At 32.1% G+C, this 70,722-nt stretch overlaps 8 protein-coding genes across 11 annotated transcripts in view; 3 read left to right on the top strand and 5 right to left on the bottom strand.

The window, feature by feature from the left end:
- The window catches only part of LOC137818915 (mRNA capping enzyme family protein), an 18,769-nt gene extending 2,865 nt beyond the window's left edge, over positions 1-15,904 (bottom strand). The window contains exons 1-13 of one of the 2 annotated variants that reach the window (XM_068622569.2): positions 15,604-15,904; positions 15,471-15,499; positions 15,055-15,274; positions 10,617-10,755; positions 9,414-9,565; positions 9,093-9,176; positions 8,920-8,982; positions 8,060-8,191; positions 7,740-7,946; positions 6,324-6,443; positions 5,939-5,988; positions 4,706-4,868; positions 858-995 (exon numbers count right to left, since the gene is read on the bottom strand). In XM_068622569.2, coding sequence (XP_068478670.1) covers positions 858-995; positions 4,706-4,868; positions 5,939-5,988; positions 6,324-6,443; positions 7,740-7,946; positions 8,060-8,191; positions 8,920-8,982; positions 9,093-9,176; positions 9,414-9,565; positions 10,617-10,755; positions 15,055-15,189 — 1,383 coding nt within the window. In that variant the 5' untranslated portion in view covers positions 15,190-15,274; positions 15,471-15,499; positions 15,604-15,904. The remainder of the gene's footprint in view (positions 1-857; positions 996-4,705; positions 4,869-5,938; positions 5,989-6,323; positions 6,444-7,739; positions 7,947-8,059; positions 8,192-8,919; positions 8,983-9,092; positions 9,177-9,413; positions 9,566-10,616; positions 10,756-15,054; positions 15,275-15,470; positions 15,500-15,603) is intronic. The other variant, XM_068622570.2, reaches the window with a different exon arrangement.
- A 5,741-nt stretch (positions 15,905-21,645) lies between these two features.
- Positions 21,646-26,677, top strand: LOC137818688 (Cysteine proteinases superfamily protein). Of its 2 annotated transcripts, none has more exons than XM_068622250.2 (8): positions 21,646-21,815; positions 21,979-22,132; positions 23,023-23,110; positions 23,716-23,779; positions 24,025-24,130; positions 24,224-24,278; positions 25,040-25,093; positions 26,329-26,677. In XM_068622250.2, exons 1-8 carry the CDS (start codon positions 21,788-21,790, stop codon positions 26,458-26,460), a joined length of 681 nt encoding a protein of 226 aa, XP_068478351.1. In that variant the 5' UTR covers positions 21,646-21,787; the 3' UTR covers positions 26,461-26,677. The 2 variants fall into 2 exon arrangements, 1 of the variants encoding a protein (XP_068478351.1); XR_016516195.1 differs by having other exon boundaries at positions 21,679-21,815; positions 23,868-24,130.
- Positions 26,678-27,426: 749 nt separating this feature from the next.
- LOC137818470 (Josephin family protein) lies at positions 27,427-34,037 on the bottom strand. The gene is made up of 2 exons (XM_068621922.1): positions 33,612-34,037; positions 27,427-28,470 (listed from the first exon to the last, which is right to left on the bottom strand). Exons 1-2 carry the CDS (start codon positions 33,846-33,848, stop codon positions 27,637-27,639), a joined length of 1,071 nt encoding a protein of 356 aa, XP_068478023.1. The 5' UTR covers positions 33,849-34,037; the 3' UTR covers positions 27,427-27,636.
- Positions 34,038-39,943: 5,906 nt separating this feature from the next.
- LOC137818687 (Reticulon family protein) lies at positions 39,944-42,929 on the top strand. Of its 2 annotated transcripts, none has more exons than XM_068622248.2 (5): positions 39,944-40,348; positions 40,454-40,564; positions 40,826-41,006; positions 42,218-42,429; positions 42,547-42,929. In XM_068622248.2, the coding sequence occupies exons 2-5, from the start codon at positions 40,498-40,500 to the stop codon at positions 42,714-42,716; spliced, it is 630 nt and encodes a 209-aa protein (XP_068478349.1). In that variant the 5' UTR covers positions 39,944-40,348; positions 40,454-40,497; the 3' UTR covers positions 42,717-42,929. The 2 variants fall into 2 exon arrangements, with proteins under 2 accessions (XP_068478349.1, XP_068478350.1); XM_068622249.2 differs by having other exon boundaries at positions 39,972-40,353.
- Positions 42,930-47,358: 4,429 nt separating this feature from the next.
- On the bottom strand, positions 47,359-51,321 carry PUMP1 (plant uncoupling mitochondrial protein 1). Its single transcript, XM_068621992.1, has 9 exons — positions 50,972-51,321; positions 49,530-49,748; positions 49,349-49,427; positions 49,084-49,217; positions 48,890-48,988; positions 48,697-48,801; positions 48,270-48,344; positions 47,915-48,001; positions 47,359-47,751 (listed from the first exon to the last, which is right to left on the bottom strand). The coding sequence occupies exons 1-9, from the start codon at positions 51,053-51,055 to the stop codon at positions 47,716-47,718; spliced, it is 918 nt and encodes a 305-aa protein (XP_068478093.1). The 5' UTR covers positions 51,056-51,321; the 3' UTR covers positions 47,359-47,715.
- A 5,294-nt stretch (positions 51,322-56,615) lies between these two features.
- Positions 56,616-59,538, bottom strand: LOC137819658 (putative sugar phosphate/phosphate translocator At3g11320). Its single transcript, XM_068623560.2, has 4 exons — positions 58,972-59,538; positions 57,679-57,782; positions 57,312-57,540; positions 56,616-57,021 (listed from the first exon to the last, which is right to left on the bottom strand). Exons 1-4 carry the CDS (start codon positions 59,404-59,406, stop codon positions 56,869-56,871), a joined length of 921 nt encoding a protein of 306 aa, XP_068479661.1. The 5' UTR covers positions 59,407-59,538; the 3' UTR covers positions 56,616-56,868.
- Positions 59,539-63,624: 4,086 nt separating this feature from the next.
- Positions 63,625-65,430, bottom strand: GONST3 (golgi nucleotide sugar transporter 3). Its single transcript, XM_068622457.2, has 2 exons — positions 65,229-65,430; positions 63,625-65,058 (listed from the first exon to the last, which is right to left on the bottom strand). The coding sequence occupies exon 2, from the start codon at positions 65,056-65,058 to the stop codon at positions 63,910-63,912; it is 1,149 nt and encodes a 382-aa protein (XP_068478558.1). The 5' UTR covers positions 65,229-65,430; the 3' UTR covers positions 63,625-63,909.
- A 2,739-nt stretch (positions 65,431-68,169) lies between these two features.
- Positions 68,170-70,461, top strand: LOC137819429 (uncharacterized). Its single transcript, XM_068623281.2, has 3 exons — positions 68,170-68,887; positions 69,213-69,953; positions 70,232-70,461. Exons 1-3 carry the CDS (start codon positions 68,249-68,251, stop codon positions 70,325-70,327), a joined length of 1,476 nt encoding a protein of 491 aa, XP_068479382.2. The 5' UTR covers positions 68,170-68,248; the 3' UTR covers positions 70,328-70,461.
- Positions 70,462-70,722: the final 261 nt, after the last annotated feature.

Below are 70,722 nucleotides of genomic sequence, written 5' to 3'. Positions count from 1 at the left end.
TACTACCAGTTTGCAACCAATATTAAGCACTAAACCTTTATTGGCCTTATTTGAAGGTTTCAAATGATAATCACTCATAAGTGATGCCTTGATGAACCTTATTCAGAACCCTTACCTCACACATTAGTTTTATAGGGCTGAGTTAAGTGTAGACCTGCATTCTAAGATTGCATTAGAGCCCATGCTAACTCCATTAAAAGGGTCACACACCAATCCCAATAGTGTTGGATGTGAGGAGGTGTATAAGTGAACAAACAAACAATCACTAATACCTTTCTCCATTTTAACCACTCAGCATGTATCACCTGCCTAATATCTTCATTAATTTCACCATTAATTTGTAATATTGATCTCATACACTTAAAAGCTTGAGGTATGAAATCCACTCAGCAGTAAAAAATAAACTTTTTACTAGTAACTGTCAAAATTATATGGGCATTTGTTTCATTACAACCGACTTTGATTTTGCTATAGCAAAAATTCTGCAATTTCTTTTCTGAAGGAAAACCTATAAAGAAAAGAGAAAGAAAATAAGCAATGGTTGTATCACAATCTAAACAAAGTGTTACATTAAATACAAAGTGAGACAACAAAGTCAAAACATTGGTCTAACTCATCCGCCAGTTCTCAAATGACAACGAAAAATTATGTAGCAAGGTACAAGATTGAAATTAAGAATAGAGTTGAGCTACATTAGAATTTTAGTATTTTTCAACAGTGCAATACAAGTTAAAGATAATGGCAACCACAAACATGCGATTTCCATATCACCAATGCACAAACAAATATTAGTCTAAAACAAAAAAGAGATCCCCAAGTATTATTTTGTACAATTACATATAAAGTATAAACCAAACCTCTATTATCGACACTTGGTTGATTGCCATCATATCATATATAAGATATCTTCTCTCCTGCTTCTGTGAATCTGGCAATGTATCAATAACCATCTCACCATCAAGCAGTGTGTAGTGGTGGGTTTTCTCGCCCAAACCCTTAGAACCCAAAGATAACAAAATATTAGTTTGTTGTTCATCATTAAATGTCAAGAGATTTTGAGAGAAATAGTATATCTCTGGTTGCACAGTGATCTCTTAGATACAGTATAACTACAATTAACCAAGAAGCTCATTATGAGCCAATAGGTAGCTAACTTATAGCCCAATTGCAAGCTAAGTTGTACATCAATCATCATAACTATTATTGGTGAAGGCAATTCACCTATATGCTACATATAAATCTCTCACTCAGGTAGAAGTATATATAATATCATATGCATGATTACAAATGAAGACTAACTTCAAAGGGGATTGAAAAAATGCTCATCCCAAATGAAGGAGAACACCACCAGTGAAAAGAAATAATGTTTAGGTAGCAAAGTTCACATCAGGTGGATGTAGAGTTTTCAGATGGTCCAGTAATACCTTTTAAGATGGCTCCAGTGGTGACATGTTACAACTATTGAAAACCAATTACAAAAGGAGGGGTAGCAAGGAAAGGGTGAACAAAAAGAGAAATGCACGTATCAAATGAATAGACAGCCAACTGGTCTCGTCTTTATAGTATAATTATTATTGTAGAAGTAAATGATAGAGTCTTATGAATGAACATTATTATATATAGAATGTATATTGCATTACATAGCAGTGAGACAATGTGCTTATAAATATAAATCATGTGCACTAAACTTGTTATAAATATAATAATTATAGGACTCCACAGTGATTTGGTGAAGACATGTCAACTGACCATTGGAGTTAACAAACTGAGTAGTAATGTCTCCAAATACAATATTTTCACAATACGTTTGGTGCTCCTGTGGAATACTAGATTTGAGGCAATATGAAGATCAGCTTGATTATCACAAATGAGTCATTTGAGTATCATCTCCAAATCTCAGTTCTTTAAGTAATTGTTTGAGCCAAATAGGTTCAAAAGTACAAAAGTCATAGCTCTATACTATGTTTCTTCTAGATCTTGCCACAACATTCTACTTCTTTCTTTTCTAGGAAATCAAGTTCTCACCTATAAAGACACAATATCTAGAACTGGATCTTGCGTCATTACGAGATCCTACCCAAACTGCATCTGAGTATCCCACAACCCGAGTATGATCATTGTGTCCATATAACAAACATTTTCCAAAACTCCTTTAATATACTTTAGAATGTGAATGACTGCATTCCATTCCAATATCCTACACACACAGAGTTAAGAAACTAGCTAACCACAATGACCACAAAGGAGAAGCCAAGATGAGTGACCGTGAAGTAGTTCAATTTCCTTATTAGTGTTTTGTACCTCTTAGGATCTAAAAGATTCTCCCCAAACATGGTAGAAGTTTAGTTGTTGAAAAACCCACATCAATTAGAAATCAGGTCAAATTATAGTATATAATTGGGTGCAATCACCTTACAAGCCGGTTTCGTGAGATTGAGTTAAGCTTAAATTCTAGTTTCCTAAAATGGTATCAAAACCATTCAAGAATTATCCTAGTTAAGTTTGTCGGGTCTCATGTCACCTGTTATTGTGCTCCCCACACTCTGAGATGTCCAGTTCACGGAGTAAGACAGAGTATTGAAGAGCACACATCAACTAGAGATAAAGCTAAATTATAGAATATAAGTGAATGTAAATCTCACCTTACAAATCGATTTTGTGACAATGAGTTAGGCTTAAATTCTACTTTTTTAAGATTAGCATTAGGATCCATAGGTTTGTCAAAGGTGTCACGATAGTCTAACCTTAAGATGACCTTTGAAAACTAAACAAGCTTTGAGTCAATCAATAGTATCATCAAAGCCAACTTTGAGAGTAAGGATCCACTAAAAAACAACAAATCTCCTAGGAGGCAAAGGAACAAAATCTCAAGTACCACTATTCTAAAGAGTACAAAGTTCATCAAGCATGATTTGCCTCTAGCCAGAGTGCACTAAGGTATCACTTTCAATTTTAGGAATTTACACAAAGGAAAAGGAAAACAGACAAGTATAATGCTTGGAGACAACCCGTGATAGGAAATGATACTCAAGAGATTTTGGCAAATCCCATAAAGATGTTAAGTATCATTAGTGTACGACAAAGGGCCTACTCCCAAACCCTAGCACATGTGTCATGGGCTTGGCAGATTTGTTTTAGGGAAGCATGAATGGCTACCACTATTCTAAAAAGCACACAATTCATCAAGCATGATTTGTCTCAAACCAGGGTGGTTAAAGTATCACTTACAATTTTAGGAATGGATGAAGAGGAAAGAAATGAGTGACAAGTACAATGGATGGAAACAACCTATGATGGGTGATGATAATAGAGAGATCTTAGCAAACATCGTAGATTTGTTGAGTATCATTGGTGTAGCAAACAAGCCTACATTGCACCAAAACCCTGGCACATTTATCATGGGCATAGAGGATTTGTTTTAGAGAAGGATGAAAGGTTGACTAAAGAACAGAACTTAGGCATCAACTTTTGACCAACAAGAGTGATCTTTTTCATTAATTTAAGTTGTTGATTGGGTATGTAGGTCAAAATAAAGATGTCCCTTGAGCCCAAGCTTGATATCAGAGGCCCAAGTGTCATAATTAGTGTCATCTTGTCAATTGATAGCAAGACACTAACAAGATTAGTGAAGATTGAGGATTCAGACCAACCACCGGAGTAGAAGAAGCCATGGGCATGTGAAGAGAGAAAACAACAGCATAAGAAAGAAGAAATGTCCCCTTAAAACAAGACCCAACCAGGAAGTTGAGACCAGAAGGAAATTGGGGTAAGTCCGACACTAGTGAGATCAACTAGAACAATGGCGGAGGTGCCACCAAGTGCTATTGCTAGCAACGAATGAAGAGAGAAGCATGTATGTTTCTAGCCATGCATGAGGATGCATGGCTGCTCCAATGATTGTGAGTTTGACGGCACAATGGTCGCCTGGGTAGGGCAGTGCTAATGGTGGGGTAAATAGCAGAAAAGAAGACAGCTGCGAAAGTGGCAGAAAACAACTGGAAAAGGAGACACAACGATGAGAGGAAGTAGAAAATCAAAAAGTAACACGAATCTTGAAATAAAAGGAAAATAATTGGTAGTTATGGACAATAAGTCCACTTAGAGAGCACGAATTGGACTAGTATCTAGATTCCAAGTAGAAGTAAATGATAGTCATATAATGTAACATATTTTATATATAATACATTCCTTTGTGTGTGCCAAGCTCAACAAAGGAACGTATTATATATAGAATGTAAATTGCATTACATAAGAGTAGGCCTAGGTCCATTTAGGAAAATACATTTAACAATTACAACCAATCAAGGAGCCACTTATGAGCAATTACCGAAATTATAGTTGAAAATGGTATTAAGAGAATATCTAGAGGTAGTTTTTATTGGATTCTTAAGCACAAGACCGATTTCTTATTCAGGTTCTCTGTTGGAGAAGACTAAGTCAGAAGCCATGATGCAAGATTATCAGTTTTTAATATTAAAATATATTTTAGCAAAAGGAATAAAGAAGTGAGTAACATGTGGGGACCCATTTTAAGTTCTTACATGGTTTCACTACTGGGGTGAAAAGTTGCAGAAGTTCTTAAATCTAATGTGACATGATAGGACTCATTTGTAGATGCTCTAACAGATATTATAGAATCTATGAATTAAGCTAAATCAGCTACTATACACATCAGAAATTTCAAATATAAAGTAGCACCACGCACCTCATTAGTACTCCTGCAAGGAAACCTCATTTGAACCCTTCGAAAATTAAAACTTCTATCAATTAAGTAACATCCATCCACTGTTATTAGCATCATGTATCTTGTACCATCTGCTTTCCATGTTGCATAATAGTAGCGTTGTCGTAACAATTGTAAATTTTCCCTGCAACATAACCAAATTCAAAATAAATTCATGAAAACAATTGTCAGGTTAATAAGGAACAGGGTCATGAAATCAGTACAACTAGTAATTTACAAATCTTCAATAGTGCATAAATAAATTACAACTTCAGCAAGAGATTTAGTTGTTGAAACAACAATAAAAGACAATAAAAGATATTTAGTTTTTTGGGTTTGCCCCTAGGGCATCATTAAAGAATAAAAAAAATTAATTATAATGTAGTATAACCACCCGTTTTGAAACTCTAAAGTCAATTAACACTTGCTTCTGTAAGTAATTAACACCGTAATAAATATTATTTCTATGGCATTTATAGGGTGTGTATAATGCCTTTTTCAGTAATTAGAAGAAATTATAGGGCGTATTAATGCTCCTTAATCAGTTCCCTTAGTGCACTTTTTAGCAACACCCTATTTTTATACTCTAGCTAACAAAACACTTATCTTTTAGTAATGGCACAAAAGCTTCTCAGAAATTACAATTACAAACAATAAACAACCAAAATACAGCAATAAGTTCATATTTCTGTCAACTATCCAAACCTCCTATGCAGAATCTGTTTTATTGATGAGTATACAAATGGTGTATTCCTTCTTACTGAAGCTCTTCTCCCACAAATCATGATAACGAAAAAGTTATATAAAGATGACAGACTTTAATTTTCTGGTGGAATATCAAACCATTTAAGAAATCACCCATAGCTATTTATATGCAACTGATAGAGTATAAACTAGTTAGTTACAATCTATAAACAAGAAGATGATTAAAGATCCTACTAAAATTAACCACCAGACAAAATATAAGGAAATATTTTTTTATATTATTCTTAATTTCATGCATTAATTATATTTCTAGACATTTAAGGGGAAAAAATGGACAAAAAAATGCTTATTAGCAATACAATGCAAAGCACTGCGCACAAACATATGATGTTCAATGAAAGAAATACATGCACCTTAGCAAAAGAAATAGCACCCCACAAGTTTAATGTATAATTAAATATTATAGTAAAATATAAAATCAGAATATGTTAATGGCACAAATAACGGAACCTGTTGAGAGAAACTGGGTGTGAACCTGGAAACTGGGTGTGTCCCCTAGCCTGCATATCAGTAACCAGTGAAATAGCTATACCAAGCATAGAAGATACATGAAGTAGGAAAGCGTCAAAAGATGAACAGAGAAAAATAAAGTAACATAAACTGCATTTATTAACAACTTACCAATAAAGCCAGTGTGTGTGACAGACAGAAAGACACATGATTAAATTATAACATAACTGGCAACAGAATACTCGCTATCAATTCCTTTATTGTAATATAATTGAACAATAAACGGAAAGACAAACTGAAGTTAATACTGAAACATTTTGATTTTAGAAGTCCTCAAATCTAAGAAATACAAAGTGCATGAGAGACAACCATGTAAAAGGCTTACCCCCACACCCAATTTAAGTGTTTGATAACAGAACTGACGCAATGCATCCTGCTGATCAGAAGGAATCTCATCTCCTAAAACATCATCATTTGTCATTCGCGTGTCTGTCTCATGGTTCTCCTGAGAGAGAACAAGAAATATCAACTTTAAAACATATTAAAAAACCAAATCCAATATTTCTGCATGAATATTGTTGACAGTGTGGAAAGAAACGAAACATAACAACAGGAGTTAGATGTTTTATAACAGACAGATTGGGATAAATCTCAATTACAATCACTCACAAAACAAGAAATAAAAGATGAAACAGGGAAGAACATCAGGGTTCTATCCCTCCTAGCCCAAAAACCTAATAACTCACTCAATAACTTGCACTCACTCCAATCTTGGCTTCTAACTGAAGAATTCTATTCTAATTTCAGAGAATTTGAGAGAAGATGATTAAATGTGATTTTGTTATTATTAAGTTGAGTTTCTCTGAACTCAGATATTTATATTGTACTGTTACATGCAAATAAATTTACAGCAGAATACACAGCTGGCATGTACTTGCACTGGTGAGCTGGTAACAACTATACAATAACAATACACAAAAGGATGTAAACCATGTCATCCAATATACTCTCAGTCCCCCACACCCTCAGTCAAAAGGTATGAGAACCCTGTGTAGACAGAACTAAGCTTTAGCCAGAGGCTTGGTGAGATAGCACCTTTTACAAGTAACACTACAATATAGAGAAAGAGGAAAAAGTAACCAGAAAACTTTGTATCCTACATACTCAACTCAACCACTAATTGTTTCCTTTTCCTTCCTACTCTCATTGCCACATAAGGTTGTTATAACCCAGACTCCTCTTATGTCCCATATTCATATTTCCCACAAGAACTATCAATAGCAAAGGAATGAACAGAATATTGTATATCAAGAATATATGGATCAAAGACTTAAATGTAGATGTGATAAAAAACCAGTGAGTTGCATGCTCAGCTGATGTATATTTTATTTTATATATATATATATATGAGAAAGAGAGTACATTACAAGGAAAAGGTATACCCTTAGGCTAGGTACATACACCAAAAAAACAGCTTTATGAAAGCTGTACGATACAATAATGATCATAATTCTAACACAAACCAAGGTATCAAATCATGAATCACCAAGCTAATTTTATGAGCATGAATCCTAATTTCTATCAAATTGTAAGGTTTAGAGACAATGAATCAAATTATATATTGTTCGTCAATTTAAACAATTTCCGTTTCAATTTTAAATAGATATAAACATACCAAAAATTTTATAAAATAAAATTATTAGTTATATTTGACTTTGTGAAGCCTTTACATTAGAAGAATGGAAACAAAGCAAATAAACAGCTCAATAGCATCAAAACTCTTTCTGTGAATTATCCATACCTGCAAATCAGGACCTGGTACTCCATCATCATCATCATCTGGAACAGCTTCACCATTGAGATCAAATTCTGAAGACCTCTTCCATTCAGGAGTGGGAGGACAAACTACCATTTCAGGCCTTTTCTCATGATAAAATGCGTACAATGCATCAATATAATCAGGTTTGTAGATTCCAGGAGGACGAGCTTCAGAAAATATTTTTATTGCCTACAAAATGGACAAATAAAGTATATTTATTAAACTTAAGCAATATCTTGAACAGAGAGAGTGTGGGGAGGGAGGAGGAGAACCACATTTAAGGTAACTCCTCAATAACTGACCTGAGTAACAGACATGGACATGGCACGCATTAGATAGTGGATGATCATGTACCCTGTACGATTATGTCCATGTGTACAATGAACAAGTATATACTTCTTTGGGTGTTTTTGACGTAACAAAAATTGTGAAACCTGGAAATGTAAATAATTGCATGGTTAAAAACTAATAACACTAGGTAAGATGATACAGATAACTTCCACTGGATACATGTTCTATAAGAATTTCTCTTCTAGAAAAGAGACCGGGAAGTTTCATTGATGTTTTTCTTGATCTTTCTTATTTGTTTCCTCTTTTTCTCTTAGGAGGACCTTTTATCCTCCAAACCAAACTCATGTAATATGTTGTTTTCTTGTCATAGTGAATGTCTTTTTTCAAAAACGGAAGAAAGCAAAATTTTGTTCTCTAATGAAACAGGAGAAAGTATAACATTTTTCCTCAAAATGGCAACGCATTCTCAGATTTGCATGCAAGTTTCAAAAGAGCTCTGCTACCAAGTAGAGAAGAGACCCGGAAAGCAAAACATCTAGTTTATAATAAATAAAAAATTGCAAAGATAAGATGATATTTAAATTCTGTGATAGTTAAAAACAAAATAGAAGTTCATGTTATACAAAGATTCTACAGCAGAAATTCCTACAAAACATTATCTAAAGGAAAGATGATATATAAATACATGCTAAATAGTTTTGGAAGTATCAAGCACCCTATTTCTGGAGCATATTACAAAGGTAATAAAGATGTTCCTATTTCCTAGAGCTACAAGTAAACTACATTCCAAATCAAACCAAGGAACAAAAAAGAAAGCTAAATTATTCTACCTAAATAATTCCAACAAAATATAATATAGAAAGAAAGAAACCTCATAGACGAACTGGTTCACAGCTAAATTATCAGGTACAGAATCACGCCCCCTGCATTGAATCTAAACCACAGCAATGATCTTCAAATGTAAGGACAAGATGGAGGTGTCACAGTTTCAAAGACAAAATTAGTAAATCTTGAGATGGTGACTAAAATTTGGCTACGACAAACCTTAACATGCTTGATGCACTCTTTTTTCAAATCAGACACAGGATAGTATCGAGAGGTATTTGTCAAATCAATCACCAGGCCAAGCTGCAAAACATAAGCACAAAATGGAAGAAAAAAAGAATCAGCAAATTTTATGCATAACATCTCTTTGCATGAAATAGAACATTAATTCTCTAAATTGTTCTGATAATGAAGCAGAGATTGCAATTGGAAAACAAAAAGAAATCAAAATTGAAGAAAAATTCAATGACAAAGAAGAACAAAAAACAGAGAAACAGAAATCTAAATGAAGTGTTCCATTTTTGAATAAATTCTACTTACTTTTCTCCCTAAAACTCTTTGTTGATGTATCACTTGTTTAAATGAATATCTTTTACCAGGAAGAATACAATCACTGAAAGATTCACCGAGTGGAACCTTGGAAGGTATCATGCAAAAAATTTCCTGGCCAAATGAAGGACAATCCAACCACCCTGCATGTAAAGAATAAGTTTTTCATGAACATGTAAAACAATTGTAACTTGGGACTAAAGGAAATAAAAATGTATCCGTCTGCATTTTATAAATAAATAAATGTTTTCAATTGGACCATTCAATCCAAAGCCCACCATATAAACAAAAGGTTATAATTAAATATTTGGCCAAATTTATTCCCCATAAACAATGGTTATAAAACTGAATACAAACTGTTAATAAGGGCAGATTATGTCTGCAATCCAAAAATCCACCACACAAATACATCATTGGATGACAAAATCATTGCAAAAGAAATATAATGTATATACATAAAAGAATAATCTTAAGTTTTCCTACAACATCCTCTACTAATCATCATATTTCCTTTATAATGTAAGTATTGAATGTGTTTTATATTTTCAACACATCAATCACAAACTCATTATTGCTGAGTGCGGTGCAGGTCCAATCAGTATCACTGCTTGTGCAGTGCAGGTCCGTTCATACGCTGTGTATCATAAATCAAACACTTTGTTTTAAATCCATTAGGGTATGCTGATCAAACGGACTCTATTAAAGTGTTATGAGTGGGGTTTTGGTCAGTTGACCCAACCTCTTTTCTTTTTCTTGGTTCCCAATTCAAAATGTTTTGGGCCTAGGTTCAAGTCAGGTCACCAAACCCAAACATTTTCTTTTCTTTTTAGGTCTTTCCCATTTTTTTGGCTGGGTTCAGATCAGGTCACATGACCTAGCTCCTTCCCTCTTACTTTTTCAGAATGTACTACACTATAGCAATTGCAGAAACCATCAACACTTCCTGACCACCATAGCCCACAACAAAGAACCTGCCAAGCCACCATCATAGAATGGCAGTCTGTGGGATTTCCACCACCATCACTTTCTGCCATAGCAACATCATAGCCTCTTCTGTACAACACTTATCATCCATGATACATAAACCCACAGAAATAATGTCACAAGGATAAAATATATTAAGAAATGTCTAAATTTAGCATCAGTAGTTACCAGAAATGAGGCAGAAAGTGCTTCGTGGAAAGAAACTCTTACCTGGAGGAAGCCTGCTTTTATCATATGATTTAAGGTTCTTAGCGGGAAATAGCTGATCATATCCTGGTGACTGTGACACATGAACAGGTCTGTCATCTGGTCGTTCTCTCTTCAACCGTCTCTTTCTTTCTTCACGCTCCTAAAAACAAGCAGTAATAAAGGAATTGAGTGAATGAAAAGACAGGCAAACAAAACCCAGGTTGAAACTCTTATTATTCATAAACCCCATGATGCAGAAGAAAATATGCATGTATGATTGGTATCTCAGAAAGAATTATTGTTAGAAATCCATCCTGTTCTAATTAAAACTAAATATAGCACAAGACATGAATTTTTGGGGTGGTGATCTTCTATTTCAGTTTTAAAAGTACCAATCAAATTCTTTTTTCTCAAGTTATATTGTTTTCTGAACAATTTTTGCATAATTGCTCAAGTCATCCACATACATTAGCAAAAATTAAAACAAACAGTTCTCTGAACTTAGCAAACTTTAAGTTTTGGAGTGAGTTGTGTCAGCAAGGAAACATTACAGATCTTTTTTTCTAAAAATGAACCAAGATGTAACTTGTTTTGTCATTCATTTTCATATTTGGGGGCCAAGCCACAACATATTGGGGGTTTAAATATTTTGTTACATTCATGATAGAAACTAACTGGTATAGAAATATGAACTCATCTTTATCCCAAATTACACCGACAATGAGTTCAGGTTGAATACAAGGATTCCCTTCCAAGAAGTTGAGAGCTTGGTCTCTCCCTTCCCAACTACCTGATATCCAAGAATCTCCCCCTCCTTTTCCCCCATCTCTTATTTTGTTCCTTGCCCCTAATAAGAACGGCTAAATACTCGATCTAATTATGCCAAAGTTGAGCATATCATTTACCAATCTTTCAATTTTGCTCTTCTAATAGTATAGGTACCTATACGGTCTAATGTAGAGAACATTTATACAATTTGATGTAGGGAATGAGATGCTTTCTTCAGTCGAATCGCATGGTTGTGTCTTCTATTGGGTGGTAATCCTTGCAGCTCCTGAAAGACTGAATCATATTCTCCCAAAACTACCTCAATCCAAGCAACATAGTGTGTTGGTTCGCTTCTCTTAGCTTGCAACGAATAGTATTGCACTAGAAAGCCTTGGCCTTGATTACGTAGAGCCTTGAGGACAGAGTTGAAAGAAGCCACTGTTCTAGTTAAATTTGAATCTCCTCTCAATGTGTGATATCCATCAATCACAGGAATTTTATGAGTTAATTCTCAGAATTTTGCTCTTATTACACCCAAACTAGCCAACCAAGCCATTCCTAGCACCATATCGACCCCTCCAAGATCAAAGACAGAAAAGCCTTGTTTGAATTTTAGACCCTGTATCTCCATCCGCATCTAAGGGCATACCCCATCACAAGTTAACTTTCTCCCGTCTCCTACCTCTATTGTAAACAAAGAAGTGGCATGAATCTCCAAAGTTTGTTATTGCACAAACATTGCGCAAATAACTTTCTGAGTGGCCCCACGATAAATAAGAACCATGGTTGGCCTCTCCATCAATTAGATATTAAGAACAATTTCCTTCATGGTGATTTAAAAAAGGAAATCTACATGGAGAAACTTCCTAGATTTCGTGCTCATGGGGAGTTTGAGTTGGTTTTTAAATTGTGTCGATATCTCTATGGTCTCAAGCAAATGCACTTGATTTGGATTTAGTCACATTGTTCAAATCTTTGAGCTGAACTATAGTGAAGTGAATCATTAAATTTTTTACTATCATGCATCTCCAAGAAAACATGTTTACTTAATTATGTACGTTGATAACCTTAAGGTATAATGCTACTAAAATCCCTCAACTAAAGGAGCATTTTTGCAACCACTTTTAGACCAAAGATCTTGGATGTCTAAAATACTTTCTACAAATTTAAGTGGTTCAATCAAAGGAGGGTATTGTGATTTCTCAGAGAAAATATGTTTGATATCTTGAAAGAAACATGCATGATAGATTGTAGACCTATAGATGGATCCAAAACTGAAATTAATGGCAAAACAAAGTGAATCCTCTCTCAAACCCATAAAGATATAGAACACTAGTTACAAAACTTATTTATCTCTATTAGTGGACTTATCTTTTATTCTGGTGTGATTAGTCATTTTATGCAAACTCCTTGTATTGATCATTGTATCGTTGTCATTTGCATCATGAATTACCTCAAAAAGGCTCCAAGACAAGGTTTGCTAAAGGAAATGCCCTAATCTCTTAGTATTGTGATGCTGATTGAGATAGATCTCCCACTAACTCATGTTGCACAGCTAAATAGTATTTTCATGGGAGGGAATAGTATTTCTTGGAAAAGCAAGAAACAAAATATGGTTGTTTAATCAAGTGCTAAAGTTGAGTATAGATGGCGTCACTCACTTGTGAACTTGTGTGGATAACACAATTCCTCCAATAACTAAAATTTGAGAAATCTAGCATATAAGGATGTATTGTGATAATCAATAAGTTCTCCACATTGCTTCCAACCATGCATTACACGAGAGGGCCAAACACAAAAATTGACTATTATTTTGCTCAAGAAAAGTTGCCATCCAAAGAAATTTCTACTAAGTTTGTTAGCTCCAATGACCAACTTGCAAATATTTTCATAAAATCTTTTAGAAGGTCTCTCTTAAGAAGTGGGTTTAAGCCTTACTCATCCTCACAAAATCGAGTTGTAAGGTCAGATTTGTTCTCACTTATATACTATGAATTGATCTCATCTCTAGTCAATGCAAAATTTTCAACACACTCCCCCACCTTGAGGCATGTACATCTCGTGCTTCAGACTATATTTGTGGGTAGTCTGATAGAAGTTCGATAGCGAGTGGCATAATAGGCCCAACAAACCTAGCTAGAATAGGCTCTAATACTATCTTAAGAAATGGGTTTAAGCCTAATTCATCCTCACAAAATCGGCTTATAAGGTGAGGTTTGCACCTACTTATATACTATGAATTGGCCTTGTCTCTAGTCGATGTATGATCTCCAACAATCTCGAATTCTATTTATATGTTTCACACTTGGTACATACAATTTGTACACTCTGGCTTAAAGGGGAGTGTTAAAATAGTTTATCATATTTTCTGAACAACTTCATAAAGGATTGGTGTTGTACCTAAATGTAATCAAGGTCCTAGGGTGAACTCTTTTTATTTCCTCTCCTCTCTCTTTGTACTTTTCTTGCAAGATACAAATATCTATAAATATGAATATGAGTCTAAAGAGAGATCTAAGTTAAGATATCTCAAATTCCTTTTTTCCTATATTTTCTCAAGAGCCTATTAGGCACATTATTGGTTTGGCTTAATTATACCCCCAAAAGAATAAGCTAAATACTCGTTTTTAAACAAAAACTTGTCACACACAAAAGTTGTCAATATGAGAAGAAATATGAACATAAAGGACAACAAATTCTCAAAGCTTATAGTTTGACTCAAATGATATGCATTACAAGACATTTGGCAGTAAAATTTGAATTAACCCAAATTCATTTAGTCATTAATCATAGCTCTCCTTTATTGCAAGTAGGTAGACAACAAAGTGAAGTATTTAAAGCAATTACTACCATCACCTCACTAAATTAACCAGCCAGAAATAGGTTCAACAACTAACAAACTTATACTATCAAGTCAATACAACAAAATTACAAGATGAATTCCTTCTCCTGCATATGCACAACTGCATGGATTCGCATGAATATATCATTTTTTTCTAAATCGTGGAATACTTGGTTACGATTACTGCTGCTGCTGCACTACTGGCATAGTTCCTTAGATAGTGTTTGGCCTGAATTTTTGGAACTCAAAAGTTACTTGAAATTTGAAGTTACAAAAAAGGGTAATGTTGTTTGGTTACTATAACTTTTTAAACTTGAAAATTAAATTAGTTAAAATTTATTGGGTAATGTGTTCTTCGATTCTGGGATTTCAAATAAAGAAAAAAGAAGTAGAAGCTGAAGTCAATCTATATGACAATTTCAAATAGTAGGCAATGAAGGTGACAACAGAAAGAGATTTATAAATTAACCAGGCCTGACTGAATTCCATAAGATGCTACGGTAGCTGTTCAGCATTAATATTAAACCATTATACCAGAAAAACTAAAGAGATTACAAAATGATGCAAATAATATTGTATGGACATTATATAAAATATCCATCCATCTGCCAATCAACAAGTATTAAATGTTGATATCAGAAGCATCAATTTATACACCAAAGTAAAGAAAATATAGAATGCTCTACACACGGGCTGCTCATAAAAGATTTCAACAGTTTATCCAATAATATGAGGAAGTACCATCAAAGTAGTTCTCATGCATGGCACCACATAGCCAACAAACTAGGTCACTGCCATGGTACAAAAAAAAGGATAAAAAAAAGACAAAAATGCATATAGGAAGTGTACCCGGCGTGCTATATCAGCTCCAGTTTCTATGCGCTCTTCAGGTGCATGAAACTCTTCAACATGTATCTTCTCTTCAAAAATATCTTCATCTTCCTCTGGAACCGGCGAGGCATTCAAGTCCATTGCAACAATCATCAAGCATCAAGCAACAACATTCGTCCTCCACAGTATAAGCTTCAATACTCCCACACAACCTTGTATGTCAGTAATTGCAACAATCCTGCACCATTCAGAAACAGCAAATCCATCATCCAGCTAGCCACAATTACTACAACTCAATACTTGCAAAAATGACTTCAACTACGAAATGCTCAAGCAATCATGAAAAACAATAAAACTAATAAAATAATGCAAAATCAAGGTTCTCGACCGATTACGAAAACAAATTTTCACAAATTAAAAATTGAATTTCCAACCTCATTTCGCGTCATCTCATCTTCCAACTCTGAGGAGCAACACGGCAAGCAGAATCAAAACTCACAGACACATCAAAATCCAGGCGTAGAATTTAACACAAGTGAAGGCACGGAAGACTCGAAATTCACAAACCTGAGCAAGCAAAGAGAAACGCGGAGAATCAAAACTCGGTCGATCACCACGGTTACGCAATTCGCACGAAGACGGAACCCTACAATCCTGGTGAGCAGAGAGAGCGAGAGTGAGAGTTCGCGTCGAAACCCTAGAGAGAGAAAGTAGAAGTGGAGAGAGAAGGGGTTTGTTTGTTAGAGTTAGATAGAGAGAGAAAGTGAAGTTTGTTTGTTGCTTTGTGTTTTAATTATCGAATAAGAAGAACGGAGGCACGGAGAGAGAAACAACACTTAGCAGGAAGAGGTCGCAGAAGAAGAAATTCACGATTCTTACCTATGCATCAGTATAAATAATCAGAATTATTTTTTTTTAATTTTGTTTAAATTCAATTTTCAAAATTTTAAAACAAAATTTTTAGTTTTAGTTTTTATATCTCTTTTTATATTTTTCACCACATGATTTTCTCATTCTCACCAACCAAGTATCACTATCGAATAAATATGTGACTGTCATATTCACAACAGTGTGATTAATTAATTATTTATTTATTTATTTATTTTTAAATATTGTTATTTTAATCTATTTTATTTCATATTATATATTAATAATTATTACAAATATAGAATAATAATTAATATAATTTAAGTTTCGGAAAACCTTTTATACACAGTATTAAGTTTATGATTTATAAGTTTTATATTATTATAACTAATGTGTCCATCTGGGCATTTTTTATTAATTTCTATAATGTTATAATTATATATTGAAATATTTATAAATCTTTATTAAGGTAAAAATATAATTAAATATTTTATGTTTAGTATTTTCGGATAACAAAAACTAAAACTTGGTTGATGAATATAATATATAAAGAATAAAATAGGTAATAGAATTTACCTTTATAAATTCCAATCCCTAATATCAATTATTGTAAATTGTTAATGTATTTATATATTAATTAAATTTTATGAAAATTAACACAAATAGTTAATTGCATTGTCATTTCTAACATGGCAAGTAAATATATAAAGTAACTACGTTAATTTTAATTATATATGTTTAAAAGATTCTGATTTTTATATTTTTTAAAGTATAATAAAATTTGTGAACATGAAAATCATTATTTTTTAAGTTTATTTTAGGTATAATCTAAAATATTTCCTAATCAAATTAGAATATTCTTTAAAAAAATATTATTTTCATGATAAGTAAATAGGGATATGAAAGCGGGGCGACTCGTAGTCCGCGTTAGTAAAAATCGTGGGACGAGTTCAAGTTTTCAACCCACATACCCACTTTATCCCGTCTCACATAACCCGCAGTCCGTGGGGGCCAATGATGGGGCGGGGCGGGTTGGTCGCAAAAAAAAAAAGAAAAAATATGTGTTGCACTATTTCGTTACTAATGCACAAGCACATCTAAGTTTTCTTCCTTCTTCATCCCATTTCGCTTCAACCCACACACATTCACGGTCACCGACGCTGTTGTCGCGCCGCTCCATCTATAGTGCTATAACGGAGGCACAGACGCGCACGACCATGAGACGAGCCTCCACCGTCGCGCTGCTCCGCTCGCTGTTGTCGCTCGGTTATCGCACCGCAGTTGCTCCGTTGTCGCATCACTACCGCTTCGCTGCCACGTCATTGTCATGTCGTTGTTGCACCGCTCCACGCAAAGTTAGAAAAAAAAAGAATGTGGGTTGGCCCGCAAACCCGCGTGTTGGCCCTTATGCGTGGCGCGACAGAGAATCCAGCTTTGTCATCCCTAATTATAAGAATGTTTTCTAACCAAATTAGAATGTATATATATATATATATGTATACATATATATAATATGTGTGTATTATTCTTTCATTATTTAAATCATCGTCTTAGCGAGTTCGATCACTATTGTGTTCACTTATATTATTGTTTGCCAAGGATATATATAGTATTTGACAATGTCAAACGCTTTTTCTGTAACATCATCTTTCTTCCTTCTAGGAGAACGTCTACTGCACTCTTAATATTATTGTTAGAAAACATAACACTTATTTTTATAGTTTTCTTATTATCATCAAAACGTGCTTAGAGTCTCTTATCATGAGATCGTTTAAGACTGACTAAATCATCTAGAGTCTTAATAGTGTTCATAAAGCAAACTAAGAGTTCTTATACAAACCTAGTTTGTTTAGCTAGGAGTGGTTGCATTTTAAAAAATACTTAGTGTCTTAGCCAAGTGTGATTGTTATCCAAAAAATACTTTAAATTAGCCAAAATAACTGCAATCCAAACAATACTCAATGGTTTAGTTAAAAGTGATTGAGTTCCAAAAAATACTAAGGTTGTTTAAGCAAGAGTGGCTACATTCCAAATAATACTACATTTTTTTGTTAGGATTGGTGTTATTAGCTAGGAGTGATTGAGTTACAAATAATACTTGGATTGTAACTTACAGTAGTAGTTTGCATAACGAAACTCAATCAACTGATTTAAAATTATATATAATCTACATTATCAAACAAACCAATATAAAAGTAATAGAGTGAATCTTTTTTTCTCTCCTCGCTCATTGCATATTATTGTATTGCACTAACGAAAGAAGGAGAGATTTGCAAACTAAAATTTAGAAAACGTTTCCTTTCATCATTTGTCAGGTTAAAACTATTTTTTGACTTCTTACTCAAAGATTATTATACATTACGAAGATTATAAAAAGTCTTAAAACACAATCTAACTCTCTCTTATTGTGTTTTGACCTATTTTCACAATTGGTATTAGCACTTAGCTTCTAAAGGGTTAAGTGCCTAAGAGTTCTTAGAGGAAAAGATCCAATAATAATGATAGGAATGGAGTAACACCTCATCATAAAAGGAACATCTTTTACATGGTCTTTAGCCTTCCTCGGTGAAGACTTTCCATACTGGAAAGATCATATGGAAATGTATGTTAAGTTCACATACTACCAAGGATCATTAGTAAGGAGATATTGTGATCACCTTTTCAGAATAAGACTAGGAGGAAGAAGAATTTAACACTATGAAGTTAAATAACAAGGTGAGGTGCACTCTTATTTGTTCTTATCTAAAAGTAAATATAAAAAACTTTGCAAGTTAAAAATAACTACAAAGATAAGGGACTCCTAACTATCAACTAAATGATGGAGATGTGTCTTACATTGAGTCTGAAAACTCCACCAAGTAGAAAATCTCATTAATGTGTTGAAAGTTTAAGTAAATCTATGAACATAGAAGATAAGGAAACAAAAGGTTTCTTACAAGAAAAGGGAGAGTTTTGTCCAAAAGAATAAGGACAAATAATATTCAAAGATGATATGCTTTGAGTGAAGAAAACTTGGACACACGAGAGTGTCCAAAGTTGAAGAAGAAGATCGTGATGGCCACGTGGAGGATTTAGACTCTAGGTTAAATGTAGAGCATGTTAACTTGTGTTTGATGGTAGGAATTGAAGAAGAGGTATCTTCTAATCCTAACTCTTATTTTGTTTCAAATTTCTACTCATCTTGTTCATCATTTGGTGAAGAAGACGAGAACAATCTTTTGTTATGAAAATCTTCTCATGGGTTATGATGGAGTTCTCCTTGGCTCCATTGATGTTCTTCGGTGTGGATGATGATTTGAAAGAGAATGAAGCAATAGAAGTACTTTGGAACGGTGAAATTAACCATGAGTTGTGAATGCAAAGGAGAATAGGTGCTAAAAAGAGGTTAGGTCAACTTCTAGCTAACTCTTTAAACTAATTCACTAGTTCAAGTAAAAGCAAGAGAAAGGGAGAGACTAAAAGAGATTGAGATGGAAATACTTCACTAGCATATCAATACTTCACTCAAGTTTGCAATGTACATGGTGTGCAGGTCTATTTACAGATGGAGAAGACTTGGAGAGCAAGTTTTTAACCCTAGATTGCATAAGAAGTTTGGTTAGAAAAGCCAAGGTAAAAACCCTAACTTGCTGCACAAGCTACCCAAACCCTAACCTAGAGTGTAAGCTTCTCCTAGGGTTAGGGTAAAGTGTGCTCCTTTGCTAGGTTTAGTTAGGGTTTAGAGAAAAACCCCTTAGTTAATACTTGCATAAAATTGTACTATACTCATTTCATCATACAAAGCTTTGAAAATGGTTCAATCTAGAATACAAGATTGAAAAATACTAAACTATTCTATACAAGTATATAGAGGGCTGAAGAGAATGATATTTATATTTATATGCTTCATCTTCTTCGTTCCTCTTAGCCTGACTTAGTGGTGGTTAGATGGATCTCCATCAGGCTACAACTCAGTTTCTAAACAATTTTTCAAATTAAAGCAAAAGTTCAAAATCTTGTTAGTTAAAAATGAAAAATTGAAAAGAAATCAAGTAGCAATTGATGAAAAAATCTATATCCTAAAAAAGATTAAGAGGTCAAATGCTAGGAATATTAAAACTCTAAAAGAAAAAGTATTATGTTGCAAACATGACTTTTAATTACTTTTTTGGAAGTTCTAAGCCACTACATCTCTTATTTTCTACTTTTAGACATGCCTATAACAAATATGGACAAACATATGATCTTATCAATAAGAAATAAAAAACAAATAAAATTATAAAAGGGTTAAGGGTGTTTGCCTTCAGTGTGGCAAGTTTGGAATTTCAAATGTCATAAGAAGAAATTTCCCAAAACTAAAAAGAAATGCCTTAGGTACCAAAAAGAGCTCATAATTCTTTGATGGAAACCATCCAACCGCCATACATTTAAGAGAAAAGGAGAAAATGAAGCCTCATGGAGGAACACTCTAAAAAGAAAAGTAGAATTTTCTTCCTATTTTTTAGTCTTGTACACATTGTGTAATAGTAGATTTTTTTGTATAGGTGTAGGTATTTTCCCCTATATTTTAGTATAGGCACACTTAGGCCTTAATTGGGTCCTCATTGGGCCTTGTAGACGTCCAAACTTAGTCAAAATAGGTCAAGGAAGAGTTGCATATAAAGGAGAGAACTTAAGAGTCCCACTTCATGGAAAATAGGGCCATTTTAGGCCAAAATGTGCACTAGCTACATGGAGAGCATGAGTTCTCTAGTTTGCTTATTTGTGCATCCTGATTTTGCATTTTGTCCCACATATTTTGTAGCAAAGAGTGCAAAGGAGCTAGGCATGTATTTATAGAGCCTGTTGCCCCACCTTAATTGAATGAAAATTGATTTTTCTTATATTCTTGTCTTTTTGTCCTTAAGGACTTATATAGGAGTAATCTTCTCCTTTCTCGTTTAAGGATCCTTCTTAGAGAGAGGAACATGAGTTTCTCTTGAAGAAATTTGAAGTTTAATAAATTTTCTAAGTCTTTTGCTAGTCTCTTGAGGATGCTCCCATCATTTTGGAATCAAGAGTCGGATTTGGAGGTCATCAACAACTAAGTCTCTTTTCATTTCTTTCTTTATTTGTTTTCTTCTTGTCTTGTTCTAATTTCCTTTGTGCATATACACATTTATTGAAAGGAAAGTGAAAAAACACCCTTAAAAAAACCTCTTATTGATATGAACTCAAAAATTATATAACAAGAGATATCATGATAAACAACAACAAAAATATAACAAAACAAAAGACAAAAGATATAATGAAAAACAATAAAAAAATAAAAAAATAAAAGATGATCATCTTTAATATGCACAACTTCTATTAAAAAAAACAATAATATAATCATATAATTTATACACAACTTCAATTTACATTCCATCATATGAAAATCATATTTTCCAAACATCACTTATGTATAATCTCAAAATTCAAATTTATAAGGCTTACCCATTAAGGTAAAAAATTCCAAAACTCCCCAATAGAAAAAAAAAAGAAAAAAAAGTTGAACCAGTTTACTAATTTTGCAACTTATTCGCATATATGCAGAAAGAAAAATGATGATAGTTTGAGAATTCTTAGAAGTGTATATAAGTCTTAATTTGTTGAGTTTAAAAATAAATATATATATATATATATAATAATTTTAAAATTAAATGATATAAGAAATATTAAAATAAGAATATTTGAAAGTTATAGTCTGGTTATATAAAAAATGTAGGTTTTTAATGTATAATTAGTTATGTAAAAAATAGTTTTAGGAAATTAGAAAAGACGTTTACTTGAGTTATTCGTGTTCTTGCGTTTTGAATAATAGCAAAGCATTCTTACAGAGCCTTCTCACACTTATCTCTTCCTACGTTACCTTCCCTCTCTTTTCATGGCACACAACCCTTTCAAATTCAATGGTAACCACCTCCATCAACATTTTCTTCTTCTTCTTCTTCTTCTTCTTCTTCTTCTTCTTCTTCTTTTTCCCTAATTTTATGTTCCTTTCATCTCTATCTCTTCAAACAAAGCACACGCAAAAATGAAAACACTCTTTTCACTATTTTGATTTCGTTACCTCAGAGGATATTCTCGAGCAACTCAGAAGTGGGACTGCGAAATTCGAGCTTGTTTCTTCCCCGGTTCCTTCAGTTGCTGCTCCTCCGAACAACAGCACAAGCTTGTTTGGAATTGGGAATCGTAGCACTCTCTTTTTCGCCAGAATTGGCTCCTCCTCGTGAGTTTTTTCATTTCGTCTTTTTCTTGTGCTTCTATCTGTCATTTTATTAATCTTTTAGGTTCAAATATGTTTTTGATATATTTACCTCACATTCATTTTAAATAAATAAAAAATTGTTCCTAAACGTATTATCATTTTTAATTTAATTAATTAATTAATCATGCTGATAAAAAAAAATTAATTATATCTGTTTATTGTCGTTATAATATAGTAGTCAGTGAAGTGTAGGATGTGTGTTTGAATAAACAGAGTGATGAAGCATTTGTTATTAAGTTATGTAATGCTGTAATAGGATTTGAAAAGTTTATTCTGATAAGCTTCGCCATGAAGTGTGTTGAATTAGGTGGAAAAGAAGCTTACAAAGAGGTTATAAGACACTTTCTTATGCCAAATAAGCTTTCCATAGATCATTTCAATCTCCACCTAGATTAAAAATGAGTGCCATAAATAAGGAGCAGAAATACTTTAACTTTTAGTCCTGACAGTTCCTGTGCTTCTTAATAACTCCATGTTAATCTGATGGTGTTACAAGGGCAACATATGGTGAAAATAACATTGAAGATATGAATGAAGAACTTTTCTGTATTGGATCCAAATTGACAATAAGTTTCATGCAATGTATAGGGGTAGAAACTACATTTTGACATGTAATTTTATTTATTGTTATAGCTGCGTGGAACAAAGTGGGTCTATGTATATGTCCCCAAATTTAGTCCATAGTCACTGGAAATTTGTATCCTAATTTCATGAATTTATCCTTAATAAGGGTTTTCAGAATAACAGATTTGATTGATAGGGTTGAATGCTTTAGAAAAGTGGATTATATTTGAACTCTTCTTTCAATGCTTAGGATTTTGACAAGTTTCCCCATCACTATGTCTTCACAGTAGTGGATACTCTCCCGCAATGAAGAAACTTGAGCGTTTCTCAATTCAGAAGGTTACAGGGGATGGGCGATGTCTGTTTCGTGCACTGGTATTATTTTTTGTACTTTTGTTAGTGGCATTCAATATGATGTCTCCGCTGGCTATTAGGATGAAAAGATTAAAAGAATTATGAGAAGAGAGTGCAAATCAAAGTAATATAGAATATATAGTATTAACTGGACTAGTCATATTAAGTTTGAGGTTGCTGGTGAAGAACTCCTTTTTTTTGAGAGTTACAACTTAAAACTGGAATCAAATCTTGTGTGCTTGAGTTTTCTAGCACTGATTTTTTACTCTAGTGCATTAATAATTTCTGTCTGTGTCATTAGTGTAGTCTTTGTCATGTAGTGCAAATAATCTAATTAACCTTGAGATCCAGAAGGTTTTTTGCATGGCACTACTCTTCAATAATAGGTCTAGAAAAGTTGGGTGGTGAATGATCAATAAGCCTGGACAGTGTCTTTACGGAACATACCTTATTTTTATGATTTTTTTACAAGCTGTATTTGTATGAGTTGTAATGCAACATTCTTTTGGGCATATAAATTTGTTAAATATAAACTGCCAAATCTCTTCATAAGTTTGAGCTTCCACCGTGCAAGTTTTTCATATTGATTTAGTTGGTAAATGTTAACATTTGGTTCATGACATAAGGTCAAAGGAATGGCTTACAATAAGGGAACTGTTCTCAATCAACGTGAGGAGAGAGAAAATGCAGGTATGCTGATATACTACTGGAAGTATGCTTGGTGATTCCCTTGCTTTTGTTTGTTTTGTTTTCTATTACAGAATTACATGTGAAACAGCTAGGCTATGATAATTTTGGCTGCTTCTGTTATCAAACTGGGCTACTTGTCTTCTTGCCATGTTTATTTTTTCGTGCCTTGTAAGTTATAACCTCTTTTCTCCTTTCTCTTCGGTTTTCTTTTCTTGTCTATTTTTGCCTTGCATGTGATAACACAGATGAATTAAGAATGGCTGTGAAAGAAGCTATATGTGAAAATGAGGCTGAACGTAATTTATATGAAGAAGCCCTCATTGCCATCACAGTTGATGAACCTCTAAATCGGTATGTTTTGGAAGCGTTAACAGAAAATAAAGATCGTGAAGTATATTGTTAGTTTGTGTTAAATGTCATAATTAAATGTGTGTTTTTTTGCAGTTACTGCCAACGGATTGTACGACCTGATTTCTGGGGAGGAGAATCAGAGCTATTGGTAAGTGCTTCCTTTATGCTTACCTCCTAAATATTGCAAGCTTTACTTTCTTACATCTTTTATCTTAAGGATAATACATTTCACAGTTGACCTTTGGAGTTTATATCAGTTTAATTTAAATATTTCATAGTGGATCTTCTAACTTTTTATTGTAATTTCAGTGTCATTAACGTCTTTCTCTTTGCCCCATTTATTTATATGTGAAGATATTAGACTTTGTTGAGCTCTGGTCTATGATATAAGATCTTGCATTATGGATAAAGCTATGCTTTTCACAGCAAAATGTATTCTAAAGATTACAGTTGAATGACTTCAAATTGATGTGGAAGTCAATAGACTATGAGTCAATGACATTTTCGCACAAGGTTTAATAAAATATTTTACCTTCAGTGTGTTTGTAGCTGGAGCTTGCAGGTTAATCGGAGATTGTAACCCATAAAACTTTATCTCATCGAGGAATGGGAAAATTTGACTGTCTAGAAATTAAATGATTCAAATTTTGAAGTAAATGAGTATTTTAGCTTATGCGTCGCATATAAATGTTTATTTTATATAATTAATATCCATAATAAATAAATGTTTAATATCATGTTTTGAATTAATATTCATAATAAGTAAATGTTTAGTATCTTGTTTGATATTTAACGATTGAGAAATTTCTAAGTAGAACTCCCATTGAAACTTTTCTTCATCCCTTCCTTGGATGCACAAACCCTTTTGAATGAAACGTGAGGTACTGACCAATGACAATGTTCTTGCAGGTACTTTCAAAGTTATGTAACCAGCCAATCATCGTGTACATACCAGAGCATGAGGTATAAGTTAAACAATTCCTCTGGTTGGCATTTATCTATTTTACTTGGGAAGGAAGAGCTTGCAATTAGTATAATCATACTGCACATGCTACAAGACAGATTAATTTTTTATCGGATATTATGTGCATGAGTCATGTCTAGAGATAGATGGAGGTGGTCATAGCTTTTTTGTTGCTAAAATTTATTGTTTGCGTTTAATTGGTAATTGATCTTGCATGTTGGAACTAAAGTGCAGAGAGGTTATCTAGAATATTAGTGCATTTGTAATGATAAGCTCTCCTGTGCGTCTTTTTTATTAAATGGTTCTTATGTGGTCGTACACTAATTTATTGGCAAATTGCGAGTTTGTAACTTGTAAAGGTGTTGATGCAGTCCTGATAAGATCAGATTGTTAAAGACCGTCACTGGAAAACAGGTGTTTTGGTGCTATAAAGTTTTTTTTTAGCACATTATTAGGAAGTGAGTTTAAGCATAACTCCTCATCTTATTTCTAGTCAATGTAAAATTTCCAACACATAGGAGTGGACATCTTAAGCATGGGACTAGATATTTGTAGATAGTCTAACAACGATGCGATAACGAATGACACGATAGATCGAAAAAATTTCACCTAAATAAATTATGATATCATATTAGAAAGTGAGTGTATGTTTAATTCAACATTACAAAATTGACTTATAAGGAATAAATATCTTGAGCATGGGATATTTATGGTTGATCTATCAGGAAACTTAAGCCTTTAGGAACCCAAATTGTGTGTGACTTCTTAGTGCACGACTAGAGTAAATTGGAAATTAAATGCTAAATAAAATGTGGGCAAAAGAGTGATACTGTCAGACTTAAATGCATTCACAATATTCTAGGATAGCACTGGAGCAAAGTGAGAAGAATTTTGAAAATCATGATATAGGAGCATCACTAAAGCTTGCTGTTTGGCCATTATGATTTTATTAGGAATAACCTATGAAGCTCAAACACATCTCTTCAATTCTATGTCCACATGTCCAAAAGAGGCTAAAGGGTTCCATTTTAATCCCTCTATTCCCATTTTGGTTTTCGAATGGTGGATGCTAACTATTTAATTGTTTTTCTTGTATTTACTACTTCAGTGAACTCAGAATTTTCTCCAAATCAAGCCACGTTATGTTCTTATTTCTTCTCATTCCAAATTGCTCGAAGGATACTAAAGTTTCTCTACTAAAATTTCCTGTTATCTCTATGTAAACTACGTGCAGCATAGAGGTGGTGGTTTTGGATCTGGTTTCATTCCCATTGCTGAGTATGGAAGTGAATTTAGAAAGGGTTCTCGGAGAAAAGCTGTGAGGCTATTGTACAGCGGCAAGAACCATTATGATCTTCTGGTATGAGGAACTATATGAACGAAGGAGAAGGAAGAAAAAGTACGAGATTCAAATGCCATTTTGTAATGATTTTGTTCTGTTAGAATCCTTTGCTTCTTTTCTGTTTCTTTTACGATTTTTGTTAGTCCGCCATGAACACCTTGTTTTTATTCTTAATATTAAACAAAGTATAGTAAAACCATTTTGAGGTTGAGCACAAATAGAAAAGGAGTTTGATTATCTACATGTAAGAACTTTTCCACTATTAGTTAACTAGAAATCATCTATGATTTTTAAAATAATTATGAGATCAAGAAACTTATGATATATCTGATTTTTTTATATGACTAATCAATTCAAAAATATCCTTGATATAACTTTTAAAATAATTATTATAAAAACTAATAAACTAATAAATATCTATAAGATTTTTTATTTTACCTTTTTTATTCCTTCATCACAATATATATAGAAAAAATTAGGTAAAAAGTAAGAGTATAAAACAGTCAAAATAATTAATGTTATTTTTAACTAAAAACGACAAAAAGTTATAAAAATGTAACGTTGCCTTAAACTGTGAAACCTTAGGAAAAGAATATCAAAAGTGACAATGAACGTACATACACAAACAAGATAAATGTTGTCGTAGGGATTATCATAAACCATACATTATTATAGTTTGAAGACATTCAACTTAAGGAAAATAGTAACATTTACATTTTCTATTGTTAAGTAAAACAAGTATTAAAATTAAACACTAAAAAGCAACATAATCTCAAGCTACGTGCTTGACACCAAAGTAGTATTACAATTGTGTCTTTCTTTGTAAAGATGATAAAATTGTTTTTGGTCATGTAATGTATCTTAGTAACCATAAATCTAGAGCAAGTTTATTATAGTAGTAGGAGCATGCATAATGGGTAAAATAGGTATCAATCACAATCACAATCACAATCACAATCACATGAAAATACTGAAGGGCTTTCCAAAACATCATCAAAACTTGGTAACTATCATATAATGGAGGGAAATGCTGAAGGGTTTCCTTACAGTTTATACATCATGCAATTGAAATGAGAATGTGTATACTGCACACCACCATGACTTTAAGCCACTCATGTATGCGTTTCGACCACCTAAAACTGGTATAATAGATTATTGTCCTCAATTGCAAAAACAAATTCGGGGCAAATAACCACACTCTTAGACACCTTTCCCTTTATTCTGCTTTTCATCTCCAGCGTTATCGCCTATAGTAGATGCCACTTCTTTGCTGTTTTGATCATTCTGAGAATCAGCTTCAATGGCTGCTACGAGGTTGTTGCTTTGAGAATTGAGAGGTAGAATGGCTTCAATGGGTTCCACTAGTTTGGATTGTTGAGCATTTAGAGGGGTAGCTTCAGTGGTTACTGTTTGTTTGGAGTTTTGATCATTTAGAGGGGTAGGTTCAGTGGTGGCCACTTGTTTACTACTTTGATGATCATTTTGGGGAGTACTGGCCTCAGCAGTGGTCACAGTTGGGGACGAATCCATCAGACTGGCTGCAATTGCTGCCCTAAGATCCTCGTCTTCCATGTCTAACAACATTTCAGCTTCCCCATGAGAAAGAAACTGATCATAGTGTTGTTGGGTCTCATTAACTCTCTGATGAGGAGGAGCCTGTACGGAGTTGCAAGATTTAGTTATCCTCTCAGCATCTTCAGGTGAAAGCCACTGCCCAAAACCATTAGAAGCTTCAGATGAGGAGATGGGGAATTCTTTTGGAAAATTTCCTCTAACCAGGAATATGCTCCACCCAAAGCCTTTCAAAGAGTCGAGATAGGCAGAAAGGTAAAACTTGGAAAGGTGTTGTGGGGCTGCATAGAGACTGTCAAAATTATACCACTCCCCATTCACTTTACGGATGCAAAACCAATGGTCTTGTAGATGACAAATGAAGGCATTTTCCAGCTCAGGGTCAATCTGGGCAGGCTCAGCAACTGGAGAGTCAAGAGGGATAACTTGTAGGTCCCACACTTCCAAAGCCTTTTGTAAAACCTACAGAAAAGACTTTGCATACTGAATTAAATCATAAAAATGTAAAGAGAACGAGTCCTCAATTGCCTTTCCAAAATTAATATTTGATGCAAGCAACAAACATTCCAATGATTTAACTAAATAAAATATAAACCACTTGTAACTCCAGTTACTAAGTACGGACCAGAATAGCCAGTTCAATAACAAGTCAAGACAACCCAGAAAACAGATGGAGCAGAAAACCAATCAAACTGATCAAGAACCAGCAGAAACCAGTAGAAACAGGATAAGAACTTTTGAACTTTTTTTATTAATTTATAAACATTTTATTCCTAGATATTTTAGCATATATGATATCTACACATAGATTGCTATTAATTAAAATTTATTACGACTTTTTAATCTAACAAGACGTGACATATATAATCCCTTTCTTACTTGATAAATTATGTTTTATTATTACTACCCTTGTTCAATCACCATTAAACTAATGAACCGTGAATACTTTCACTGGTTCAATGTCCAGTCCAGTTTTAAAAACATTGGACGTAACAATAATGTTTTTCCCAGAATCCAAATCATTCAAGGCACAGGCTAGTAGTACTTTGAATGATTGTAACAAAAAACGATATGAAAATATACAAAAGCACACAGTACTTTGATTTTCAAATGCCAAGATAAAATAAAATCCAAAGACTGAATAAAATCTCAAGATATATAACAAGTCACCTAGAATAATAGAACCTTCATAACATTCAGGGATCCAATGCTTGAAAGATCTTTCTGAAGAACTAACTATTAACATTATTTATCTGGCAAACTAAAAAATAAAAGTTAGCCACTTGAGATTGCCACAAGGAGAGGGAGGAAAAGAGTGAAAGGGTTCAAATCCCCATAGTACACACCTCACAGCCCTGGACCCAAGAAAATAGAGTAAGTCCTCTATGCGCTTGAGGTGTTGTTTTCCAAAGGGATAATAACAGGTATTAATTTTTCAGTTCTCACATTCTTCGGTTTAGTATTTTCATAGCTGAGGTTTAAACATATGTTATACTTTAATTAGAGAATAAAACTGAAAACACCTAACGAACTTTACTTTAATTGGCATGATCAAATCAATCATCATTAACTGAATCATTTGTTTTGACCAAACTCTAATCATAAAATTTATTCATTAGGCCGGTAAGAAGATATTTTGACTTCTTTATAGAAATGAACCACTTCTTTATAGAAATGAACCAGATGGCGAGCCTTAGCGCAGCCTAAACATTGTGCCATGGTGATCCAATGGTCATGGGTTTGAATCTGGAAACAGCCTCTTTGCATGCAAGGGTAAGGCTATATAGAAATTACCTTATTAATCTATAGGAAATAGAGAGACATTGAGCTGAAACCATATGTTTTTGAATTAGCAAGGATGTTTTACTTATATTGAGAAAGATTCAATATCTTCTTATAATGAAAATATGATACAAAAATAAATAAAAAGGTTCCAAATATAATCTAAACATTCCTAATTATAGAGGATATACACCATCTTTCTATAATTATAACACTCTCCCTTTATGTTGGAGCATAGGAACCATTTGTGCTCCGCTTGCTGCAAAATATGCTCAATCATTGGTCCTCTTAAGACGGTGAATATGTTTATCAACGCTTCACTAGAGGTGACAATCTACTGTAAAGGTGACAATCTACCACAACCTTCGAAATGAATCATTCCTACTCATGTTACCTCATTTATATCCACTACTTTTCCAATATGTGAATAAAATTGAAACTATATTTAGAGTTCTAATCTAATGGAACCCAAACATAATATTTATGATTTTGAACCAGTTACAACACAGAATTAGAAACGATACCAACATTATCAACCACGGGAGGAAACACAAGTGTTGTCGTGCCTATGTCCACATTTTGTGATTCAATGAAAGAAACAATTATCACAATAAAATAACATAACCACAATAACCAATTACCAAAACAATAAGGGTAAAATTGTACCAAAAATGTGTGCACCAAAAGCAATTATCCAAGTTGGCACGTCATCCAAAGAGAAGCTAAGTGTCATTCTCAAAACTAAGTGCACAGGCATAACAACATCAAAATATTCATTGTCAAGATCATACTTATTTACTGTACTAATTACAAATTTATATACTAGAGCCAAAGGTCTACCACTAAAACAAATGATTTGTACATAGAAATGCAAAATAAAATGGGAATTGCAACCCAAAATTCATCAACAGGCTTTCCAAAATGCACAACTTCAGTGAATCCTATTTATCATTCAATTTACTCCAGTGACCTGCACTACTTGTTATCAAAGGATTAACAATCATTAGATTATGCATTGAATTTTTGTTGTGGACCTGATGGGAACCTCAAGCCCAATTATGATAATGAGCAAGGGTTTTGGATCAAATGTTTGACTGAACTCAAACACTAAAATCCTAAACTCCAAAGAAACCCATCACATGGAGTGCATATTATAGAACCTGAAGCCCAATATAATAATGAGTAAGAGCGAGATCAAATGTTGGACCAAACTGCAACCCAAAACCCTATACTCAAAATAAACCCATCACATGGAGAGTATATTCTAAGGACATTGAATGAAGAGGAGAGGATCAAGCATTTTCAATCAAGAAGTGGGTCTTCCTCAAACTTAGACCTCATAAGCAGCAAATAGTGGCCAAAAAACAGAGTCAATAAAACTTAGCTTAGCTCCTCAGACCCAATTCTGGAAAAAAGGAGAGTTGCTTTCTTCAAGCTAAAGCTGCTTAAGCCCTCTAGTTTTACAGGCTTCTCAATTTAAAAGGGAAATTGGTAACTATTTTGTTGATGCTTCTTTACTGGAAGGCATGGAAGTAGAGATCAATGAAATGGAAGGACCCAAGTGTGTGTTGGACTAGTACAGTAAGGCAGGTCAGACAATTAAACAATTTTTTCAAGTGGATGGTCAGAGTAATTCATGATACTTGGGAGGATGATCTTGTTCTCAAAACTCAATTTCCTCACTTCACCCTTGAGAACACAGTTACTGCATTGAGGTTCTACTTATTGCTGCCAATCTCTCAATAATTGTGTTTGTCCTGTTGCCTCCAAATCCTTAATAGTGATGTTGCAAGATCTTCTCAAGAAGGGTTCTTGAATTTTTGATGCCATAACTTGAACCAATGGCCTAGATTTTCTCCTCCATCTGACAGTTTCTTTCCTTTCTTGGTTTCAAGAAGGAGTTCCTTTATTTCTTTCATGACCATTATGCTTTTTTTTACCAGATTCCTGTCAATCTTATTCCTCTATCCGCCATTCGAACCAATGTAATCAATTATGGTTGCAAAAAAGGTAGAAAGCCAATAATTTGCTATATTATACAACCGATAGTGTGACAAGCATATTGCAAAAGTCACATAACAATTGAAACATACATATATATATATATATATATATATATATATATATATATATATATAAACACACACACACACATATATATATATATAAACAACACACACACACACATATAGATATATCAATTAAATACAATGAAGCACCAAGTTTGACAAAAAAATGGCATTGACACAAGGCCTCAACTAATGTCTAAAAATATAGGATACCATGACACTACACACACATACATACTCATTGAGATTTGAATTGCGAATTATATTTTACCTCTTGAAATAAAGTTGATAAGTTTTCAAATTTTCATATGATAATAACCCTCACAAAAAGATTACTAAGATAAGAGGGAATGAAATATCATTTCACAATGCAATCTTTACAAAACAAGATAAGAGGGAATGAAATATCATTTCACAATGCAATCTTTACAAAACAAGATGATAAGACAAAACAAAAAAACAAGCTAGGTCCTATAATAATGAGTCACACAAAAGTACGATAGAAGAAACATTATGTTGGTTGTTTTAAAGTAAAAGATCAAGTCTAAAGTTGGTGACCTCCTTTATCATCATCATCATGGAAAAAAGGTCCCTGTTTTCGGTTCATCAAGTGACAAATTAGCAACCATGATTTAATTGTGTATTCTGAAGTTCATCAACTGACATATTTATCTATTTTTTTTATAGTAGGAGTATCAAAGAGATATTTGGCCAAACTAAGTGTTGACTCAATATCTTGGCCTATGTTGGAGCCATGTTCGTGCTACGTTATAGCTTAAACAAAATAGCTTTATTCAACTACTGCAAAGGAATGTCTAACATGTGTTAGAGGCATGTCAACACTGTTTGTGTCAGTGAGGTGTTGAACATACGACATGGTGTGCCAGAGCTTCCTAGATATGCATACAAAAATATAAGAGCTTCCTAGATATGCGTACAAAAATATAAAATAGTACGCAAATAAAAAAAATACATTAAAATTGACATTATACTAACTCAAAAGTTCAATTGGCTAAAGATTTGTCAGAGATGACAAGGATGCAGAATCCAAGCTGCAACCACAACAATGACAGTGGCTGCAATAGCAGAAAGAGTTGCAATCTAGCTCCATTCAAGAAATTTCGCTATGCAACAATGTTATTGTGGCTAGTCAACAACACTTAAAACAATGTGCAAGCAGTACTTATTGACGGAAACTCTGCTTAGTCAAACAATCCAAAGTTTTAAACATATATTACATCTAACTTCCCCCTCCCTGCCATTCATACATGTCAATGCAAAGAGCTTCCTTCGATAGACAACCATCTCGTAAAACAAGTACATGAGAAATATTCAATCAGTCAAACTACACTTGCAAAATCCATCACACAGCACAAGGCCATCCAAAGCCAAACAAGGTACGCACAAACCAAGCTCAAGACATCCTTAAATATAATCCTTTATAAACTAAAATATCATAACACAACCATTTATAAATGGCAGAAGTCAACTCCAGCCAAATCGAAACATATGCGCCAAAGTTTATAAGCATGTATTGAACAATTGAAGGAGCATCTAGCGCCGCAAAAGCCCCAAAAATTCTCAAATAATAAAAAGAAATTACAAACCGCTCATATTAAACTAAAATCCAAGCAACTAGAAACTTCCAAAGCAAAAACAACGATAAGCACGTCACATTCTCACGGACACGTCAACAATCCACAGCGCAAAAGGAGAAAACAAAAATCAGGGAAAGCGAAACCCTAACCGAACCTGGATGCTGAAATCGCCATCGAGCGACACGTTGTGCGATTCGAAATCGGCAGAAGAGAGCGCGGGGAGCAGGACCTGGCGCTCCTTGCGATCGAGATCAGAGGCGAGCGCGGCCAAATCGAACTCCGAGAAGAACGGACCCTGCAAAACGGTGTTGACGCAATGCACCGCACAGAGCTTGGACTCCTGCACCTCGTGGTACAGCATCCCTCCATTGCTGGCTCCTTCCATCATCATTGAATTCGCAATCTCGCAACAACAGCGAAGGTGAACGGTTTATAAACCCTAATTGCAATTCGCGGTGCTTTTGGTTCCTTCTCTTTGGGGTTGTGTGTGATGATAGGTAACGGTGAAAGTGAGAGAAGGGGAAAGAATGGGATTGTAACGGACAAAAACAAATACCTCATCTTCTTACCCATGCAATATAAAAAGATAATACAAACTGCTTATTCATTAAAAATAAATACACACGTGTCTAATACTACCTATTTTCTCTTTTTTTTCGCATTAAATTCAATTTGTAATAAATATCGATACATTATCTAATAAATATATAAAATTAACTCAATATAAAATAAAATAACATAATAAAAAAACGTCTACACACATACACCGTACATACATACATAAGGTATGTTTTCGTTAATAATATATAATAAAATATTTTATATTTTTTTCATGTTTGTTTATATTTTAAAATTATAATATTTAAAAAAATTAAATTATCGTTTGATTCGTTTGTAATAACAAAATGGGTATTTCTTTTTGCACCTCCTAAAAGTTCTTCCTGCATTCCTAATAAATAGATAAAGTGACTAACATTTACATTTTAAAAAACTTTTTCAAGATATAATTAAGGAAAGTTAGTTTGGAAAACACTAGTTTCATAAACTTTTTCTAAAATTCCAAAAATTTCAAAAGAAATTTCATAATATACTTGTAAATTAAAAAAAGTTTGGGAAAATTCCAAAAAACTAATCCAAAAATTATTTAGAAAAAAAAGGGTTAAAATCATTTTTTCAATATTGTTGGGTGAAGAAACAATTTTGATGGGTGGAAGAAGAAACACCCAACAAAACAAATAGTGAAATTAAATTAGCCATCCATCAATTCTATAATATAATTTTGTTTTTTTTCTTTCCCTAATTTATATTTTATATTGTTTTCTTAATATTATTTTTATTTAAATCTAAATATTGTACTTGTAATTAGTTTCGCCAAGTGATATAACATGGAAAAATAAATAAAAGAAAAAAAAGTTTTTTGTGATTTTCTGTCGCAGTGCCACATGGCATCTTGCGACGGTGATCAATTAAATAGTAATTGTAGGATAAGAATCTAAAAACTAAATTAGAGGTAGCACCATGGAGAAAAAACAATGCAATTATTTATTTATATTTTGGGTGAATTTGTGTTAGTGGCTTCCTTTATTTTTTTTCAGTCAATTTCTTTTATTAACTTTCGATGTTGTTTTTTAAGTGTGGTGTTCTTTTTTAATGATTTTTATTTAACTATTAGTTTTTAAATTATAATATTAATTACTACTCTATCAATTATATTCTTTTATTTTAAGACACTTAAAAAAGAATAGAGGGGTAATTTTATTTACACATATTATTAATAAAGTTAATATTAAAAAATTACTTTCAAATGATAATTAGATTTATTTTTTATAAAAAGAGTCTAGTAAAGTATCATTATGAGATAATAACATTTTTATTAAGTTCACATTCTTTAACAATAATTGCTTCCAAAAAATATAATTAAGGAAAACTATACAGAAACTCATGTAATGAAGAGAATCAATATTCAAGTAACTCAAACCTATAATACAAGATAGTAAAATACTAACTTAAAGAAAGGTATGAAACATTTAATCCCTATAAAAAAATGTATAGAAATCATACATTCACTCAAAGGATTCAAAATTCTAGGACCCTTAGGAACATACACTTGACTTTTAGGTGTAACCTTGAATGATTATTTACAACTTTTATATAGTTTTAATGATTATTTACAACTTTTATATAGTTTTGAACGGAATGATTAATCATTTAACAATGAATGGAGAAATCTTGAAGTCTTTCACGTTCAACACTTATAATCAAGGTAAGCTCGTGCTTTTCCACCATCTTTTAAGTTGATAACTCATATTATAGATCCACATCCACCAAAATTCTTGCAAAAAACTATCTAGTTTTTTTCAAAGTATATTCATCCGGGGATAATGGAGAACCAATAGAAAACAATTAAACCTAACACTAACACTATGCTTTGATGAGTTTAATCATATAAGGCACAAACTAACATGTCCAAGTAAATACACCTAGTGTAATTGAAAAGTAGTTTAAACCCTAAAACACATAATATATATATATATATATAATTTATTATAAAAATTACCTAGATTCGATTAGTACACTGGTTGAGTATTGAAACCTAAACCGTTTTTTCATTTCAGAAAGACAAAAAAACACTATTAAATATATATAAAAAAAATCAAGCTTTACCGAATTTCGTGAAGATGTTATGAATTAAGGATTGAGGGGAGTTTATTCTTACACCTCCATGCATTTCTTCTTTCACCTCCATGCATTTCTTCTTTCACCCTATACTTTAAAAAAAAATCAAATTACTCTTTGACATTTTTCATTGAACTTTTTTTCTTTAATTATGGAATGTGGAATTTGGAGACTTCCCATGTTATATAATCTGAAAGTTAAAAGTTATGTTTTAGATTGTACAATCTGGAATAAAATGTATTATGGATTGGGCGATGTAGAATACAAAATTTGTATTCCGGATGGTATTATGAATTGTGGAATTTGAAATGGATAATTTTGGAATTTTTGAGAGTATGAGGGTGCAAAAAAAAAAATTATGGGATGCAAGGAGAAATTTCCAGAATTTTAAGATACGTGGGTTAGCAGGTCGGGTCGCCGCACACTTGGCTCACCAGGGCTATGGATTATGCAGGATGAGCTTAAGTAGGCCAACTAGTTAAAATAGGCATTTTGCCCCGCCTGCATTGTCATCCCTAATGAAAGTCCTTTAAGTTAGCCTTCATTTTGTCCTCTAGTGGAGGGGTTTAGAATTGCTTTAAAGGGTTGTTGATCATAGCCTCGAGTTTCTCTCCATCATGAGCTCGATGTTGAAATGTACATTTTAGGTTGGTGTGTGCGAGGAGTATGTGATGGATATTCCTCTCATGAAGTTGGCCTAAAAGAGGATGATTGGGACTCGGCTGTATGTTTCATTTGCTCCCGATTTCCCTTAGTAGCTCGACGATCACTATTCCTTGCTGCGAGTTGTTCCTGCAACACTTGCATTTCCACTTGGTGTTGTTGTGCCAAGTGTTCTCTCACCGCTTGGTGTTATTCCTTCAAGAACATCATATCTATATTGAGTTTGTCATGCATATACCCTAAGTGCTTTTTCCATTGCCTTTTGCATGTTTTTCCTCATTCTTGCAAATGAGAGCTTCAAGTTAGGTCATCATGGTGTTATATGCTAGGGGATTTTTTTTTAGTTTGTGAAAAGAGTTGGATTTTTATCTAGTTGTTTAGGATTTGAGGAATGGGAAAAAGTTTTATCTCCCATGGTGGATGCTAAATGTTCTTACCGATAATGAATTAGGAGAGTTCTGAGGTGGAAAAAAGAAGACTTCTTTGTGGACCAAGCTTTGTAGTGTTGATCAATCATAACAAGATAATGTCCACATATAAAAGACTATTTAATGCTCAAGTGAGTAAGAACATAAGATATTTATGAATATAAGAGAGTATGAAAAGTTTTGTTTTTTAAAGTTATCACCTATTTATACTACTGATATATATATGTAGTCTGATTTATATATCTTAAACATTATATTAAATGATCCATTATTGATCTAAATATATATCACAATAATTATAAATATGTATATTCTTAATACATAATTAACATAGGATTATAATTACAATGTGCTTTTTTTATGAATTTGAGGTAACGTTGTTTTTTATTATTGACATCTTCTCAATATCAAATCAATTGACATAGTCTCCTAAAATTCAATATCTTTCGTTCGAATATTTCAACTTTATCTATACAATTTTTCTTATAAGAAAAAAATGAAAATAATAATAAAAAATATTAATAACAAATAAATGTATTTAAATTTCACTGATATTAATTCAAAAAAAAAAGTTTTAAATATTTTTTCCCTTTTTATAAAAAAAATACTTTGTGTGCAAGAAAACCAGTGACTCATGTACTAAATTGGTGTCATTTGTTTCTTCACGACTTCAACTTTCGGTTGGGTTGGAAGAAAAGTCCAAAGAAACTAATTAGACATTTGCACCTTACCTAAAGCTTTTGTTTTCATTTTCATTTTTCATTGCCCCTTTTTGACTAAATAACGTGAGGAAGAAAAATAAAAGATTATTTAAATATTATTTTTAATATGGCTTCATTCTTTGCTTCTAAAAGATTCTTTAATTTTCATCTTTTTTAAAATTAAAAACTATTTTTTTAATTTCTAATATTATATTACACTAATTAATTACTTACGTCTATTCTTTACTTTTAATATTATATAATGGTACTAAGTAATTATTCATGTGTTGTGATAATACTTTCAAAATTACATATATTATTATTATTATTATTATACAATGTCAACATATATCATTTTAAAAAACTCTTATAATATATAAAATAAATGTTAATAATCTATTTAATAATGAATATTAAAATTAAAAATAGTGAATTACATTTTAGAAAATATGAAAATTTAAACAAAATATTTTTTCATGCACTATATTCATATATTTTATCAGAATTAAAAACAATTATTTAAATTTTATTGGATGCCAGAAAAAGAAATTATCATATAAAAACTAAAATCAAAATTTGCTAATTTTAATATATTTAGACCTTAAATATTTAATAATAGTTAAATTTGTCTAAAACACGGTAAATGACACTCAATTATTGAATGTCAAATATATTTAGTTATACATATAAAAATAATTAATTTAATTCTACAAGTGATTAATAAATGAATGGATAATATAATCATATTTAATTATTTACACTTGATTAATTGTTTTTATTAACACCACAAAGTTATTGAAATATTTAATAGTAGTTAAAGTTTGTTTCAAAAGTAGTTAACATTAAACACAATGAGAATTACTCAATCAATTTCAAAATTAACCATATTTTTATCCATAGTTAATAACATTTATGAATGAAACCCTAGTAAACATTTTGGGTGGGATAATAACTATTAAACATCAATAATGCAATATACTTTTTAACCCTACATCTGCATTACTCTTCTTTAAAACTATATACCTATAAATTATATTTAAAATAATAAATAAATAAATGTAAATTACTCATTGTTGAAAATATTCATACTTGCTTCTTTTTTAACCACATAAGATCCCAGAAATCACTTATTACTTTTATAAAATCAATATTATTTTTTATTTTTAAAATTGTAATGATACGTAGTACCTTTTTTTTTCATTGGTTAATAAATTAGAAAGTTGTTTTTATTTGAAACATGTTTGGTTGGAAATTATTTTAAATTAAATAGATTTATTTGTTTTATCTAAAATCTTAGCCAATGCCATAAGACCCTTATTGTTTTTAAAGAAAGCATAAGCAGAGGATTAAAAATATAGTTAATCTTTCAAATTAAGTGCTTGTTTAAGTTGGTGTGAGATGAAATTGATGGATTCATAATGAATGAAGGTAAGACATTTTTCTTAAATGGCGTATCGGTGTCAGATACTCGTATTGGATACGACACTTATATGACACGTATATGTGAAGTGTCTAATTCAAAAGATTTTTCTTGGATTTTTGACAATTTTAGTATGATTCTAACACAATCTTAAAAAAAAATACATTAATTTTCTAAAAATTCAAACTTATTGTATATATTTTTATTATAATTATAAAAATAAAATAAAAATCATTTTAAACTAGTTATGAAAAATATCTTTTTATTCCAAAAATAATCTGGAACATACTTGTGCATATAAATATTTATTGTCAATTTATATAATTTATAATTATATAATATATAGATCCGTATCCTCATGTCCTACTTTTTAGAAGTTTAGAAGTTATACATATCTTCGTGTCCGTATCCATATTTATATCCGTGTGTTGTATGAGTATGCCTGTTCTACATAGTTCATAATTCACCTAATCGTTTATAATTCAAAAGAATATTTAGAAGAGGTTTATGTAGCTTATTTTTCTAAAAATAACTCAATTTCAATAAAAAAATACAGCAAAAATTATCCCATTTTTGATAAAAAAATTGCTCAAAGTGTGATTTTCGTATCTGGCACGTTTAGGAGAGAGAGAGAGGGAAGAAGTACAGTGAACAGGACAAGAAATGGTTCGGTCGAAATGGATTGATTGGGTGGGCGGTGAACAAGAAAGACGGTAACTTCACTGTGGAATGTGAATGAGATCAACACCCATCATCATCTTTTCTTTTCTTCTTTCTTTTCTTTTTTTCTTTTTTGTGTTTTGTAGTTGTTGTGTAGATGATTGGGGTGGTGTAGGAAGTAGTGGAACACTCTGATGTGAGACTCAAAAGCAAACAATGGCACTTCACTTTTAGGCTGTAATCTCAGACACCACTTCCCAGCTTCCATTTCCCATCATCCTTACAAAACACATAATTTTGGGTCCACTCTCTCAATAAAATTCAAAAAAGTGTGTACCTATAGGTAAGGTGAAAAATTGAATAAAACTATAAAAGTTCCACATAGTTGTTGCTCCCTGCTTTTTCTTTTCCTGGATCATCTCAAAGCTCTCTCCTTTTTTGCTCACAGATCCCTTCCTGGGCTCAAGTTTCTTACTTTGGCTTCTCCCCCAAATGGGTTCCTCAGATCGGTTGTTCAACCGGCAAAGAACTCTCCATGAGATCCTTGGTGGTGGTCAAGGTGTAGTTTTCTTTTCTGATTAATTTTTATTCAATGTCTCAGCTTTATTGGTGATTTTTGTTGATCAGTGTATCTCAATCTTTTGTTTTTATCTCCTTGGTGTTGTTTGTTTATGTTCATTTTGGTGCTTTTTGATTCAACAGTGGCATAGATATAAGGGCTGTGCCTGGGCCCTGTTTGTTTTCATTTTTGGTAAATGGGAATTGATAACTGATCATGATCTTTGAATCTTTGCTGAATCAATGCCATGCTTCAATGCAGTTGCAGATTTAATACTGTGGAGACGGAAGAACCTAACCATGGGGATATTGTTGGTCACACTAGCTGTTTGGGTTGTGTTTGAAAGATCTGGTTATACACTTCTGTCTCTTGTTTCCAATGTTTTCCTCCTCCTCATTGTCATTCTTTTCCTTTGGGCCAAGTCAGCTGCGATTCTCAACAGGTAACAGTTATACAAATTATCTCTCTGAATGTTCTTGCCATGGATCTTCTTGTGTGTGCTTACTCTGAAATGTGATAGAATGTAAAAGCATTTGTAGAACATTGATACCTCAAATTCTGATTATTTGTTCTAATCTGGAATTGTTTTGTCTTCAAAGTATTATTTTTAATTTATATGGTTCGAGGCATTTGAAAGATAAATGCTGGTATGTTTCAGTGGTTGAAATGGTATAACATGTATGCTGTAACTGAGCTGCTGTAGTTTTAAGAAATATGAAAAATTGTTTGAAAACTAGATGCTATGTATAATATGGTGATGTATGTTTGTCTGTGCAGAACACTTTTGTATCTTAATGTTCTTAACTTTTCTTGTACGTTGGAGGGGTCACAGTTTATCAGCAGTTGTGGATATGTTTGGGCCTATTGAAAACCATTTCTAAATTTTCATTAATCATTCTTGAGAACCCTGAGTTTTGTTGCTGATATTGAGGAGGATTTTGTGATTTATTTGATTCATGAAATCTACAGTTGCAGTTGCAAGTTTTTCTCCAAAAGATACCTTTGTAGGAAAAAGTTGTCCCCATTGTATATTTGTTGCATTTTTTTTTAATTCTGAGTGATGAAAGGTGCATCCTTAAAATCTTTTATCAGTGCACAGATGAAATTGGGACTTGTCTCCATTGTTGGCAACTATTTGTAATGCAGAAGATGTGTTGCATAGTCTTTGAGTGTACCGATCTTAGATCCATTTTTTTAAAGTTCATTTTGGTGCTGAAATGGGGTATATTAGGTACCTTATTTTGTATCTCAATGCCTATGATGAAAAGTACTCTTTGAACTAATAAAGTGCAGTTAACAACATATTGGCTAAGTGTAGATGAGTTGGTTGAAATATGTAATGTAGTCAATCATTTGAAAGTCTAGGTTGGTTCCTTCCTTTGAACAAGATGTTGTAGTTTAGACACACCTCACAATATTCATCATTGTGTATTTCGTGTCAGATCAAGTCAAATGGAGATTCATGATTCACATTCAAATTGAAACTATTTATAATAACTTCCATTTTTCATATCCAAAACGTGGATCTGATACTTCAAACACTAAATCAAACATGTCATTTTTCAGTAATTTGTGTCAGTAAAATTTCATAGTGATTAAATGCAACAAAAGAAGGTACAAAAGCAGGTTAAACTGTTATTTTTCTTTTGACAGACCTGCACCACCTCTACCACAGTTGCACCTGTCAGAGGAAATGGCGAACGAAGTTACAACTTTTATCCGCACAAGAGTTAATGATTTGTTATCAGTTTCTCAAGATATTGCCCTTGGTAAAGATTCAAGGCTGTTCCTGAAAGTAGCTGCATACCTCTGGCTAATTTCTATTGTTGGTGGCTTCACTGATTTCCTTACCCTGGCATATACCAGTAAGTTTCTGAGCATCATAAAATAGATTCAACAGAGTGTTGATTAATCTCCAGTTTTTGAAAAATAAGTAGTAAATGAATAGAAATGACTTTGTTGCTGTGGTTTGGTTGTGGCAGGTCTTTTTATTGTTCTTACAGTACCAGCAATCTATGAAAGATATGAAGAATACATAGACATGTATATTTTGAAGGGTTACAAAAATCTGTGCTTTTTACATGTGAAAATAAATGAGAAATATGTTAGCAGAGTCCACAACTGGATTCTGGAGAAGAAAAAGCTGAGCTGAGTTTGTTTTTTCTCACAGGCATTTTGTTAATTTCTTCTGTTATACTCTCCAACAACTTTTCTTACAGGATCACTGGTGAGATTTAAATTGTGAGTTTGAGGGACAATAGTGATCATCTATCCCCAAAATGAAAGTCTTCCTTTTGCATTTTCCATCTTCAATGATGGATCTCATTTTTGGTACATAATGAAGAACCTTTTAAGTTGGACTTTTCATGTAAGTATTTAAGATTTCTTCTTAGGGCCAACAGAGATAACATATAGGTTCTGCTATCAATTATCCCTAAGATAAAATTGTGTTCATAGCAAGTATTTGCATGTAATATAGCTACAACTACCATTGCACTTACTTGTAGATTTTTGCAAGATTTGCACAAGTTATTCACTCTCAACTCAACAATTTAGCACACTTAAGTAATATTTTGTCTAATTTTGTAAAAATTTCCCATGGAACTATAATAGGGAATACTCAGCTAAGCTTTTCGTCAAACACCAATAGGGTGTTTTACCCGGGTTGATTTCCTCAAATCTGATAGGGTGTTTCATCGTGCACCTCAACACCAACAAATTTTTCCATATTTAATCAATTTTCAAATTTGAAAAAAACTGTTTTACTCCTTTTAAAAATGACTTTTAAATTACTTTTTCTGAAATGTTTTCAAAACCTACTTTATGGAATTCATAAAATAAATTTTTGGAAAACGTAACGTTTTTTAGAACAAACTTTTCGAAGCATATAATATACGTTTTGGAATGTGTTTTCTGGAATAAATATTTCAGAGTATATTTTGGAAAGAGTTTTCTGGAGTGATATATGAGGCATTTTGGTCATTATACCTAATTTGATGGGGTGCAAGGAGAAATTTGACGGGTTTAGAAAGAAACATCTTGAATTGAGTCTATGTGTATAAAAAAAGTATAACTTATTTCAAAATTTTAAAAAAATTTAGTTTTTTCTTTACCAGTTTAGTATGATATAATTTTTTAATATTTATATAATATATTTGAATTAAAAAATGTGTTGAAAAAAATCTTAAATTGAAAAAAATGATATGAAGGTGAGAAGATTGGAAGAGTAATTTTCCTTTGCATTTTGTAAGTTTGAAAATTGGTATTACTTGTGTTTGTGATTTGAGTTGGACATCATAAAGTCTATTTGTAATGGAATATTATAAATAAAACTTTTTCTTTTTCATAAACAACAAAAATTAAAAAGAAAGATGAGTTTATATAGAGTTTACTATTGGACTGAAAAGAGGGAAAAAAGAAATCTTAAATATGACATGAAAAATATTAGCAAAAGAATACTTAAAAAACTCTTGAATGAATTATTAATTATAGAGGCTTATAAAGTGATAATGAAAGGGTGGGTTTTATTTTACTTCAAAACTTTTATAAAACTTATACATTAATAACTTTCTAAAATTTAGAACATAATTTTTCGTCCTTAGATTGTCTTATTTAAAATTTAAGACTTTAAATTTAATGACATGAGCATATACTCTAATGAGTATGTTGTGTAAGATATATGTCTTATATTATAATTTAATCATGGTTCTACATAGAGATGTTTTAAGAAATGTTTGAATAAAGAGAAATAAAATGAGGTTTAATATACGTGATTTTTCTCAAACTTTATTTTTTTAATACAGTAATAATTTGGAATAAAAAATATATTAGTTATTGCTCTATTTGTGCAAGTCATATTTATATGCCTCCAAATATCCAATACCTTCTAAAAACATACATAAATACGTTTCATATTTATATAGTATTTTCAATTAATTACTTATTAAAAATATTAAAAAGTAGATTTATTCTATTAAGTATTTTAGAACATTCACAAATACACTATTTATCTCTGAAATATTCACATAATTTTATAATATTTGAAGATATACTACTTATACATAATACATCTACAATCTGTCTAATTCAGATATACATAGCAAATGTGGTTGTAATCGATTAATGAAAAATATTTAATAATCTACTTATCTCAAGTATCTCTAGATATTTTAACCTAAACCTAAAGGTCTATAAATATATACTTGATCTTATAGGACTACTTACTTAACTCTCTCCCTCTTTACCTATATACTACTATTTTTAAAACTCTTCTAACTCTAACTAACTTGAGTGTCAAATAATTTTTTGCATGTAGAACTCCACTTGGTATTTCTCAACAAGCTCGATAACCATTCTTTAGAGGATTCAACTCGACTTTCAGCTTAAAGCCTCCATAATCCACCTTGGATGGTTCTCGCTCAATCTCGTTACAAACATTTGACACTCATTATGGGATCTGGGTAAAACTATTCTTAAACCACAAATCTTGTGATACGTACTAGAAGCAGGATTATAACATTAGCATCATCATATCGTGGGATGGATCCATCAACCCTTGATGCCCTCAAATCTCATATGGAGAATATCCTTCGGAAAAATGAAGAAAAAATCCTACATGTTATAACTAACATGGAAAACAAATAAAAATTGTGGAATCATCACCATGTCGAGTTGCAAGCCTTCCACAAGCAACTCATCATATTACACCAAGATTGAACCACACATCGATCAAAGCAGAATTTGCAAGCACGAGCTTGGCTTATTGAGCAGGTTACTAAGTCTATATGCTCCTAGCCAATAAGCACAAGGAACATGTGGACCAACCAATGCATGATACTAGGTCCGAAAGTAGCTATCGACTCATGGACACAACAAATCAAATTTGAGTCAGTCCCGAGCCGGTGCCAGAACCAACAACTTAACATGACATTTAAGTTGGATTCAAGGTTCCACGACAGAAATGGAATCACAAGTTTATGATCAGTAGATGTCCTTTAAATTTGAGCCAACTGCCTTGGTTTAATGCAAAGATGCGATTGAACCTCGTTAATTTTCATCCCTTCACGCTAGATGTCATGAAAACTTCCCAATAAATGGTAGTGTCCTTGTGTTGAAAAATATGATGACTCATATGATATTGAAGTGTATATCAAGACTTATCTAACCTAGGCTAATCTCTTTTCCGAGATCTGGTAGTACATTGTAGGCTGTTTTCCACTACTCTTAAGGGACCAACCTTGGAGTGATATTGCTCTCTTTCTCAGAATTTCATTAACTCATTTGACACCTTTTGTGCAAGGTTCTCAGTCGGGTTTGTCAATTGCAAACCCATGGTCGCAACCTCGACATTTCTATGCAAAATCATAAAAGGAGATATTGAGTTGTTATAACAATACATAGTCTGATTCGCCAAAGCATCTACCAATATTACCGATTTACACCCCACAATGACCATGTTATACTCTATTTTTTATGTACATAATATAGAAAGTAAAATTAAATATTACTTATGTTTAACTTTCTTCTTTACTTAAATATTTAATTTACATCCTTTAAGATCGAAACTAAGTGTTTTCTATTAACTCCAAAAATATTTTCATAACTGCATATAAATCCCTAAATTTTCTTAAAATTATAAATTGACCCTAAAATTTTCAATAATTTCAAATTAGTTCTTAATTATTTTATTATTATTTTTCAACTTAGTCCTTAAATTTTTTAATAATTATAGTTTAGTCTCTTTTAATAATTGTAATTAAGTCTTTGGTCAACTAATTTAGTTGATTCTTAAAAACACTTTAAAACTTCAATAAAAATTATTCATTCGATTTACAACTACTAGTTTACAATAAACTTTGTTTCATAATTGATTTTAAGTATGAATTTAATTAATAAAAATATCTCAACTAAAATTCTCATTAATTTTGAATTTTTTCAGTAATTTCGTTGCAAAATTCATCACTATCAAAATTTATTATTGAAACTTTTATTCTAAAAGTTAAAACAATGAAAATGAAGATAAACCAGCAATAATCTATAGTAATAGATGCTAGAATATATTAAAGTTCATTTGATTTTTTTTATTGAAATACAATATTTTGAGTTTAATAAATGGGTTAAAATAACAAAATTGTGTATTACAACATTGTTTGGTCTCAATTGAAAACAATATAAACAAGTGGGCTAAGCCCAATTCTTTCACAAATTTTGTGAACCCATGATAAGATAAAGTAAAAAGATTTTTTTACCCTTATGACATAAGATAAAGTAAGAAGAATGACATGACAACTTTAATGTAAAAGAGATGCTTGAGACTATAATTTATTGTGTAGGTGGTTTTTTTATTGAAAAAATTATTTGAATTTTTTTTTAAAAAAATTGTTATTTAAAAGGTAAAATTGTAAGAAATTGTATTTGTTTATTTTTAAATTCAAAATTTTCAAAATTTTGTAAAACTCAAATTATCAATTTAAAATAAATAATTATTAAATTTGTTATATTTTAATATTATAAAGAATAAAATTGAAAAACGTGTATAGTGGCATAAAGGTTTGATTTGATAGGAACTATTATCCTCTAAATTTCATGTGAAACAGTGACAGATAACAAATATGATAAAATATCAACTCAATGCCACCAAAAATGGAAGTTCTTCACATTTTGTTTCGTGCAAAATCCTTTTTTTTACCAGAAAAAAATATTTTAAAGCAATCTTGATTGTTGCTGTTTGTGTATGCACAACTTTTATGAAAAAGAATAATTTGCTCCAATATTATTTTCAAGTTGCTAAAGAATCATAAACACTGCTATTAGAGGTGCTATAATATTTTGCCTTGCATACAGAAAACAAAGTTCCTGCATCAATGGCTTAAAATTTGATACTACAACAATAATTGCCACCATCTTAAGACAATGGTAGTGATCAAGGGCTATGTTCTGTTTAAATCCAATCATGGTTCATAATAAATGGAAAGTGCTAAAATCTGCTAGTATATATGAATAACAACATATCTTGTAAAAATTTCCTCCCTGAAAAAATTCTTTACCACATTCCATCAGTTTGCAGAATGAAGAGAAAGCTTTATTTCTACAATTTCCACTGCATTCGCAGTTGCAATAAGCCGCTTAGAAAATTCTCAAGGTAACTCAGCTCAGGGTGACTCTAAATTTTTGATGAACTTTTTAGTCTGTCATAGGAAAAAGGTATAAGTGAGCACAGATTCAAGAGTTGGAACTCAGAAGATAAACAATCTTTGGAGTGCATGTAAGAGGCTCAAATCAATTAATCTACTTGGAAAAATCTCTATAGAAACACTTCTAGAAAAGAAAAATAAGAAGAACAAGTTATACCTGTTCTAAGGTTAGAAACATGATCACATTCCAAGATCCTAGCCGTCCAAAATTTGGGAGGAACCCTTTGTAAAAGGCCATGGGTCCCTGAAAAAAAAAACATCAGATTACATAGACATACCAGTTTTGATGAAGGGTACCTTACAATACAACTCCTTGTTTGACCAAATTTAAGGCTAAAAAACACATATACTCAGAGAGAGAGAGAGAGAGAGAGAGAGGAAAAGAAGATTATGTTACATTATAATGAAGCAAGTCAATGAGGTTTGAGAGCATATAAGCTATGGTAGGAAATGAGAATGCCTTAATATATGATAACTAGAAGTGGTAAAGTAAAGAGTGGAAAGCAACTTACATCATTCTTTAATGTTTTGATAAAACAATCAAGGGTGTTCTTGTAACTAGAATCTCCCATCATTCTTGACTTAACCTGCACAAACACAAGAATGAAGATAGGACAACAAAATTAATGCAACCGATAAGCATGAAAGAAGCTCTCACTTGTTCACCTCACAACCAAATTGAAAAACAAAATTTATACACATCCACCCCCAATGGACCTTAAAAAGATCAGCTGTCAACCAATTTCAAATAAGCTTTAAAAGTTTACTACTTCTACCATGCAGGGATTCATAGTTCATCTTGGCGGAACATGGAATATCAAGTGCAAAATTCATATAAAATTGAAAGAACTATTAACCACCACGTATAAAATGTGGATGCACTAAAAATCGAAAACCAAAACAATTGCAGATATTCAATGGTAGATTCTAAAACATTACCACATCTACTGGGGAGCCAATACAGACAGCAAAAAACCCTGCCCCAAGACCAGCAAGGAGATGAGTTACAACATTGTCAGTGAAACCTGGAATTTTCAAAATAGTCTGCACAAAAAAAACATAGTTATTAGAAAAAGTAGAGAAGGAGAAAATTTTGCTCCATAGTGCTAGTCTCCAGTCACTTAGAAATTACCTGTTTCACTTGATCATAGCTGGCTAGTTCAGCAGCATTGATGATACCATTTCTTGCTATATTGGGGCCAAGTCCAGTCCAAAGAGCCCCAACTCCTTCCTGTGTGTTATATCGATTTAGGTCAGAAATATTCACAAAGTAAAATGAACCAGATACATTTTTCACTTGGATAAATTATACTGGTTAGCACAGACCTGTCTCACAATTGTTGAATAAGCATTTAAAGATCCAGAGTAGCGCCTGGGAACACCAGGAGGTAGTTTTCCTTCTGCTTGAAGTCTAACTTTGACAAGATCAGTTGGATTTGCCACAGCAATTCCCACAGCACCTGTTATCAAGAAAAATTGCAGAAGTTCATAATTGGTTTATATGATGAGTATTTATACAGGAATAACACAAATTCATGCTAAAATAGCACTTATACAAATTATTCCTACAATTTCCAGAATTGAGGTTTACCAGTTGTGAATGCTGCAAGAATTTTCTTTGACAATGGAACGTCTCCAACATGGTCCTTCCCCACATACAAAGACTTCACCTGTAAACAACCAATGCTATTTACAACCTAAGATAACACAACAAAACATAGATATAAACTAAAACAAACAAACAAATTTTGGCGACAAGATTCAAAACTCACAGGCTCATATAACCCAATTCTTAAACCACCGTACAAACACTGACGATGTAACCCTGGCACAATTCCCTTCCAGAGTGCTGAAAGACCTTCTTCCCTCGCAATGGTACCAACTGTTCCCAGCATACCCTTATATTTAGGTAAGGAGATTACATCACCAGTTGCAGCTTGTTTTTGAAGCTGAAGCCTAACTTTGGCAGTGTCCAATGGAATAGTACACACCTATTTCAATTACCAGAATTATTGACAAATCTCAGCAAATAACTGCAATTAATTGAATACTTTGTATAACAGTAAGAGCGAATGAACAGAATGCAAAAAAAATACTAAAAAATGAGTTACGAATATATAACAAGCCAAATCAATCTTGATAGCAACTCAGGATCAAAATCAACATATGTGAACAAGACTGTCACATGTAAACCTCAAATAATGCAAAACATGTTTGACACACTGTTCACATGTGAACCTCAAATAATGCAAAAGATGTTTCACACACGAGATAATTCAGAAAATTATTCAATTTTAAAACTACGTAATTGTTTTGTGCTACCAAAGTTCTAACACAAAACAGCTAGATATGAATGGTCTTTGGATCCCAGAATTGGAACGAGGGAACAAAAACAAGTTTCTTCTTTAGGAGTTTAAAAACGAATTGGAAAGGAAACAAATTCAATAGGTGGAATACTGAAATGGAGCAAACTCAAGGGTAATGGAACACCATTCCATTATTAGTCTTCAAAACCATGAGGAAAATTAGTACTATTTATTATACTCCTTCCCTTTTCTGCCCATTCCAACTTGTTCCATTCGATTACATTGATAAGAAAACATCAAAACTTTATCACTGTTTCCAATCCAAACATTTTGTGGACATACAAGTCATCAAGGAGGGAACAGCTCTCATTCATGTTGATCCCTGAAAAACAAACACCTTGGAAGGCATGCATTCCATCATTTGACAGCAGTCAAAATCCACAGAGACCACCATTGACTAGCAGTACAAGCTTAATTCTTTTAGATGAAAATTTCAAAAACATAATCCCTTCAAATTCACATTTAACCAAAAACCAATTTCATAACATCACTATTATCCAAAAAGTAGTTGGCAAACCATCACCCAACATACACTAATACTGGTAGACACAAATTGAAAATTGTATATCGGTAAAGACAGTTAGACAATCATCAACCAACTCAAAGGAACTCCAAGTTCACAAAAAAACATATACTTGATCATCAATCACCAACCACGGTTTGTTAGACAGCAAAAGAAAAAAAAAACACTCAATAATAAGAAACCCACCAACAAATCAGATCCATTACTACTACTACTGCATGCCATTAACATAAAGGATGCATCTTTCATAAGATCATGGAAAAAGAAAAAATCCCCAGAAACAGAAAATGAAAAAGAGAAAAACCCAGATAGTATTGGTTATGACCTCAGCGAAACATGCAGAAAAAGCACTGCTGGCAAAGGTTTTGCCGAAGGAGAGGTCGGATTTGGACTTAGAATCTGCTACCATTGTGTTTTGTTTGTCCTGGGAAAGGAACCAAACGTTGCGTATGCAAATTTGGGTCCTTTCCTTTGATCCCTTTTGAAAAGACTCAGATCAAACTTGGTTCCTCTGTATGGAAAAGTGTTCACAAATTTTGGTGTTTGAATTCTGATTTATTCTGCTGCAAAAAAATTCTTCTCTCTCTGAGTCTTTAATGTTGTCAATTTTCATCTCCAATGACTGTAGGCTGAGTCAGAATGGGGTGAGGTCTAATTTCGATAAGAACGTATTATTCATTCACCTAGGGTTTAATTGAATTAATTAAGGGTTTTGAATGTAATTAAAATACTTAGACTTAATTTTTAAAGTGAGGTTTTTGTTAATTTAAATACAAGTTATAAATAAAAATATTAAAAATGAAAAAAATAACTGCAAATTAGTTTATACATATTCTAATTTTAGTTTATGGAGAAATATTTTATTTCTTCTTCTTCTATAAATGAAGTAATTTATACAAATAAATATAAAAAATACTTTGTTTTTTCTATTTATGTCACATTTTTCAAAAATTACCTCTGTGCTTTCATCATTCTTTTATTAATTTTTTTTTAATTATATTTGTGTTTTCATATTTATACCCCGTGAATTTTGATTATGATATTCTTGAAAATGTTTTTCTGGTATCTGGAGAGATTTTAGTCTTAGGCGAAGATTATAACTGGTAGCTTGGAGATGTTAGTGTACTCGGGATAACCTAAAGATGTTTGTGTACTCGTTATAACATGCAGAGGTTTGTGAATTTGTTGTAATTAGTGTTTGATTAGTGAAATCTCTTAAACAGTGTGTTTGATAGGGAATTAGACCTGACCTAAGAGTTAGGGTGAACCAGTATAAAAATTTGTTGTGATGTGTTCTTCATGTTCATGTTAGACTCTTTTCTTGTGTGTTCTTTATCCGTTGCGAATTGAGTCAATACTCCATTCAATCTCTCTTTTGAAACCAATTGTTCACATTTATAATTTTAATTAAGTGTTTAACCAATAAAACATGAAACTACGTGTGATAAGATGAAGATGAGGTCATATTCATATCTAATTCATATAATTTTTTAATTAAAATTAAAACAAAATTTAAATAATATTCATGAAAACAGATTTATTTATCATCCTAATCCGGATCCTATTTGACATACATAAAAATTTAAAAAAAAAACAAATTTAAAAAGGCATATAATTAATTATACATTTCATAATCAATTAATGATATAGTTAATGTTTTAAAATATAATCAATTACATATGTAATATAATTAATTATGTTATTTTAATATAATTAATTATGTTATTTTTTACTAATAAGTTTCAAATCAACAAGTTATTATAGTCTCTCACCCCGAAAAAGAAATAAGGTTTTAAATCCTATATTGTGCTCACCACAAGTAGTAAATCTATTTCAAAACAGAGAACATAGTAAAAAAAATTAAGTACTACTTCTGACTTCAGCATTAAATTTTATAGAAGTCGTATTTTAGATATATGATTTTTTTATTAAGTCGTATTTCACATATAAAATTTTTATTTTTATACTTTTAAATTTTGTTTATTTGATACTAATTTATTTATTTTTAACTTTTTTATAATTTAATTAATAAATTGCAATTTAAATATTCAAATATTATCATTTTTTTTCTCAAAATATTCATATTTATATATTTACGAAATAAACTTCATATATATATAATTTTATTAATTAAATTATTTAAGAAAAAATATCAAAATAAAAAATATTTATACAAAAATAAAAAGGCATAAATAGTTTTAAAAAGTAAAGAAAAATTAAAAAAAAAATTGTAATTCTAGTTTTAATTCGTTAATTAAATTATTTAAAAAACATCTCAAAATAAAGAAATATGTTTATATAAAAATTTAAAAAGTATAAATTGTTTTAAAAATTCATTAATCAAAACATTAAAGGATATAAAAATAATAAAAAATAATAAAAACATAAAAATGAAAAATAAATAATAAGTCGTATTAACTACCACTTTTATAAAAAAATAAATAAGAAAAATTTGTTTTTGTAGAAGTCGTAATTGTATATACGACGTCTTTCCCTTTTTTAATTTTTTCTGTTCTTAGGAGTTATTATATACAAATATTGTTTTTATTTTAACATGCTTTTTTAATAATTTTATTAATGATTAAATTTTGTATGCTTTTTTTTAATTTTATATTAGCCAACTTTTTTTTATTATTTTTAGATGTTCTTTAAATAATTTGATTAATAAATTAAAATTAAATTAAAAGTTTTTAATGCTTTAACTTATAAAAAAAATTCTCCTTTTAATTTTTATATAAATAAAAATATTTCAAAATAAAAAAAGTTGTTTGTCTCAAATAAAAAACAAATTTAAAAAGTAAAATTAAGTCATATGAAGTACGACTTAATTAAAAAGAAAAATTGTACATTGAAAATACAATTTAGAATAATTAATCATATTTTCAAAGCACAACTTCATCCTTAAAATCATGCTTTAGCAAATATAAGGAATGAGTTGGAATATAAAATTGTAATGAGACAATGAATATCACACACCTACAATTAATGTGTCTCTTATGCTATCACCTAACATTATTCTTCTCTACCTAACATTATTCTTGTCTATCTAACATTCTATAACAATTTAAATTTAATTTATGTATAAGAAATTTTCAAAATCAAAATTAGAATTCCTAAAAATCACATGCTAGAAAAAAAAAATAACTAGTTAAAACCAATCATCCATGATCTATTTTAAAATTTAGTGACATCATAGTTATCATAGTTTTGTTTTCAAAAAGATATGGTAGAAAACAATAAAAACACAAAAATAGAAGGTTAAATTATGTTTTTAATCTTTTTTCATAAAGTATGATATTTGAAAGTTATAGTATAGTTTGTGTGACTAGACGCTTTGATGATATGTCAAAGATAACTTTAAATTTAATGATTTTTTTTACTTGTTTAAAAAAAAATTCTAACTTGATTTTTTAGTGAAATTTTCTTTTAAATTAGTACAAATGATAACAATATATAAAGTAAAAGAGAGAAAGAAAAAAAAGAAATATACACTATATTTTTATATTAGTTTGTCTGATATATTATATCAAATTTTCAATTAATAAATTGAGTTTCATTAAACAAACTAATTTTGTGAAATACAACGCGAGTATTCATTGTACACATAGTCATTCATGACTAACTCCTTAAGTATTGTTTGGACTCATAGTCTCTCCTAGTTAATCCCTTGAGTATTGTTTGAATTGCACTCACTCGTGACTAAAACTTAGTATTCTTTGGACCCAATCACTCTTGGCTAATACTGAGTATTCTTTGGACCTATCCACTATTAGTTAAAACTGAGCATTCTTTGACTTAACCACTATTGGATAAAATCGAGTATTCTTTGAATCCAACCACTCTTGCTAAAACCGAATATTCTTTAAACCTAGTCACTCTTGGCAAAAACAAAAGATTGTCTAATGATGTAATCAACATATCACATGTTTTGCTCACCAGGGAGGGATTGCATATTTTAACCATTACAAGGATAAACACTATCTCATAGTTTGCTACAAGAATACTGACATTGTTCTCCATGAAGCTTTATGGGGCACAAAAGACTTTTATAGAGTTTCAAGCACCTCATGCAACATTAATTACCCTTTACTACTTTATAAAATACCCTTGATAGTTGACAATACTTATTTTCGTAGTTACATCGTCTTTTAAACCAAAACATGCTAGAGGTGCACACCGTACTAGACAAATAGTTAGACTAGAATGCAATTTTAGCTCTTCATCCAAGAGATCATTGTTAAGGCACTGAACGATCTAATCACTATTAGACGACGTAATACCTCACTAGACGATATTATGAGAATAAACACATCTATGAAGGTTTTGATTACACAAATACTATAAGGTGTGTTAAAGCTGATAACAAAGCTACTTCATGTGCAAAATTGTAATGAAATACATTAGACGATCTATTGAGATTAAACCTGTTAGATAATATTGCAGTATTAAAATTGTTAGTCGGTCCTCATAGTTAAGCTCGTTACATGTTTAAAGGAGTTAAGTCAAAGTCTACAATTTTAACATGCTAAACAGTCTTACACGAATTAACCTATCAGAAGGTCTCACTGTGCTAGACGGTCTTACTATGTTAAACATGTCAGGCGGTCTCTTTATATTATACTTGTTAGATGGTCACAATTATTCTTTATATTATACTTGTTAGATGATCACAATTATTCTTTATATTATACTTGGTCACAATTATTTTTTATATTATACTTGTTAGATGGTCACAATTATGTTCAACTTACTAAACGACCTCAAGAGAAAAATATGTTAGACAATCTCAAAAACATCAATGCATTAAATGGTCTGATCATGGTCTTCACATTAGACATCCAATCTCCGTTCTCTTGATATATGGTCTATTGTGTAAGGAATTTATAAAATCAATTTTTATGAATGATTTCTATTTATTCCTTAATTATTGCTAAACATATAATGATTCTATTAAATCGTTTTGATTAAGAGAATGCTCCCATGTTTTGATTAACTATAATATAAATAGATATTTATATTGAAAATGACAGAATAATCACCATCTCATTTATCCTTAATTAAATAGTACTCATTTCTCCCTGAGTTAAAACAGTAAAAAATATTAATTGTATCTCACAAATTCCGTATAATAATATAAAAGTTATAAAAAAGAAGAAGAAAAGAATACTACACGGTCAATCTCATTATAAAGTGTCCACCACATCAATCAACGGTTCTTTTTGTCCGTCCGATCCATTCGCGAAGTAATCAAGAGCAGCCAACAATTGGGCTCGACAGGCCCGATACTCCTATCTTATCTTGATTATTGATTATAGCCAATACTCTTAAAATCTTATTTTGATCCCGAAATAGTTACAATTTTTCAGCTTTTAATGAAATACAATTTTGGTATTTCTAATTATTTTCAAGTAAATTACATCAATGTTTATATACGTTGCAGATAAAATAACTTATCTATTGAAATTGAAGTTATTTTAATAAAAATTATTTAAGTAAATGTCATCAATAAAAATTAATAAAGAGATACACTTAAATTATGATAGCAGTTTCTACTTATTAAACTAAATAACAGATAATGGTAATGATTATCAATAATAATTTAACTGTTTAATAAATAATTTTTAGTAGTTTAATAAACATTTTATTATAATTTTACTTTCTATATTTTAGTAATTATTCATAGTTTTATAAAAGATGTAACTACATTCATTTGTGCTTTATTATCATAAAAAGATGTGTACCTACAAATGGGATAACCCCTATTTTTTACCAGTATTTATTAATTCTTTTAATTTGTGTGAAAAATGTTAAACAACAGTTTTTTTGGTACAAAACTAGGAAGAAATTATTGTTAACATTTGCCCAAAATTTAATAAGTACAATATAAGTATAAAACTTGCATATACGTACTCTCTGACTAAACTATTGGAGTTCCTTTCTAAATGTTGTGAAAAAAGAAATTGCAGTGATTGAAGGAACTAAAAGCAAAACAAACTAAAAATGTCTAACTAGGCATCAAGCTCAAAGTCCACATAAAAAAGTTTATGGGGAGTGTGACAACTCACTCCCCCAATGCTTGCAATGAATGAAATATGGAGTGGAAAAAAAATTGTGTTTATGTTTAATAAATGGTTGCTGCAAGCTCATCATTATATACATAACTTGTTGGTCCTCTCGCTTTTGGTAAATCACACTCTGCTTTTAGTAATCTAGTTAATTTTACTAATTTTTGCTATACCTCTTCTTGGTTTCACTGTACAATATAACTCCAATGACAGTGAGTGCATAGCCAAACATTCCAACCATTGAAATGGGGTTTTTGAATATCAAAATTGAGATAACCACAGCAACTGCTCCCTTTGCATTCCCCAAAACCTGGAAAGATTTAACAGTGTCATCATCCAGATTCACTTTATGCCATATATATACACCATATATATTATATAGTGGTTCTTTTCCAAATACCAAGAAAACTAGAAGTTAAATTCTTGTGGTCTGTTCAAATACAGAGCAATGAAACGTTTTCAGAAGAATGCTCAACAAATGTTGTTGGCTTCAATTTTTGAATTTAGTATGTGAAATGCAGGTAATATGTTTAAAAAAGTTCTTAATCTGTCAAGTTATTTCCACGAGAAAAATATAGGATGTATTGCATTTGGACATACCTGAAGGGTTAGTGCACTTGTATGTTTGGTCACCAAAAAATTAGTCAGGTTCACAAAATATGCAAGAGAAGAACTGAGAAGCAGATACCAAAATATTCTTATATCCTTTTTGGCAAGATCTATTGTGATCCCAACCACATTTCCCTCCATAAGCAATGTCGCGGGAAGTAAGACCATCACAGCTATAGGTGCCATATAAAGCAGCAGGTTCATAGAATTCAACTTTTCTCTGAAAATCATCGAAGTAGTTTTTATGTTGGTTTACAACAGAAGTATAGAAAAGCAGCACTTGGAGCAGTTCAGAACCTAGAAGTTCCTTGTATTAATCAGCTAGCAAAAATAAGAAAAAAGCAGATAAAATCATTACCCCTCTGAGGACAACAAAATATCTTGAAGCACTGATTTAAATGCTCTGGCAGCAGTCGATGAAACACATATTACAAATCCAAACAGATGAAAACTTGGTTCACCCTGCAAGATAAGTGTTAAATGTGAGATTGGGAGTAAAGAAATTCATTCTTGGAGAAATTAGAAAACAAGTAACGTTAGCAATTGTTTTTAATAATGCAAATGGTACCCGCAAAGTTTACAACATTTTGGAACTCGGAGGTAAATTGTAGAAAAAAAGCGTGGTCAAAGAAAAAGAGAGGATAAGAGTTCATTTTCCATTAGCTTGGTAGTTGTTATGCGTATAGAAAAGTAGCAGTGCGTTACTTTTCCAAACACCTCAATCTAAAACAGAATTTTTTAAAGACAGGGATAAAATTCTCTTCAGTACTCCTCCTTCTGATTTATGCAAAAGCGTAGCTATGTTTAACTCAATACACACGAAGCTTGTTCTATACAATCAATGAAATTTCAAAATGTTCTGTTCTGTTTAAACGAACACATACGCATGGAAATTGGAAACAGCTACACAAAATAAAAATTAGCATTTTCAATTTATATTAGTTCATGAATTCAAGATAAGGCTACATGCGTTATGCCAATTGTTGACTTCCAAGTTCCAACTCCAATATTAAAGGAAAACATAGAAACTAAAGCTTCATTTGCAAGGCCAGAAATGAAATAGAAATGGCGGCAGAAAATGTTGAGAATCCAGACGTAAAAACATTATACGTCATCTTTCCGGTTCTATCCACAGTGAAACTTTCTCCTTATTTCTTTTTATTTCTCTTGGATAAAATTTATTTAACTTTCAATTTATTTCTTTAATATTTTATTATCTAGAGTTTTCGAGAATTTTCTATTATATTTTCCCTTGAAACTCTCAAACTCTTCTATAATTTATTCACCAAAGAGTCTTTTGGTCAAATAGTTTTTTAGCCCAATAAATTGAAAAAAGTTGTTAACCTGGTATACAGAAGAAACCGAAAATTTCTCCATTACAGAATCTAAGCCCTTAAATTTCTCAAACTCCCATAAAATTTCTCTGAACTTAGACATATATGCACACTATTTTATCTTTCCAATTTAAAGCAATGTCAAATTTCTCTCACACCAATAGGTAAACTTTTATCTCCCCTTCTGAACTGTTTTTACTCATTTTCTGAACTATCCCACAATTTAACAGAATAAATGAACACTTTAAATCAACAAGTTAGGAATCGAATTCAAAATCCAAAACACAAATAAAAAACCGAAGAGGAAAATCGATTACCCCACTGGCAACGACGACCCCGGTTACAACAGGCAAGAGCGTGGCGTACGTCACCCAGGCTTCTCTCTTGGCGGTGACGGCGTAGGCGAAAACGGCGGTGAAGAAGGGGGTGGTGGCGCCGATGGCCTGGTTAAACGACACCGGAATGAACCGGAGCGAAACGTTGCCGCAAACGACGGAGAAGGAGAAAACGACGCTGAGAGCGACGATCTTGCAGAACTGAGTGAGGGAGCGCAGGGTCTGCAACGGAACCATGTCCGTCACGGAGATAACGTAGCTGAGAAGCGAACACAAGAGCATGTGACAGGTGGTGAGGAAAACCGGGAACCGGAAGCCGTAGCTGCTGAGCAAGTACTTGTTGAGAAGGAGCACGCCGATGTTGGAACTGTACCACGCAACCACCACCCCTACGGTTCCCCACGGAATCTGGTTCATGCTTTTCTCAATTCTCGAGAAACGATTTATTTATTTATTTTATTTTTGTATGAAAAATTGTTTGGAGAAAGAGCGTTTTGGGATTGATGAAGAGGTGTTGGTAATTAAGAAGAAGGAGAGAGGTGAGTGTTGGAAGGTGCAGCGTTCATGCCAAGTGCATGCAGAGAATGAGATCATTCATGCTGCTGAGGGCGATTTCGTCATTTCGCTCGCTCCACGCTCCCTTTCGAGCTTCTTTGGAATTGACACTCAACTTTCCATTAGGTGTGAAGGTAGAGAGTAGAAGTGATATATTGATAATTTGTACTAATTTATAATTTTATTTTTTAAATCCTAAACCCTAAACCCTATTAAAATTTGTATTAATGAAAAAAATAATTTTTTTTTATTTTAATCATAGATTATAATGGGAATAGATTGTCGAAGTATCATTATTTATTAAAATTGATATTAGGAAGGTCGTTGTATATCTTGATGTCACGAAACTTAAAACAATAAATAAATAAAAAGATGCAGCGTCTTATACATTGTATAGTGATATATTTATTCTAAATAAATTAGATGAGAACTTGTTTAAAATATTTTAATCAAGTTAGGTACAATAACCTTGAATCATGAATTTTGATATGTTAGAGATTTTATTTCCAAATGGAACTGTTATTTAACTTTTGGAATAATACTTAGCTGAACATTAAATTTTAGCATGTTTTGGTTTTTTTTTTTTTGAAGAATATATATATATATATATATATATATATATTATGGATTAAAAAAATATAAAATTCCGTTTTACTTAAATTGTTAAAATATTTTATAAATAATATCAAAATTATAATACTATAATACATATTGTATGGATGATACGTATAAGTATCTTTGTTTAGGGATAGGACTATCTATCGGAATATCTAATCTCATTCGTTCTCTAAGCTTTCGTCAATATCGATCCAGCAAAGTGTTTTTGTCGTTCTTTCTAATTTCTAAAGGTTGAGTCCTAAGATTTGATGGCGAACACTTTAAAATTTATTTATTAAATAACAAAAACACCAAAAAAAAATTTATACTTATATATTTTTCTTACCACAATTTATATGGTCTAAAAATTAAACTAAAAAAAATACGTTATAGTATAGAAATATATAGAAAATATTTTTAGTTGGATTATATAGTGATGATTATAATATTTATTTATTTATTTATTACATATGTAAGAAGCAAAAGAATTTAGTGGTTTTTATCTATTATTAATATATCTGAATTGTGAAGGAGTCACATCACTAGATATGTATTCATGGGAAACACAGAAACACTTTAGCTAATACCATAAATCCAATTAGATTCTGACAAGAAAGTGGAGCTAATTAAATTGCCGGCCTTCAAAATCACAAGAACATTTTATTATTAAGAAATAAGAATTTTATTTATTTATTTATTTATTTTATTCAGAATTATCTTTAAAAAATACTTAATTTTAAATTAGGTTAAAATTGTCCATTGAGTCGTTATATATGACTCGACCAAAGTTTTATGACTTATTTAAATTCACATTAAATTATCAAAAAAATTTAAAAAATAAATAGATAACTGATTGTGTTACAAAATCACGATTTTGATAAAAAAAAATTAAAAGAAAAAAGTAAAATCATGCTTCAAAGCATGTCTATTCTTTCTGAAAATTAATTGTTCTAAGCACAACTTATCTATTTAAATGTTTTCTTAAAGTACACAAACGTAAAATTTAAAAATAAATATACTATTTTAATATTTTGCCAAGTCCATAAGAGCAAATTCATTTAATTATTTTCTTTATTTATTCTATTATTTAGTTGGATGTGCAAACTTTATCTTTAATCAACTTCAATCAGGTTAAGACCAATTCAAAACTTTAATTAGACAAACTGAATAAATGATTTTTATATGTTTCAAGTATAGTTGCTCATTTCATGAATCAATCATATGTGAAGAGACTACTCATAGATCTCGTTGATTGTTAAACTAATTCAAATTTTACGATGCTACTTACTTTCATTTAAGGATTTTATATTGTTATTATCAAGAGAGTGATAACTCTCTGAATTTGATTTGAGTAACCTTCAACATAGCATACCCGATGATTCTTTAATGTTCATCCATTGCTCATTAATGTAGAAGAATGTCCCATAACTTTATAACGAATATTAGCAAGTACCGAACACGATTAAACTAGAAGCAATAGGGAATATTTGAACCAGAATAACTTTTATCATTAATCTTTCAGTCCCATCTTACCACTAGAATATTCAAAAACTTTCTAGACAAGAAATCACTAGTTGTTACAAACACAATTCTTAGATCTTAGAATGAGAGCTCAATGGCAGAGTAAGGAGAAAGCACAATTCTGTAAAGGTTAACTGAAACACAGACAGTGATTAAAGGTAAGAATGGCTTTCTTTTAAACAAAGGTTATCTGTAAGACAACTGAAACACTTCCTTAGTTCCCAAACTGAACTCTAAATGTTCCGAGTTGGAGATCCATATGATATGACTAAATTAGGATATACAAGTGAGTTCAAACCTCACTTCAAAATCATTTGTGAGGTTAAATTACGTTTAAAATACAGTATCATAGTATATTCTAATAAAGTTGATTGGACCTATTATATCATCTGCTATATCTACAATATGACCAACCGTTCTCAGTAGTTGAAGGAGTGTGTTAAAATTCCTACATCTTATAGATATATGTCCAAAATAAAGTCTATTCTAGCTATGTGCCACACACAACTTTCCAATCCCATATTTGAGATGTTCAGTCCTGAAAAATGTGTTAGAGATCTCACCTCTATAAATGAGTACAAACTTCACTTTACAAACTTTGTTAGGTTGAGTTAGACATAAAACCTATTTTTCTTACCTATTTTCTCTACCCTCAATAGTCCCCCCAACTATTTAGATAAAAAATCCCCCATTGTTTACAACTTCATCTGCCTAATCAACCCACCTAACAACTCCTTCCCAATCAACAGTAACTATTCCAATTTCCAACTGTTTTATACTCCCTATTCTTCGGGGTGTACACTGTCCTCACTTTCTTTTCGTTCTTCTAGATTCTACAACTACTAAGATGTAAAGTACGAAAGTTATAATGATTTAAGAACTGGGTCAAATGCCTCCTAAAGGATTTATTAGTTGACCTTTGGAAAAAGAATAAATATTGCCAAGGTGAAAAAATAACAAAATGTAGGCTTATAGCTAAGTTTTTAAAAGTAATTTCAAAGAAACATAGGATCCATAACCCATTTAATAAAACTGGCTTCTATCAAAACCTCAAATTTCCATAGCTAAAAGGTGTGGGTTTTGCAGGAAATCCACTACGCTACAGCACCATGGCCTCCATTTAACAACAATTAACATGAAAATGCATATAGCCTAACTAATCCACTTGAGTAGCATTTTTATCCATTATTGGTTTTTCTTCCCAAGTGCATTAGTCAAAAGAAACACATCTTTAGTTTAAAATTATTTCAGAAGGCAGAAGCTAATGCTAATTGTATAGATGCGTTTGTGTTCTAACTACGTCAGAGGAGCTACTGTGATCTGTCATGTGAACAACACCAAATCAAATATGAGCAGCCCAAAGGTATTGGCATTTGGCACAAGATTGTGGAAACCATTTTTTAAAGCATTCTCATAGTAAGCAATTCATTTCAACAAACATGAATCAATGTTCTGCAATAACCTAATAACATATAAAAAAAAACTACAAAGCAAAAGGGATTGATTTAGCAGAATTAAAATAGAAAACAAATACAGGCAAACCCATTGGGGCAAATATCTTACTGTTACACTGGGGGTAAGAGTGGAGTTGAGAACTTTGGGGGGCAAGAGAAACCAGGTTGGGAAGAGAAAACAATTTTCAGTGTTCTTTTCTCTTACAAAGACAGATCGTTTGTTCTCATAGCTGCAAGGATAATCTAGGAGTTGTTTTGGTTGTAATTATTGCATTGATACAACTACCTTATCGATGTGTATTAGAAACTAAGTTGGACTAGAACATAATACAATGTGTTAAAGCTGGTCAAGGCAATCATCAGATATCTATCAAATAAACTTCCAATTATGGAGACAACATAAATACAGTCATGTGTAATCATCATATCCACGATAAGAACAGAGAAAAGAATGATTGCTAACAGTCTGAATTTGAAGCATCAAGAGCAAGAAAAGAACAAACCGAGATTTGAAACATAAAATGATTCAGTTTAAAAGCTTAAAAGTGAAATAACCAAATTGAGTTACCTTTTGTCTATCAAGTACTTAAATAATAGATTTTACATGACAGACACTAAAGTAAATAAAACCCTACATAAGAGATTTCCAATGAGCTTGCCATTCATGGAGATAGCGTGTAAAGAATCATGAATCAACAATTACAAAAAAATGAGAGCATAATTTATATCAAATACCTGTAAGACAAACATACACTTTAAAGGAAATATGAAACCGTCCTACATGAAAATAATTTCAGCTTTCCTCCCTTGATTTCTTAACTTCATTACTTTCTATGTTGGTCTCTGAATTGACTTGCATCTCAAGCAATTTGTGTTGTTCCTCTTCATTTTCCTGTGCACTCGCCTCTTTTGCAGCCTTCGGCTTGCTTGTTGATTGCTGATACATAATCCCACCCAGCATACAAATCAGAAGACCCACTGTACCCACCCATGTTGAATGCTTGTCCCATATCACCAAATTGATCACAACCGTCAACAACTTGTTCACTATACCAAGGACAGTAAACCCTGTCGCAGAAATTGCCCTGCGGCAAGAAAATCCAAAGAAAGAGATTGACAGACCAAACAGACACGACAATCCCACAGGCAAAATGACTTGGAAGGTGTGCCAATCAGACTCATCTGTGATCTCATGCTTAATCTTCTTCAGCTCACCCATAATCAGCAGCTCCAGCGGAAAAAGCAGAAGAGCCTCAAGATTATTGTACAACACAAGACCCCACGTGTTCAAGCCAATGGTCATAACCACATGCTTTATGTAAACAAAATCTATGGTCATGCTAACCAAGTAGGCCAATGCCCAGCTGTAAGCCATGAAAGTAAACTGATAATCCGTGACCACATAGAGCACGCTGCCGGCAAAGATGGTGCCGAGGGAGGCCCACGTCTTCGCCGACGGCCACGGCTGGTGCAGGAACAGCGTCTCCCCCACCGCAACAAACAAAGGCACAACCGATCGGAACACGATGAATGTGTCAACATTGGCGTGGAGGAGCAACTCACTATTGGTGAAAAGGGACAAGTAAAATATGATTGCTGCCGGCAAAAACCGCCACATTGTCATAAGGTCAAGGGGGTCATGCTCCAGGAGCTTGACCCGGCCGAAGAGGAAGACCCCGGCGGCGCTGGTGAAGTACTGCAGGGCGGTTAGGGCTCCAGGGTAAGGGAATTTCATGACTGCCCATTTGTTGATTATGGAAAGCAAAGATGCAGATAAACAATAGCCAGCAGCAACACCATAGACTGAAATTTGATGCAGCAACGAAGTGTACCAATTTCCCTGACCATCGCTCAAATTCAAATTCACATTCACATTCACATCCACACCCTTTTGAACAGTGGGGTTATCACTAGGGTTTTCCACGTCAGTTGCTTTAGACATCTGAACAGACCCCAAAATCAAGCGTTACTGATGTTAACATTCAACACAAATTTATGGCTGAAAACATAGATCTGTTCTAAGCGTGACGCAGAGTATAATCAGAATAGTGAGTGATGTGATGCATTGGAAAATTGTAGTGATGGATCGAAGAAAGTGAGAAAGGGGCTTACCAGAAAGGAACCGAAGCGAGGTTGGTCGTTGCCACGCACACCACAAAACCCCTTCTTCTTCTACTTCTTCTTCTTCTTCACTCTGTTCATTCTTTGGATTTGTTGCTCTATGATTATTAATTAATATATGTTGACACTTCTATGCATAGATGCTGCACGTGGCAATTAGCTGTCAGTGAGAGTGAGTGTGAGTTAGAAAACGTGTTAATTGAGTGAAAAATATAAAGAAAAATGATGGTTCAACAATTTCAATGGGGACTAAAATAATAATATTTTATTTATGTTGTGGGGTTTATAAAATGTAGTGTAATATTGTGAAAATATTTAAACTTTGGATGTTTAGGTTATGTTGTAGATTTAGGTTAAACGATTCTGGGGTTTAGTAAGTTGTGGTGTACAACGTTCTTTTTCATTTTTCTCTTTTTTTTTTCACTTTTCTATTTTGGTGTGGTTGTTTTCTCTTTCAAGTGTTCTTTTTAAGCTTTTTCTTCCAATTTTTTTTTTTGCATTTCTCGTTCTTCATTGTCTTCGGTGTTTGCAAGAGAGACCTATGCATCTTTTTTCACGGTGGTAGGGTGGCGTTATTGGTGATAAAATGTAATACATTTTCTATTCATTGGTTCATTAAGTGAAAGATGAATCATGTTTGATTTTTGTTGGGTGATGAATAATCTAAAGTGTGCGTCCCTGTTATTTGTCCTGTGATGACCCTTGTAACATTACGTGGTGACCCAAAGTCAATTTCTTGCACACACACTTAAGACAATATATTTTCGTATTTCATGTTAAGGGTTACTTGGTGGATCTGTATTTCAGTGTTATTATAGTATTTTAAATTTGATAGAAGTATGTTAGGATACATAAAGAAAATGAATTGGTTAGAATTAGAATATACAAAGAACTATATCTGATGTGATCATATGAAAAAGGTCAATATTTCGAATTAGGATGATCTTTCCACCCTGGGTTGTATATATTTGAATAGAGGTTGTATTGCTACTATGTTTGTCCTTGAAAAATTCCTGCCACTAACTCCATGGAAGGATTGACTGGCTCTTGTAATTGAGGACAAAAATCTATAAAATGTTATCCTGGAGCACATATACCATAACTCTTTTTCACCATATTTGGTTGCTGACCCAATATCACCATATTTAATGTAGAACTTTTTTGTCAATTATGTTCAAATTGTTTCTAGAAATTGTTTATAGCACATAGGACACACAAACGAAATTAAAGTTAAAATTTCCTATTTGAGCCTCTAATAGGAAAACGAAGATTGGACAAATCATCAAGACGTTTTAAAACCTTCAGATTAAAAAGTTTTCTTTTCAAGAGTCTAATGACAAAGAGACAAAGAAGTCATAGTGTGAGATTCGTACAAAGTGAAGATTGAAGGCTCATAAATGAACATTCTAAATAGAACGTCCAAATGATAAAATGGAATTGCTAGAGTACGAGTTTCACGGGATCGACATTCAAGAAATATTCAAGCTTTAGTGATTGAAGTTTTACAAAATCAAAGAAAGACTTCATGAGCGTTTACCATATTAGTTACTTAAGCATTCATTGAGCTGATACTACTATATTTAAAAATTACTCTTTTTGGGTGGATTTAACCTACTTAAACTTTTATCATTTTTCTTATTTTTGAATTAATAGTTGTGCCGACTAAATCGACATTACTCTTTCATTAATTAATACAAAATGTTATTTTAATGTCATCTTTTGTATGTTTCAAATTCATGTTAACTACCTTTACTTTTAGTGTGACATTAGAGTCGGTTTAATAGACTCAAATTTTTTATTTATTTAGTGTTCTGATCCACTTCAGACCCTAGGTGTTTTGCGAAAGTTATTTCTTTGTATTTTATAAATTAAATCATGAAATTTTGTAGCTTTTGTTTTTTTTTTTTCTAAAAGAGAAAATTTTTATTTGTTTTTTATATTTTAAATTATACGTAACAACTTCGTGGCTTGCAAAAGTCAGTCTTTTGCTGGTAAAACTAAAAATAATTTTTGCTACTGTAAAAGAAAGACATAAATTAAAAGAATTTAGACTCACTACACGAACGAAAACGGTAATTAAGAAATACAAATTAAGTGAAAGAATTCATGTTTTCATTTTTTTTTTCATTTGATTTTTTAAAGTCAAGTAGGTGCAAGTTGGAAAAGGCTATTATAAAATAACAAAATCAAATCTTCTAGTATTTAATTTAATATTATCAAGAAAGGATTTTAAGTCTAATTCTTCCACCTAAAATTATGTTAAATTAAGAAATGATTTTAAGTTCAATTCTTCCACCTAAAATTATCTTATAAGGTGAGGTCCATTTATAAAAAATTAAATAGACTAATCTTCAGTCGATGTGAGATTTTCAACATATTTTTTCACGCGCCGAGACTATCAATCGGTATGTGAAAATATATATATTTAAAAGTAAACTTTAAGTCTAATTCAACCTCATAAGAGTTATAATTGTATATTTGTATATGTTGGTAATAAACAATCTAATTTTGTTTTTGGAAAGCAGAAATGCAATTCCCATTTCTATGAGGATTCAAATTTTTATTTGTATCTAAGGCTTCATTAGAAGGTGATAGAAGTTTCTGAATTCTTTCTATATAAAAAGAAGAAGTTAAAGATACAACTTAATTTAATTTTTACACGTTCCATATTCTTTTATGCCCTAATGTTTAATTAACCAAGTGCTATAATCAAATGTATTGAGTCACTTCGTAGAAACAAAAATAGGAAAGTTATGTGTAGCTCACCATTTCAAGTTTTATGCAAAAAAGTAAGTTCTTTCGTTCTTTCTTCTCACAAAGAAACAAAACACACTGAATTGTCCTTCTATTGCTGGCTAACAAAGGAAACTTCGCCATTGTTTCCTTCTTCTAATCATTGCACTTTTGAATCCAACACCATTAATAACTCACTAGGCATCACATGAATTCCAAAAACACCACTCTTCTGTACTAAACCTGCTGATTTATTCTTTAACTTCCTTTCATTTTTTATGTTATTTTGCATGGCTTCCAAGGAAGAACCAAAGCTCCCTTTGACGCTTTTGGTGGACAAAGAAAGAAACTCTGTGGTTGTTGCTGAAGCAAGTGGAGACTTCATAGACATTTTGTTCAGTTTTCTCACCCTTCCACTGGGAACTATCACAAGGCTTGTGTCCAGGAAGGAGGAAGAGATTGGTTGCATGAACAATTTGTACCAGAGCTTGGAAAATTCTGGTGATGATGTGTTCTGGAACCATATTTGCAAGAAAATGTTGCTTTTTCCACGCAACCCTTGTGCAGCACTTTGCCAGAAACTGAAGCTGAAGTTGGATGATACAAAGCCTGTGAAGTACTTCATGTGTAGCAAGAGGTGTAGAAAGGGTGGTGATTGGTTCTTGAGCACTTTTGCTGAGGCTACCTGCTTCTGTGGGAAGTTGATGGACAAAGAAATGAAGCTGCATGGAGATTATTCTGATGAAGGAAGTAATGAAGATGGGGTTTTTGTTAAGGGGAAAACCATGTACTTGATCTTTGATGATTTAAAGGTGCTGCAGAGCTCTCCTGGTAACACTGTTCAGCAACTTGTCCAACTTGGCTACAAAAGCTTCCACAAGCTGACAAAGAAGTACCTTAGTGTTGGCATAAAGGAGGTAACATAGCAGATAAATTCATTTGGTATGGTAGTTGTAGACTAGCACATAAAAGTTTGCTAATAAATTTGCAATTTTGTACAGGTATTAGTTAACTAGAATGAGATGAACATTGTGAGAAAAAGTTCATGTTTTTTAGGATTTGCATTTCTCTTATTTTATGTCTACTTTTAAGTAAATAGTTACTAGCTACTCTGCAAACTACTAGCAACATCACCTCACATGAACTTTATATAAAAGTTGTTATTGATGAATATATAGTTCATGAAGGTTTGTTATTTGATGAATATATATTATCCTTATACATGTGTTTCTTCTTTTCAAGATTTTGGATTTGCTAAAGCAAGCATTGACCTCCAATTCTCCTCTTAGTGACGTATTCTTAGAAAATGGAGGATCTGTGAGAGTGTGCACTTTCTCACCAATAGTTAGAGCAGAAAACCAAGGCTGGATAAATTACAATTCCAGCATAAACCTAAAGGTAACAGTGAGAAAATCAAAGAAAACAATACTGTATGCTGAAGCTGAGGGAGATTTTGTTGATTATCTATTCAGTTTCCTCACAACACCACTTGGATCTGTTCTAGAGCTATTGGATGAAAAAATTTCTCTGGGATGTATGAATAACTTGCACAAAAGTGTGAAGGATCTGAATCCATTATGGTTCACAAATCCTTCAGGCACTCCTTTGCTGAACCTCAGGGTGGCTCCTCAGTTTGGTTTTAAGAGGCAGCCAACAAAACTTTGTGAAGAACACAGTCCTTGCTACTGGTATGGCACAGGAGTGATAAAGAATAACATATGCTATGCCATTGGGAATGGAGTGATTTCAAAGGACCATAGCCTAGTAAAACATGCAGTGGCCATGAAGCATTTTGATCCAAGATCTTGTGATGGCACAAAAGAGTCAGCTTTGGGCTTTGTGAGGAGACCATCACTGTTTGTTGTGTGGAATGATCTCCAAGTAACACCATTGGCAAATGCTTCCTGTATTTCATTCCTGCAAAAGCTCAATGTTCCACTTGATGACTTGGAGGATCATCAGCTGAGAATTGAGGAGACAGAGGTAACACTTCCTTTTTTCTTGCTAATTTTATCTTGTGATTTCAATGAGTTTCATTAAAATTAGTTTTGGTCCAATATGATTAATCACTACAAGAAATATTGATCTTAGCCTCTCCAAAAACCCACACAAAGATTAAAAGGAAGACTATTTAGAGTGAGTTTAGTGTCCCTTTTAATATTTGTGTAGGTTTTTTTGGAAGATTACATCAATATTTCTTATTTCTTGTAGTAATTTTGAATAACTCCCTTCAATGACTTTCATTATGTATGCATGATTAGGCACTAAACTTGCTGGGAGCTTCTTTGACTTCCAAAGCTGCTTTGACAGAAGGCCTGTTCTATCTCTTGAAGCCAAAGAAACAAACTAAAGCATGATCTTTTCTTTTTCTGCAGTTGTTGTTAATAAGTTCAATAATAGAGCAACCATGCATATTAATGGATATGTATCACTTTTCAAGTATATTATATTACATTTTGGAGCATTGAACTCCTTTGATCTAGGCTACAAATGATCTCTCCTGTAGTAAACTCTCTAAATGCTACATGATGCTAGTTCCTTATTTTAAAAAGGTTAAATTTCTTGGTTCTTCAAATGTTTGAGAAATTTTAAGAGTGTCTCTAAATCAACTTTTCCCTAAATAGTAATGGATTGTATATATACATTACATTGTTGAAAATAGAAATTAAAAATTTTGTGTTTGTTCTCAGTCTAAAAATTGTTTTGACTTGTCTAGTGGTGTTGTTAATCAAATTTTGTTACAACCAATCCT

This window comes from Phaseolus vulgaris, chromosome 10 (assembly GCF_051622355.1).
Source record: "Phaseolus vulgaris cultivar YP4 chromosome 10, ASM5162235v1, whole genome shotgun sequence".
NCBI classification, from domain to species: domain Eukaryota; kingdom Viridiplantae; phylum Streptophyta; class Magnoliopsida; order Fabales; family Fabaceae; genus Phaseolus; species Phaseolus vulgaris.
Note: the sequence above shows the minus strand (reverse complement) of the source record. Positions and strands in the feature narration are given on the sequence as shown.

Coding starts and splice junctions, on each gene's coding strand:
- LOC137818688 (XM_068622250.2), top strand. CDS start 21,788: ATGGCACACAACCCTTTCAAATTCAATG. Junction 24,279..25,039: donor GAGGAGAATCAGAGCTATTG/GTAAGTGCTTCC, acceptor ATGTTCTTGCAG/GTACTTTCAAAGTTATGTAA. Junction 25,094..26,328: donor TGTACATACCAGAGCATGAG/GTATAAGTTAAA, acceptor AACTACGTGCAG/CATAGAGGTGGTGGTTTTGG.
- LOC137818470 (XM_068621922.1), bottom strand. CDS start 33,848: ATGATGATGGAAGGAGCCAGCAATGGAGGGATGCTGTACCACGAGGTG. Junction 28,471..33,611: donor ATGGCGATTTCAGCATCCAG/GTTCGGTTAGGG, acceptor TCTTTTCTGTAG/GTTTTACAAAAGGCTTTGGA.
- LOC137818687 (XM_068622248.2), top strand. CDS start 40,498: ATGGGTTCCTCAGATCGGTTGTTCAACCGGCAAAGAACTCTCCATGAG. Junction 40,565..40,825: donor GATCCTTGGTGGTGGTCAAG/GTGTAGTTTTCT, acceptor GCTTCAATGCAG/TTGCAGATTTAATACTGTGG. Junction 42,430..42,546: donor CCTTACCCTGGCATATACCA/GTAAGTTTCTGA, acceptor TGGTTGTGGCAG/GTCTTTTTATTGTTCTTACA.
- PUMP1 (XM_068621992.1), bottom strand. CDS start 51,055: ATGGTAGCAGATTCTAAGTCCAAATCCGACCTCTCCTTCGGCAAAACC. Junction 49,749..50,971: donor TTTCTGCATGTTTCGCTGAG/GTCATAACCAAT, acceptor TAATTGAAATAG/GTGTGTACTATTCCATTGGA. Junction 48,802..48,889: donor GCTATGATCAAGTGAAACAG/GTAATTTCTAAG, acceptor TTTTTTGTGCAG/ACTATTTTGAAAATTCCAGG.
- LOC137819658 (XM_068623560.2), bottom strand. CDS start 59,406: ATGAACCAGATTCCGTGGGGAACCGTAGGGGTGGTGGTTGCGTGGTAC. Junction 57,541..57,678: donor ATTTTGTTGTCCTCAGAGGG/GTAATGATTTTA, acceptor GATGATTTTCAG/AGAAAAGTTGAATTCTATGA. Junction 57,022..57,311: donor CAAGTGCACTAACCCTTCAG/GTATGTCCAAAT, acceptor AAATCTTTCCAG/GTTTTGGGGAATGCAAAGGG.
- GONST3 (XM_068622457.2), bottom strand. CDS start 65,058: ATGTCTAAAGCAACTGACGTGGAAAACCCTAGTGATAACCCCACTGTT.
- LOC137819429 (XM_068623281.2), top strand. CDS start 68,249: ATGTTATTTTGCATGGCTTCCAAGGAAGAACCAAAGCTCCCTTTGACG. Junction 68,888..69,212: donor TTAGTGTTGGCATAAAGGAG/GTAACATAGCAG, acceptor CTTCTTTTCAAG/ATTTTGGATTTGCTAAAGCA. Junction 69,954..70,231: donor TGAGAATTGAGGAGACAGAG/GTAACACTTCCT, acceptor ATGCATGATTAG/GCACTAAACTTGCTGGGAGC.